The sequence below is a fragment of the Neolamprologus brichardi genome, chromosome 7, assembly GCF_056152115.1.
Source record: "Neolamprologus brichardi isolate AB-2024 chromosome 7, ASM5615211v1, whole genome shotgun sequence".
In the NCBI taxonomy this organism is placed as follows: Eukaryota; Metazoa; Chordata; class Actinopteri; order Cichliformes; family Cichlidae; genus Neolamprologus; species Neolamprologus brichardi.
Window position 1 is genome coordinate 29,561,456 of NC_142110.1, and position 60,948 is coordinate 29,622,403.

The 60,948-nt window shown below is 41.2% G+C and overlaps 1 protein-coding gene across 2 annotated transcripts; it reads right to left on the reverse strand.

Annotated features, from left to right (window-relative positions):
* Window positions 1-3,718: 3,718 nt before the first annotated feature.
* Window positions 3,719-56,961, reverse strand: pip5kl1 (phosphatidylinositol-4-phosphate 5-kinase-like 1). 2 transcript variants are annotated; one of them, XM_006782136.3, is made up of 10 exons: window positions 56,854-56,961; window positions 46,818-47,021; window positions 29,029-29,079; window positions 28,790-28,944; window positions 26,569-26,693; window positions 23,065-23,099; window positions 22,916-22,971; window positions 22,455-22,567; window positions 22,119-22,281; window positions 3,719-5,240 (listed from the first exon to the last, which is right to left on the reverse strand). In XM_006782136.3, exons 2-10 carry the CDS (start codon window positions 47,019-47,021, stop codon window positions 4,799-4,801), a joined length of 1,344 nt encoding a protein of 447 aa, XP_006782199.1. In that variant the 5' UTR covers window positions 56,854-56,961; the 3' UTR covers window positions 3,719-4,798. The 2 variants fall into 2 exon arrangements, with proteins under 2 accessions (XP_006782199.1, XP_006782198.2); XM_006782135.2 differs by lacking the exon at window positions 56,854-56,961 and having other exon boundaries at window positions 46,818-47,234.
* Between the last annotated feature and the right edge of the window lie 3,987 nt (window positions 56,962-60,948).

Genomic DNA, 60,948 nt, shown 5'->3' on the forward strand with positions numbered 1-60,948 from the left:
ATTTGATATGCTCAGGCATGTAAACTGTATTATTGTTAGTGAATTAATGGTAAATGGACTGGTTCTTATATAGCGCTTTTCTACTCATCTGAGCACTCAAAGCGCTTTACACAACTTGTGCATTCACCCATTCAGACCCATTCGCACAAGCACATCTTTCTAAGTGCTTTATAGCTAACATTCACACACATTCATACTCCGATGGATGTATCGGAGAGCAATTTGGGGTTAGTATCTTGCCCAAGGATATTTGGCATGCAGACTAGGGGAAGCCAGGAATCGAACCACCAACCTTCCGATCAGTAGATGACCTGCTCTACCACCTGAGCTACAGCCACCCCCAATTAATGTTAGCTATGAGATTTTAAAATTGCACTGCTGAACCCAAAATAGTTTCAGACTATGACAAAAAACAAACAAAAAACAAAAACAAAACCCCACAGAACCAATTACCAATCTCTGTAATCCAGAAAGTGAGACTTTTAAGCGCAAGTGTAAAGGTATCATAAAAAGCTACACTTGCATACAGACCAAAATAAGAATCAAAAAAACAACAACAACAAAGAAAAACAAAAAAAGATGTATTGAAATGCTGATAAGCCAAATTCCAGAGCCAAACAAAAAAAGGCAAAAACACAAACCACAAAAACTGGAAGCATAGGAGATGAAAGAAGAAAGGAAGTAAAAGCGAACATAACACATGAGAAAACAAATGGTCAAACTACAACAGGAAGTCAAATAATACTAAAACATGACAACATCCAAACCTGAAATACTGAACATAAAAACAATAAAAGGGGAACACAGAAATCAGAGGACATGACAACAAAGCCAACCAGCCTAACATGGATCACAACACGAGTGCAATCAAACTGTGTCATCACACACAGAAAGGTTTAAATCAATAAAAATCGGTATAGCGGCAGCCATTACATGCTGCTCGTGTGTCTGTTCTGGAGAAACCTTACCGTTGTAACAGCCTGGCACCGACGACTACCGATCTCTGCACATGTATGTACGGACCTAGTAGAGCCGTGGAGACCTGGCTAGTGTGGTCTTATTTTGCTGACAGCGAATAAAGGTCTGTTGTTTGATTCAACTGACTGGCTTTGAATTATCCGGCTAACCTCCACACCTCATGCCCGCTGGACCTGCTGACAAAAGTTGTATCCAAGATGGCCGACTTCTAAATGGCCACCATAGTCACCACCCATCTTGAGGAGTTTGCCCCCTCACATATACTAATGTGCCACAATCAGGACTTTAACATCACCAACCATTCCCATGTTATTACGGTGTATCCATATAAATGGCCCACCCTGTACTTCAAATAACTCACGCTATACCTTGTATTTCCTTCCCTGTAAAATATTTAGGCACAACATACATTGAAATTCAAATAAAATGCATAAATAAATAAAATAAAATAAAATAACTAAAGTCTGTTTAATTATAGGGGAATAATGCCCTTACTGTCAGGTCAAATTATAAAGTGTCACCCAGGATTTCGCAAACTCGCAGGTGACCTCTCAATAGATACGGCCACATTTTAAACCCCCTAGTCTGTGACTGCTCTGTAACGCTACATGGTCAGAAACAGAAGCTGGTTTACTTTGGCAAAGATGCACAGAAAGAAAGTAGCCAAAAAAACTGTTTAGGTTTTTTTTTTGTCAGTGACTTTGGTGAGAAGCATTTTGAAGTAAGGTGGCAGAGCAGGTCAGCCACTAATCAGAAGGTCGGTGGTTCGATCCCAGGCTGCCTCCTGCCTGCATGCCAAATATCCTTGGGCAAGATACTAACCCCATGTTTGCCTACTGGTGGTCAGAGGGCCCGGTGGCGCCAGTGTCCGGCAGCCTCACCTCTGTCAGTGCGCCCCAGGGCAGCTGTGGCTACAATGTAGCTTGCCGTGAATGTGTGTGTGAATGGGTGAATGACTGAATGTAGTGTAAAGCGCTTTGGGGTCCTTAGGGACTGAGTAAAGCGCTATACAAATGCAGACCATTTACCATTTTACCATTTAAGGGTGGTGTTTCTCCACCTTTAATGAGGCATTGCACTGTTTACTTCAAACTCTCAATCATTTTGTCCAATGGTGCAGTTAGTTTGTGCAGATACCAACATGCTAATCAAACTTGTGGTGTGGACTAAAACAACCACATTGAAAGCCTTCGGAGTAGGTGGTCTTAGTCCGGTTACAGTTGAACTTGATCCAGTCAAGTTTCTTCTTCCTGTATTTATTTATTTTTGCTCTTCCCCATCTACTCAGTGGGCACACTTTACTTCTTTCTGTGGGAAAGGAAACTATTGTTTTTTGTTTTGTATGTTTGCATTGGGTGAATTACTGCTGCCCATGTCTTCATTTTTATTTAATTTTATTTGCACACATTAAATCCTTCATGCATTTGTGAGATCTTTGTATTCTCATCTGTCAGAGAAAGAATCACGAATGTATTCAACATTACAACACTAAATGAAAACAGAGCCATACAAAGAGAATGTGCAGCCAAGAGAAGAATAATAGCACAGAGCCCTAAATAGGTGTCAAGGTGATTACAAGGTGATTACATAAAATATTAATTTGCCTCATTTTTTTACTGCTTGCTGCACTTTCAATTAATTTAGCTGTTTAATAAACCCATCTATTAATTTATTTAACTATTTTTTTTATTCCTTTTTTTCCTCCATCTATTTATTTTTAAGGCATTTTCACTTTGCTTTCAGTGCCAAAAACTTCCAGTCAGTTTATCAGATTCCTGCAGCACTTTTACTTCCACTTTATCAAACAATGGTTTGTTCAAGTCATTGGCATTGGTTGGAAACACCAGATTATTAACTGCAGTTAATTTAATGGATGTTAATAACAGCAGTGGTTTTCTGGAAGTTACACTAAGCTCTTTTACTATTAGCTCTCTAACATCACCCTATGCTTTCATTTATTCGGGTGTCGTTGTTCCAAAATGGAAATTTGGATTCAGTTTACTCACAGACGTCAGTACAGAGGTTTTCACGGCACATGGGGAATGATTTTCGAGTGGACTTTGATTGCAGAGCAGCTTGGCCCTGCGTATTTGGGTTGGCCCTGCATAGGCGTAGCTGAGTTAGGAGAAAAAAAATGTTTTGCTGAGAAATGCAAGCACACTCATGAACAATATAATTTATAGAGAAATTTCAATTACCTGTTTTTAATTTGTTTCTCTCAAATGTTTTTTCAAATCTAAGGGTAAGATGACATGAACCTACAGCCATGGACCTTCTGTTTTTCCCCCATCTACAGGGTGAACCATTTATATTATATATAATAAAATGGGAATGGTTGGTGATATTAAAGTCCTGTTTGTGGCATATTAGTATATGTGAGGGGGCAAACTCCTCAAGATGGGTGGTGACCATGGTGGCTATTTAGAAGTCGGCCATCTTGGATACAACTTTTGTTTTTTCAATAGGAAGAGGGCCATGTGACACATCAAACTTATTGGTAATGTCACAAGAAAAACAATGGTGTGCTTGGTTTCAACGTAACTTTATTCTTTCATGAGTTATTTCTTTGTTCACAGCTATTGACATGTTGAAGAGGTTAACACATTGTATCAAAGATGGCCGACTTCTAAATGGGCACCACCCATCTTGAGGAGTTTGCCCCCTCACATATACTAATGTGCCACAAACAGGAATTTAATATCACCAACCATTCCCATTTTATTATATATAATATAAATGGCCCACCCTGTAGATGGGGAACAACAGAAGGTCCATGGCTGTACGTTCACCCTGTACATTACAGAAGTCAATAAGAATGAAAATATATTAAAAAGAAAAAAGATTGCAAGTCAGTTTTATTCCATGATGCTAGAACATGTATGTGATCTTGAGGAATTAGGCTCCCTGTGCTGCAAATATATTTGCTTTACAAACTCACTGGTTTGCAAAACACAAAACAAGTATTTATTTAACCCTTTAATGCACCCATGTATTTAAATTAGTCTTTCTGAGGTAGCATTAGCAGTAACAGTAGAAGAAGTGGATAGAAACAATAACAGCTGGATAGAGGACATCACAGTCTCTGTGTATTAAAGGCCTTACACCTAGATTACTTTTAAAACCTTCTGGTTGCAAAAAGAAGTATGAATGTATAGAAGAGAAATCAGAAAATAACCCTGTGTTGTTTTGGATTCACGACTTCTCTAATCACTTTCTTGATATGTTTGTGGTCAGAGTCACTCAATTTAAGCCATTTTGAACACAACTTGGTGTTTAGTCTGTAAATTATGGTCCCACTCAGAGTCAAAATGTAGAATAAAGCAGCTTATGCTTTAGGGTGGGCCCAAGTACAGAGTTTTCCGCTCAGATTCATGGTCATAGCAAGCTAAGATACCCCAAACATTCAGCTTGAAGCATCAAATCCAGAATATAATTCTAAAATTTGAACACAGTGGGCTGAAACGCATACTTGTTTTTAAACTATTTGGCAAGTTAAGGAAGTATAAAGAAGTAATCCATGTCTGCTTCTCAAAAAAATGTTCAAATAAATAATGAAATTCCTATTTGCGTACAGCCTGTTTCATTGCATTGTTTCGTAATCAGCCATCCATCCATTTTCTACAAAATCTAATTTATGTGTGTGCAAAAATCATTTTGGTATCTGCTAAAGGCTCAGAGGTGAGGCCCACATTTAATGTCTGAAGTTCTTATGATGAGAAGGTTGGAGAGGAGAGGAAACGTGCTTTACTTTGGTTTGAACTTTGGTTATTTGGACTTGCAGGTGAGAAGTGGAGATGAGTTTCCACCTCTTGTTCAGGCTCTACTTGGTGTGGTCTTGCACCCACTGACACAGCCTGAGGCAGTAAGTCTGTGGACTGACGGTTGAGAAGGACCGACCGGGGTGCCTCAACCTCTTCCACAAATGCTCCAGCCTCTTCTTAAAACTGTAAACTGTGAAAATGTCAATGATGCCGACAAAGTAGCGCTGCTCTGGGCCATCAATGATGTGAAGAGGATTCTTTAAGTTTGGCAGCAAACGTCGGTTTTGAGCTTGGAGGTCTTGCAGCTCAGCCTCGGTGCTCGCTGGCCCAGCATCCTTTGCACATGTTCGAGGAGAGCTGCTCCTTGATGCAGCTTGAGAGTGTGGTGTCTTTAAGCCGCTGTCTGTTTCAGATAAGGATAGGGCAGGGTCCTCGTCCATGACTGCTCCAGGAACTGTGGCTGCATTCATATGGATTGGACTGGAGCCTGGATTCACAGACCTGAAAAGAAAAGCCATACAGATGAGAATGAGTCACTGAAACGGACACCCTAATTGGCCCTTTTGTAATCCTTTCAGTCCAGTCTAGACAGATTACAACAGAGTTTAAGGCACCAAGTGAATCCAGACTGAATATACACATTGAATTCTCACGCCATTATACTCATGCATTAATTTCTGAACAACAGGTAACTGATGACTCATTTAGGGTTAAGCCTGGGGCTTGGGTTAGTGTAACAGTCACAATGGTGTGGTGTCTCTTTAAGACAACCCGTCAAGGGTTAATGTTGTCATCAGTATCACTGACTCTCTCTGTGATTCTGTGGACATGTGCTTGCACGCTTGTGCATGAGGAGGGACAGATTTTATGTTTTACCTCTCCACACACCCTTTTTTTTTGCAATGTATGGGTTGTACGAACACTGCGCGCTGTTTGTTAAGCTTTGTTAAGTTTGTTAGGCTTATATGGTTGACGAAGAGAATGTGTATTAAAGAATACGCTGTGGAATTTCCAATGCCAGCGTGAGTGTGCATTCTTTCGACCATCCTGCTAAGTGTTTTGCCGCCTCCTCTCAACCACTAAACACAACCTGACGTTACATTAGGTTACAGTCTACCATTTTTTATAATATTTATTCATATTTGAAACAGTTAAAAAGAAAATATGTTAAGAGAATATATAGTCAAAAATCTGAAAGGTAATATCTTTTGGTTTCTGAGAAATGTGCCTAAATAAAAGCAACCCAGAGCAACCCTAAAATCCCACACTGGTTACTGCTGGCCTAATGGGTGTCAAGATGGTAAAGGCAAATATTTCATCCACCACTCCTATAGAAGAATGCACTAAGGCATGTGGACATGGTTGAAACAACAGCTGGTTGAACATCAGAATGGAAAAAAGGGCTTATTAAATTGACTTGGAACTTGGTGTGGTTGGTGGTGCAAGACAGGATAGTCTGAGTCAGAAATCCTGATCTAATGGAATTTTCACACAAAATGGCAAGGTGCAGAGAGAGACAGGGAACCGAATTAAATTTGAGCATGTTGGGAAAGAGTGAAAACACAAGCGTAAAATGTAAAATGAGCAGTAGCCGGCAATGTTTTAATGATGTTGGAGACTCAAAGCTGAGCACAGAATTAATAAAATTAGGAGGTGGCTAAAGTGACACCCATTTTTATTTTTAGCCATTTTCCATTGTGGAGGACAAAAAGCTTCAAACTTCTCCAGGCCTTAAACCTCGTTTGTGTAAAAAATAAGGCTTTTATGAAAACACTGAATGATAAATTGATTCCTTGAAAAGTTTTAAGTTCAGTACTGAATATTTCTGTGAAGGTTCTCAGTCATCCAGGTCATCGTAGTCAAAGGAGCTTGCAAAGAAAAGCATCTGGACTTCTTTAAGTTACTTGAAGACGTTTCACCTCTCATCCGAGAAGCTTCTTCAGTTCTAAGGTCAAATGGTGGGGAGTCCCAGATATAAACCTAGTGGGAGTGTCCCCCCACAGAGGGACAAAAGGACCCCCTGATGATCCTCTAATCGCCTGAGCCAAGGTGTGGAACTGGGTGTGGGTCCCAATCAGCCAGAGTTTCGGGTGAGTTCATTGTGAAACCTGGCCCCACCTTATCATGCGAATTCCTGAGGTCAGGTGGCCCAGGATGTGAGTGGGCGTTAAGGCGTCTGGGAAGGGATCTCAAAACTGGATTATAGATGGCAGAGAGTTGGTGTCGTAAACCACCGCCTCTGTTCAAAGATGGTCGCTCACAGTGGACATAGATGGCTTCTTTCACTCCTCTTTCAAACCATCTGTCCTCTCTGTCCAAAATGTGAACACTGGCATCCTCGAAAGAGTGACCTTTATCCTTAAGATGCAGATGGACAGCCGAGTCTTGGGAACACCCCACACCACATCAAGAACTCCACCGACTTCACTGACAAGGTCCAGAAACTTACCCTGGATCCAGATGAAACCATGGTGTCCTTTGATGTAGTCTCTCTCTTCACGTGCATACCCACCACGGAGGCCGTGGAGACTGTCAGAAAACGACTACAAGAAGACAGCTCTTTGGAGGACAGGACCAACTTCACACCCGATCAGATTTGCACACTGTTACACCTCTGCCTCACCACTACATATTTCAAATACAACGAAGGCTTCTACAGACAAAAACATGGCTGTGCCATGGGCTCCCCCGTGTCACCTATTGTAGCCAACCTTTACATGGAGGAAGTGGAAAGGAAGGCTCTTGGCTCTTTCAAAGGAAGAGTACCCAGCCACTGGTACAGATATGTAGATGACACCTGGGTCAAAATCAAGACACAAGAAGTGGAATCCTTCACTGTGCACATTAACGCTGTGGACAAAAACATCAAGTTCACCAGGGAAGACACAAAGGACGACTGATTTCCTTTCCTGGACTGCGCTGTGCACATTGACGAGAATGGCAACCTCAACATCGAAGTTTACCGGAAGCCCACACACACGGACCAGTACCTCCTGTTTGACTCCCATCACCCTCTGGAACACAAACTTGGAGTAATTAGGACCCTACACCACCGGGCAGAACATGTTCCCTCTAAGCCTGAAGGGAAAAAGAAGGAACACACACATGTAAAGGAAGCACTCAAAACGTGCGGCTATCCTAAATGGGCGTTCTTAAAGTCAGCAAAGAGGCACAGAAAAGAAGATCAGACACCAGCGAGGGAGGATAAGAAGGACAGACGCATTGTCATCCCCTATGTAGCCAGTGTATCAGAAAAACTCAGGAGGGTTTTCTCCAAGCATGACATCCCGGTGTACTTCAGACCCAGCAACACGCTCAGACAAAAACTGGTTCACCCGAAAGACAAAACGCCAAAACACAGACTTAACAATGTGGTGTATGCCGTACAGTGCAGCGAGGAATGCCCAGACCTCTACATTGGAGAGACCAAACAGCCACTTCACAAGCGCATGGCACAACACAGAAGAGCCACCTCCACAGGACAAGACTCAGCTGTCCATCTGCATCTTAAGGATAAAGGACACTCTTTCGAGGATGCCAATGTTCACATTTTGGACAGAGAGGACAGATGGTTTGAAAGAGGAGTGAAAGAAGCCATCTATGTCCACTGTGAGCGACCATCTTTGAACAGAGGCGGTGGTTTACGACACCAACTCTCTGCCATCTATAATCCAGTTTTGAGATCCCTTCCCAGACACCTTAACGCCCACTCACATCCTGGGCCATCTGACCTCAGGAATTCGCATGATAAGGTGGGGCCAGGTTTCACAGTGAGCTCACCCGAAACTCTGGCTGATTGGGACCCACACCCAGTTCCACACCTTGGCTCAGGCGATTAGAGGATCATCAGGGGGTCCTTTTGTCCCTCTGTGGGGGGACACTCCCACTAGGTTTATATCTGGGACTCTCCACCATTTGACCTTAGAACTGAAGAAGCTTCTCGGATGAGAGGTGAAACGTCTTCAAGTAACTTAAAGAAGTCCAGACGCTTTTCTTTTCAAGCTCCTTTGAGTACTGAATATTACATAAAACTAGAAACAGTTGCATTTCCTGCGAAAATGCAGTGTGAATGCCATGTAGTGGAATCTGCTAAACAGCTGAAGAAGCAGAATTATCTGCTGAACAGAGGTGTAGAAGCTGAAGTGCTTGCTGAAGATGGCTGTATTTGAAAGGGTATACTGCAGAGTGATAAGAAAGCAGTGTGCACGTAAGCAGGGAAGATGTGCGGCAACCGCCACAGGTAGGATTCGAACCTTCGCTATGAGGTGCCGTAAGAGACATTATTACTGAAACGCTCTCACACACACACTACTGAAACACTCACACACACACACTACTGAAACGCTCTCACACACACACTACTGAAACACTCTCACACACACACACACTACTGAAACGCTCTCACACACACACACACTACTGAAACGCTCTCACACACACACACTACTGAAACGCTCTCACACACAGTACTGAAACGCTCTCACACACACTACTGAAAAACCAAGGCATTTCATTTGAACAGGAAGGCATTTCAGTTGAACAGGAAGGCGTTTCATTTGAACAGGAAGGCATTTAGTTGAACAGGAAGGCATTTCAGTTGAACAGGAAAGCATTTCATTTGAACAGGAAGGCGTTTCATTTGAACAGGAAGGCATTTAGTTGAACAGGAAGGCATTTCAGTTGAACAGGAAAGCATTTCATTTGAACAGGAAGGCATTTAGTTAAACAGGAAGGCGTTTCAGTTGAACAGGAAGGCATTTCAGTTGAACAGGAAGGCATTTAGTTGAACAGGAAGGCATTTCAGTTGAACAGGAAGGCATTTCAGTTGAACAGGAAGGCATTTAGTTGAACAGGAAGGCATTTCATTTGAACAGGAAGGCATTTAGTTAAACAGGAAGGCGTTTCAGTTGAACAGGAAGGCATTTCAGTTGAACAGGAAGTTAATTCTTGACAAGGAAACTGAAGGAAAAAGTGGTAGATTTCAAACAAACCACTACACAGATGTCTACTCAGTAACCTGCTAGTTAGGGGTGGGTTTTTATAATCGATTTATTGATTAAAATTGATTCTGGCTTGGATAACATGAAATCGATTCATTAATATCCTGAATCGATTTTTTAATATAAATTTATTTTGCCCGAAATGCCAGAATCTCAGGTGAAACCTCACAAAATTTCAACAACCACCAAACAGCTAAGACAGTAAATGAGAGCAGGAACAAGGATTCTGCACAAAGACGTAAACACACAGCGCGGACCCGCGGATCAGAATCAGTGAGATGTTGCCTTTCTCACCCGACGGCACGGACACGGTCGGGGCTGAAAGCCGACAGCTCGCTGATTCTGATCTGTCGGCGGGTCCCATTTTGTTTTCACGCTGTTTTTGCGCTGATTCTAAAGCTGTTAGTTTTATCTCTCTCCAAACAATATTGACTGAACCAGCAGCAAAAGAAGATCCAAACTGCGCTTCACATAAACATCGTCATGAATTCCCTCTGACATTCAAAATCACACGTCATGCACAGCTTCCCGTCTAAAAATCAGTTTTCTGCATTATTCGCTTGCTTGTTAAGCACAAGTCTACTGTTGGGCCGCTGTTTTTTTTTTTTTTTCGTTTTACATACTTCCGAAAAGAAAACTTAATTTCTGCCGTTCAATACTGAACAAATTTAAACTTTCTTAAATTATGAAAATGCAAAACGCTTAGCGGTGTCTCTAATAAAATCGCTGGAATGTCAGAGGTAATGTTCATATGTTGATTAATGGTTTTCTTTCATTTCTGATGTACTGCAGAATATTTTTTTATAAAATCCCAGGCCAGGAAAATCACCTTCATGTTTTTCTGTGTTTTATCTTCAGCTACTTTTACACAAAGGCATCTGCTGTGACGCTTACACCTTTGATAAAGTCTTGCGTGTGTCAGCTTCCTTTTTTTAGATACAAAAATATGTAAATGTACTGATCTGAATTATAATATTTCTGACTGTCAAAATTTCCCATAATCAAATCGAATTGAATTGAATCGAATCGAATCGAATCAAATCGAATCGAATTGAATTGAATCGAATCGAATCGAATCGTGGAACAAATCAATTCTGGACCTTAGTGAGACAGCTGCATTACTTAACAATATATTAGCCTCAGCATAAGTCAAAATTTAGAATAGCAGGAGACGGGCATTATCCAGGTTCTTTTTTTGGCATATGTGCTTTTTGTCTTTTTTAGCAAAGAAAACAATATCTTAAAATCATCAATAAAACCAGGGAGAGAAGGCTTAGCGTTCCTCCATTTAGCACAATGGATATGATATTTACTCAAAAGTATAATGATGTTAATAATGTCTGAGACACCCAATGCTAGATGATCCATACAAAAAAATTATGATGTAATTCAAATAGTGGCACATCATTAATATTTAGGGAAATCCAATTTTTTAAGTTGCACCAAATACATTGTGTGATAGGGCATAGAAAAAAAAAAAATGTTTAATTTTCATCAGTACAAAAAGAACACTGATCCACCTCAAAGCCAAATCTCTTTTTTTTTAGAAATTCTGCCACAGGATTCCATCCATCCATCCATCCATCTTCCTCCGCTTTATCCGGGGCCGGGTCGCGGGGGCAGCAGCCTAAGCAAAGAGGCCCAGACCTCCCTCTCCCCAGCCACCTCCTCCAGCTCATCCGGGGGAATACCAAGGCGCACTGGAGCGGTTCGCAGCCGAGTGTGAAGCAGCGGGAATGAGGATCAGCACCTCCAAATCTGAGGCCATGGTTCTCAGCCGGAAAAGGGTGGAGTGCCCACTCCGGGTCGGGGATGAGGTCCTGCCCCAAGTGGAGGAGTTCAAGTATCTCGGGGTCTTGTTCGCGAGTGATGGGAGAAGGGAGCCGGAGATCGACAGACGGATTGGGGCTGCAGCTGCAGTAATGCAGACGCTGCACCGGTCCGTCGTGGTGAAGAGGGAGCTGAGTGTAAAAGCGAAGCTCTCAATTTACCGGTCGATCTACGTCCCTACCCTCACCTATGGCCACGAGCTGTGGGTAGTGACCGAAAGGACGAGATCGCGGATACAAGCGGCGGAAATGAGCTTCCTCTGAAGGGTGGCTGGCATCTCCCTTAGAGATAGGGTGAGAAGTTCGGCCATCCGGGAGGGGCTCAGAGTAGAGCCGCTGCTGCTCCACATCGAAAGGAGCCAGCTGAGGTGGTTTGGGCATCTGGTAAGGATGCCCCCTGGGCGCCTCCTGGGTGAGGTGTTCCAGGCATGTCCCACCGGGAGGAGGCCCCGGGGCAGACCCAGGACACGCTGGAGAGATTATATCTCTCGGCTGGCCTGGGAACGCCTTGGTGTTCCCCCGGATGAGCTGGAGGAGGTGGCTGGGGAGAGGGAGGTCTGGGCCTCTTTGCTTAGGCTGCTGCCACAGGATTCATTTTGTTTAAAGTTTGTTTGTTTAACTTTAGGTAGAATAGGCTATTTCATAAATTTTTAGTAGGCTTTATCCAGTGTATATGAAATAACTAAATTAGAACCATGCCATGTAACCATTCTGTTGTAACTATGAAATATTTTATCTTTGAAGAAACTACTAACAAATTTCTTATTGCATTTCTATCAAACAGCTGACATTGCCCTAGCAATAAATTTGGGAGCACTGATGAGAAATTATTGTATATCATAAAAACTTTAATCAAATGAAGCAGAGGCAGTGGGATCAGTTCACAAAATTTGTTATATTCTCTTTGAGAACAGTTTAGACAATATTTTTCTGAAAAGTCTGTGTAACTTAGAATGACACCGTTATCATCCAACAAATCTGTTATGAATATAATCTCTTTGTTCAAACCAGTCAATCTTGAAATTTGATTTTTGATTAAGTGTTATTACCCTATTATTCCATAAGAATAGAATAGAATTAGAATTCAACTTTATTGTCATTGCACATGCACAGGTACAGGGCAACGAAATGCAGTTTGCATCTATCCAGAAGTGCTTTAGTGATATAGATATATTACAATATATATTAGCAATAATATAGATACGTAAGTATATTACAGAAATGGGTCTATTATGGTATGTTATAATGTACACGGTATGAAGTATGTTGTGAATATTCTATAACTATAAGTATGTACAGGCTGTAGTGAGTACAAGCTATGTACAGGCTATGAACAGGATATAAATATGAAATAAAAAAAACTATACAGAAATCTGAGATATACAGTTAGACAGAAATGTGAACTATGCAAGTTATAAACAGTTGTAGGATTAAAAATTATTGTATGTACAGAATGATTATTTACACAGAGCTATACAGTAGTGCAGTTAAGATAAGTGAGATATGTGGATAATTTCTACAGAGGCTATATAAAGTGCTAGTGGTTGTGAGTGGTGGTTCAGTCCATGTTATTATTGTGTGTTTGAGGGTACGGTTGTCCATTGTGTGTGTGTGTAGGTGGTTGTGGGTGTGTTATGTCCAGTCCATGAGTTTAGTGTGGGTCAGATGTCAGGAGGCAGAGTTCAGGAGTCTGACAAGCTGTGGGGAAGAAGCTGTACCTGGTGGTCTTAGACCGGAGGCTCCTGTAGCGCCTCCCAGAGGGCAGGAGGGTGAAGAGTCCATGTGATGGGTGACTGGGGTCTTTGATGATTTTCCCAGCCCTTTTCAGACACCGCTTCCTGTAGATGTCTTTTATGGTAGGAAGTGGTGCTCCGGCGATGCGCTGGTGAGCCTTCTTGACCAGCTTGGAGCAGTTGGTCGTCCAGATGAGATCCTCAGAGATGTGGACTCCCAGGAACTTGAAGCTGCTCACACGCTCCACAGCTCCACGCTCCTTAATGTGGATGGGTGGATGTGGGTCAGCATTCCTCCTGTAGTCCACAATAAGCTCCTTGGTCTTCTCGGTGTTAAGCAGCAGGTTGTTTCTGTCGCACCACTCAGCCAGACGATCCACCTCCTCCCTGTAGGCGGCCTCATCGTTGTCACTGATGAGGCCAATCACCATGGTGTCATCTGCAAACTTATTGATGGTGTTGGAACCATCAGCAGGTCTGCAGTCGTGGGTGAAGAGGGAGTAGAGGAAAGGGCTCATCACACAGCCTTGTGGTACACCGGTGTTCATTGTGATTGTAGATGAGCAGCGGTTATCCAGCCGGACATGTTGGGTGCGGTTGGTCAGGAAGTCCAGTAACTATTTGCAGATGAGGGAACTGATGCCCAGGTCTGTCAGTTTCCTGATGAGTTGTGAGGGGTGGATTGTATTGAATGCTGAACTGAAGTCTATAAACAGCATTCTGGCGTATGTGTTGTTGTTGTCCAGGTGTGAGAGGACAGAGTGCAGTGCGATGGAGACTGCATCCTCTGTGCTCCTGTTCTGGCGGTATGCGAATTGGTGGGGGTCCAGGGTGGGGCGGGGGGGGGGGGGGGGGGGGGGGAGACAGGATTTGAAGTGTGCTAGACCAGCTGCTCTAGGCACTTAGTGATGATGGGGGTGAGTGCTACTGGGCGGTAGTCATTGAGGCAAGATGGGTTGGAGTTTTTGGGTATCGGGACGATGGAGGTGGATTTGAAGCAGGCCAGTACCACAGCGTGGGCCAAGGACAGATTGAATATGTCTGTGAGCACTCCTGCAAGCTCCCCATAACACGCTCTGAGAACACGCCCGGGGATGCCATCAGGACCTGCAGCCTTGTGGACAATGATCCTGCTCAGCACCGCTCCTACATCGGTGGGGGAGAGAGTCAGAGGTTGGTGGTCTGGCGTCACGTCTGCTTTGGTTGTGGTTGTGGGGTTCCCTCGCTCAAAACGAGCATAAAAGTTGTTGAGCTCGTTGAGGAAGGAGACATCAGAGGATGTGGGGGAGGGTTTGGTGGTCCTGTAGTCTGTAATGGCCTGGAGTCCTTGCCACATGCATCGGGGGTTGGAGTTGGAGAAGTGTTCTTCTACCTTCTTTTTGTAATGGTGTTTGGCTTTTTTGATGCCCTTCTTTAGATTAGCCCTGGCTGTACTGTAGGCGTGTGCATCTCCTGACCTAAAGGCAGTGTTGCGGGCCTTCAGGAGGAGACGAACATCCCGGTTCATCCAAGGCTTCTGGTTGAGGTACACGGTGATCCATTTCTGGGTGGTGACACTGTCTGTGGTTTCGGAGATGTAATCCAGTACACATGAGGTGTACTGGTCCAGGTCTGTGTGGGTGAACATATTCCAGTCTGTGTTTTTAAATCTGTCCTGGAGCACTGCGTCTGTCCCCTCTGGCCACACTTTAATTGTCCTCACAGCAGGTTTCACACGTTTCACAGGTTTCATAAGGTTGAATTATGGGGAGAAGTTGTGGGTAAATCTCATTTTCCCAAAAATGCAAAGTCTGTTTTGGAAAGTTTGATATCTTTAAGGGGATTTTATTTACTGCAAAATCACATTTCAAAATATAATGTCTAATCCTGTATACTATTTTATTAAACAAGAATCATGGGATGTGGAGCTAAGTAGAGTCTGGCTGTGACAGACAAAATTTTAACCATTTAATTCTAAGGGTGCCAACCATAAATTCTAATTCTGGAGTTTTGATACCACCTTTATTGTATTCCTTCACAAGCTGATATCTTTCTATGTAATGGGTTTTATTCCTCCACAAAAATTTGAAAATAACTGTGTTAGCCTTATTAATGCTTTTAGAGGAGATATATAGAGAGTGACAAGGATAAGTCAATTTGGAGATGCATTCAGCTTTAGATAGGATGTTTCTGCCAAAAATAGCGAGGTCTCTGATTAACCAGTGGCTAAGTGATTTCTTCATCTCCATGATACAGTTAGAAATATTGGTGTCTTTTCTGCTAATTGGGTTTTTTTTAGATGTTATCATCCCTATATATTTAACTTTAGATTCAACTCTAACCAAAGCTATTGAGGAGTCAGAGCTTGTATGAATCGGGAGAAGTTCACATTTTTTGATACTGAGAAATAAACGAGAAGCTTTAGTTTTCTCTACCATGTATTTATCTTTCAAAAAAATAGATGTATCATCTGTGAATTGACTTATTTTGAAGTCTTTATTAAAAATTGATATTCCTTGTATGTCGTTAGAATTTTTGATTAATAGTGTTAACAACTGAGTTGCCAATATAAAAAGCTTAGGGGAAACAGGACATACTTGCCGAATTCCCTGTTGCACCTTGAATCCATTCCTTGATTCAAGGAAGCTAAAATATTGTTAAGTAATGCGGCTGCTTCACTTAGGCTACAAGCACAGCCGTCCCCAACCCCCAGGTCCTGGACCAGTACCGGTCTGTGAGTCGTTTGGTACCGGGTCGCAAGAGTTGAGGCTTGAGTTTGAAATTCATGGTTTTCATGGTATTTGTAGTTTTTTTATATTTATATATCTTTTACGTGGCGCAAAAAAGGTTGGGGACTGCTGTACCAGCAGGTTGCTGAGTAGACATCCTTGTAGTGTTTTGAAATATACCACTTTTTCCATCAGTTTCCTTGTCAGGAAACAACTTCCTGTTCAGCGGAAATGCCTCTGGTTTCAGTGGAGAGCGTGAGTGCATTTCAGTAGTGTGTGTAAGAGCGTTTCAGTAGAAATTTCATTAGTGTGTGTGAGAGCATTTCAGTAGTGTGTGTGAGAGCGTTTCAGTAGTGTGTGTGAGAGCGTTTCAGTTCTGTGTGTGAGAGCGTTTCAGTTGTGTGTGAGAGCGTTTCAGTTGTGTGTGTGAGAGCGTTTCAGTAGTGTGTGTGAGAGCGTTTCAGTTGTGTGTGTGAGAGCGTTTCAGTAGTGTGTGTGAGAGCGTTTCAGTTGTGTGTGTGAGAGCGTTTCAGTAGTGTGTGTGAGAGCTAAAATTTCATTAGTTTGTGTGAGAGCATTTCAGTAGTGTGTGTGAGAGCGTTTCAGTTGTGTGTGTGAGATCGTTTCAGTAGTGTGTGTGAGAGCTAAAATTTCATTAGTTTGTGTGAGAGCATTTCAGTAGTGTGTGTGAGAGCGTTTCAGTTGTGTGTGTGAGATCGTTTCAGTAGTGTGTGTGAGAGTGTTTCAGTAGTGTGTGTGAGAGCTAAAATTTCATTAGTGTGTGTGAGAGCATTTCAGTAGTGTGTGAGAGCGTTTCAGTAGTGTGTGTGAGAGCGTTTCAGTAGTGTGTGTGAAAGCGTTTCAGTAGTGTGTGTGAGAGCTAAAATTTCATTAGTGTGTGTGAGAGCATTTCAGTAGTGTGTGAGAGCATTTCAGTAGTGTGTGTGAGAGCGTTTCAGTAGTGTGTGTGAGAGCGTTTCAGTAATAATGTCCCTTACGGCACCTCATACTTCGCCACCGGGTCTCACAGCGGCTGCTCATCCCACTAAACCAAACCAGTTCTACTCCCAAGCAAAGATATGATGAGAGAAAAAATGTGCACTGTGCAGAAGCTGAATTGTGCTGAAAAGAGGTGAAGAAGCAGAACTTTGTGCTCAAAAGAAGTGAAGAAACTGAAATTTGTGCTGAAAAGAGGTGAAAAAGCTGAATGTTCAGCAAAAAAGAGATGAAGAAACTGAACATTCTACTGAAAAGAGCAGAAGAGGCTTAGATTTGTGCTGAAAAGAGGTGGGAAAAGCTGAACTGTCTGCTGAAAAGAGGTGAACTTGTTGAACGTTCTGCTAAAAAGAGATGAAGATACTGAAAATTCTGCTGAATACAGGCCAAGAAGCTAAGACTTCTGCTGAAAAGAGGTAAAAAAGCAAATGTTTCTTCTGAAAAGGTGTAAAGAAGAAGAACTTTGTGCTGAAAAAAGGTAAAAAAGCCTAGGTTTTTGCTGAAAACAGCTGAAGAATCTGGAATTTGTGCTGCAAAGGGGTGAAGAAGCTGAAATTTATGTTGAAAGGAGTTAAAAAGGTTGAACTGTTAACTGAAAAAATTGTTGCCATAAGCAGGATTTGAACCCGGGCCTCACGGCATTCACACAATAAACTATATACACAGTGTCTTTGAATGGCAGAGATGCAGAAATGTGTGCAATTAGCACATGGCTCAGTGTCTGAGTGTCTAAATGAGACACACAGTCCTGAATGTGCACTTGCAGCTATTTATAATTCAAAAACTGGGCACTGGTGCCAATTTCAGAAACTGAAAAGAAAAAACTGTGAACCTAACCCTAGCTCTAACTTTAACTGCAAATGGGCTGCTAATGACATGTTGGTTTTGATTTAACTGTAAGACATTTATGCATTCACAGTTTCTTTGGAAGCTATGCTAATTTATGTTTTTATAGTTGAGGTCTTGATATTCACCTTCACTAAAAGTTGGCTTTATCAAATCTTTTATATGGTGCTTTGTAGTCAGGGCTTAAACAGCTGCGGTAAAACACACCAAACCCTACCAGCTTTGGAAAAAATGTCAGGAGAGACTGATGACGGAGTTTCCAACAGATTTAGAAACTACTGTTGGGGCTGGTATGTAGAGATTACATACCTAATTAGTTACTAAACAATGGTTGTGAATATGGATTTGGGTTTAGGGTTGGGGCTGGTAAGGCATTTGGTTTACCACTCACATGGTAAACCAAAACGTCATGTTTCTAATGTATTTTAGGTAGAATGATTATATTTTTGATTGCTAAGTCACTAAAAAACATTTTATAAATGCAAACAAATTACCTGAAGAGCAGAGTCCACCACTGAGGACTTACAGACCACAGGTACATCAAAACCACAGAGGCCTCTGTAATCCTGTCACTTAACATACACTAAAGCTGACGTGCATTGCTGTGGAAATATAACTGCTCTTCAGTACTGTCGATTGCTGCTGTGGATTTCAGGCTACTTTTTCATTGCAGCTTTTAATTTTATCAGTGAGAGAATAACAATTATCACTTTAGTATAAGGACAGATGAAGCTGTGGGACACAACCACAAAGTAATTAACACATAAAACATCACAGAAAAGCATCAATCCTGGTAATGGTGTCAGCTATTAATGTCAGTTACGTTGCAAGTAGTGATGGGTCGTTCGCGAACGAAATGGCTCTTAGAGCCGGCTCTTTGAAGTGAACGACGCGATCCGGTTCCTTATTGGGAGCCGTGAGTTTTTTTTTTCCCTTTCTCTCACCCTCTCTCTCGCCCTTTTTCCCGCTAAACTCGCACGCGCGGCCTGTACTTTGCGCTGGGCAGAGGGGGAGGGGCGTTAGTTACACTTTCAGTAGCACAGGATCAGAGCCAGAGAGAAAGAGAGCGAGGGACAACAACATCACATTAGAAAGGTATAGTAATCATCCACTATTTTCAGTTGCAGATGATAAAGGATTCAGAAATCATGCAGGCCCATATGACAGAGAATGTGCATCTTCTTTTTGTTTTAATATTTTAATTTATATTTAATTGTATTGTGGTTTGCAGTGTTTTGTGTTGTTTCACGTTAAATTTGTTTAAAAGGAAAAAGCTGAAATTTTAAATAGTTAAAAGTTTAAAATGTAAATAGTTGTTCTTTGTATTATATGATTTATTTATTACATTTTATGTGGAGTGAATAAATAAAGTATATTTATGGTGGCCCTTAGAGACAAAGCACGTACAAACTCCAAAACACGTAAAAACTCCAAAACGCTTAAAAACTCAGACGCACTTACAAACCCCGAAGCATGTACAAACTCCAAAACACGTAAAAACTCAGAATCAAGTACAAAAGCCAACAGAAGTGCTCCAGGATGCTAGGGCGCAGTGTTGAGCTTTTGTTACCTAGTGGCTACACAAGCCAGGAAGTATCAACAACCGGATTTGGTGTGTGGTAGTAACAGGTAAATGATTTTTTTTTTAAATTATTTGAACAAATATGAGTGCTTGTCTATAAATACACAAACAATACACACATGCTTTCAATTGTGTAATTTAAGTGATCTGGGTAGCTCTGTTTTGGAAGTTCAGTTCATGCTAGAAATGTGTTTTGGAGTTTGTACGTGCTTTTTGGAGTTTGTATATGCTTTAGAGTTTGTACGTGCTTTGTCTCTAGGGGCCATATATAAACATATATAAATAAAACCACTTTTTTTACATTAGTAATTCCTTTTCTGCATAATTTTATATTATTGTTAATGATTAAATAATTAAAGCAACAAAACAACCTGAAGAGCCGGTTCGGAGCCGAAAGAGCCGGCTCTTTTTAATGAGCCGAGCCGAAAGAGCCGGATCTCTAAAAAGAGCCGGAAATCCCATCACTAGTTGCAAGGTCTACAAAGATTCACCACAGAAGTAGTGCAGAAACCCTTGTTGACAAGCACAGAGGTAAGGCATTTAGTGTAGGTGGTCACCTGATCATTAACAAGTTCCTGTCCTGACATGCAAATCAATTTATAATGTTTATGTAATAGTTTTTTTTTCTGGCTTTTTGGTATTTTTGATATCCTGTCTCTCTCCATTAAAATTAAAGTACCATAAAAGTTAGAATTTGTTAATTTCTTTCTAAGCGACTAAAGTTATAAATTCAACCAGGAATTAAATCTAACTAACCCTTGTTTATTTTAATTACAAAAAGTTTAATTATTAGTTAGACCATTGGCTCTATATCATCATGCAAACATATGTTCAAGAGAAAAGCAACAAAGAGCTTAGAGGCATATCAGTCAGACTTTACAGGGCTAAATGAAGCAGGCTTTACAGCTTGGGGAAGAAGACCTCAGACACTGACCATGAAGGCCCATTTCTACTAATGGACATCAAAATATTTATTATAATTCTTATTAGGCACGCACATTGATTTGAGAAACCTAAATATGCAAAAATAACAACTCTAATAAACCCAAATAAATGAAATATAACAGTTAGATACATATCAAGGGGTAGCTAAATAGTTTGCATGCAATTCAAATACAAAATATTCAGTGTAAATATTTGAGCTCCACATGCAATAATATTGTTCTGTGATTCAGGGCTTGTGCTTGAATTGAAGCCAGATATCAAGCACCCGTGGGCCAAAAACAAAAAGGCAGCCATGACTCAGTGTCTGAATTTTATATTCGTCTGAAGCTGTGTCTACAGCCTGTAACTGAGCAAAACCAGTAATGACTCAGTTTTCTTCTAATTTAAAGCGGAGTGAAGAAAAAAAAAACTTAAGTGGAGGAATCCTGCAACAGGACCCTATGCAGGAAGCTTAGTCTGGGAGCCCAGCCCACTGCTCTGGATGTGAGTGAGTGATGAAGCAGCATGAGTCACACACTAATGGAAATTACAATTTCTGGCTTAGGACGAGGTGTCTGATGCTCCTGATGTTCCACTTTTATTTTAGGAATGAAAAAAAAAAAATTCGGCCAGCAAGTTGTTTTCTGATTGTTTTCTCTTATTTTGTCTGTAGTGCTCCATCTGCTGTGTTAACCTTGTTAATACAGCAGCTGGATTTTAAAAGACGTTTGATTGTTTTCGTGTTCATTTGGAGCTTTTGTTTCATACACCTTAAAGATCATAATGATGTCATGCTGTGCTTTCACTTTCTCCATGCTTGCATGTTGTCATGACTGCAGGTATTTGTTATTGTATGGATAAATCTGGTGTCAAGAGATTTATCTATATTTATTGTAATGTCAGCAAAGAAACAAACCAAACCCAGTCTGCTGGTGAGGCTCTCTGTACTTTCTGTGGTTGTTAGTTCAAAGAGCACTGGCTGAGACAGAAGTCTCAGGTTTCCTAAAACAGCGATGCAGTGCAATTCTCACGAGGCGTTACCCAACATTTTAATAGCCATGTTTAAAAAATGTTTAATTTGCGACTCACATGGCAGAAATTCTGTGCATTTAGGCACGTAAACCTTTTGAAGATTAAACCAAGCATCAGGATAGAGAATTTGAATGAGGCAGTGCCATTAGTGCCAGACCGGCTGATCTGAGAGTTTCAGAAACTGCTTAGCTGCTGAGATTTTCCCGTACAACCATATCTAGAGTTTACAGAGAATAGTCTGAGAAGAGAGAGAAAATATCAAGTGCCAGGCAGTTCTCTGGATAAACATGTCCTGTTAATGAGGCTGACAAAAGAGACCTGATAGGAAGGCAACAAAAAAAAAACCCCAAATAAACAAAAAAAAAAACCCTCTCTGAACACACATGTTGAATCTTGAAGCAGATGCAGCAGCAGGAGAGCACACCAGGTTTCATGCTTGGATAGAAAAACATTGCGTGGTTCAATGAAGTTTGATTTCTGCTGTGACATTTGGATTGAAGCTGCAGCAACTGTGTGACGTGTGATGTCAATATGGACCAAAGTCTCAGAGGAATATTTCTAACACCTTGTTGAGTCATGAAGAATTGAAGCAGTTCTGCAGCTAAGGGGAACCATTTTTTTCAATTGCACTTTTCAGTGTTTTAAAATTGCTGGAATCCTCCCAAAATTAATACGCGATCAGAACTCTCTAAATGCAACAAAAATGAAAACCAGGGTACTAAAACGTACTTTTTTGCTCTTACGATGAGCGTAGCAAAGGAGAGGCCCTGGTGGCGCTCGTCATGGTGTAGGGGCTGATGAGCCAGGAGAAGGCTGTAGTCCAACACGTTGAGCTGGCGAAGGAAGTGTGTGTCAATTTCCACCTGTCGCAGGAGCCAGGAACGCTGCTGGTCTAAACAATTAAACAACGCACAGCTCGAAAAACACAATACTGACACAAAAACTGGTATTAATTGTTACTCCAGCACATGGACATGACATTTGCAGTGAGATACTGCAGTGACAGGCCTGGAAGAAGGCCTGCTACCTTTTGAACTTATATCCAGAATACATAAATGCTCTTACCCAGAGTGATGAACTGGCCCTCGAAGTTGAGGTCTTTGAGAACCACGATGATGTGGCTTCCCTCTGGTGCAGGCTCTGTCCAGCGACTCACCTCACAGCCCTTAATGTCATACCTGACAACACAAAAAAGGCATAACTGGATGTTTTCAAAGTTCTGCTAGAGGCTTGGACCATCGAAACGTGACCCAAAAGTTCCTGGAACAAGGTTTACCTGGTATAGGTGAACCCAATCCCTGGTATATAATGCATAGAAGGCACTACAAAGTAAATGTCTAAAAAGTGCAAGCGTGAAAAAAAGTCACAAGAGAGTCACGGACAGCACCTGTCGCATCAGCATCCAAAGCCATGCAAGCACGTGCTAGTCTGTTTGTAAGAGATCGGAAGGTTTGCAGTTCCTGAGCAATAGTCAACTTCAACTTGTCGCATATGGATGCTTGTAAAGGACATCCTTCCAAGCTTACCTGGCATTGATGCGATCATCTGGATAAAACACACTTTGCATGACAATGAAGAACCTCTGGAACAGATAAATGGGAAAAAGTACTTTATAATCCTTTGTTTTACATTGTAATTCTCAACAGAACTGAACAGGCGTAAAATGTATCTGTACCTTTCGTCTTTGTGGGATTTGGATCCTGTGAACACCTAAAAACAAGCAACCAGTTACTCAATTGAGACTTTAATTTTAAGTGGGATTTATTTTAAGTGGGATGTGGGATTTGCAACATAAAACCTCTTACTCTAAAACCTACTCTACGGTTTATTGCAAATGAGAACTCGTGTCACCTGTTCAATTCAGTTTAATTCAGTTTTATTTATACAGTCCCAAATCACAACAAGGTGCTTTATTTTGTAAGGTAGACCCTACAATAATACATACAGAGAAAAACCCAACAATCATATGGATTATCCTTGCTCCCCTATGAGCAAGCACTTTAGCGACAGTGGGAACGAAAAACTTCCTTTTAACAGGAAGAAACCTCCAGCAGAACCAGGCTCAGGGAGGGGTGGCCAACTGTGGTGACCGGTTGGGGTGAGAGGAGGAAAGACATGCAGTGGAAGAGAGCCAGAGACAGGAGATAAAGACAAAACCACCATGAGATGCAAATCACAACTCTAGGTAAAACAGAAAGAGAGTCCACCAGAAATACACGTACGATAACATCCAATACTTGTGATACTTAGACATACCAGGACAGTGGTGTAGCTTCCCTATGGAGGCTGAGGTATATGATCCCTTGGTTCACCACCTTAGTCTGCCAATCCGAGGGCACTGTCCTTGTTTTTCATGTTTTGTGTTGGTGCATGGAATTGGTGTCAAGTCGCATTCATCCGAGGGATCGTTCATAAAAATGTGTTTGTCATAATCTGTTCTTCAATTATTCACTGAAGTTCTGTACTGCAGTATTATTAAAGTTTAAGTTACTCATACAAGTAAAAAGAGCCAATGTTACACGAGCAATAACACATGGATTGTTCTTCTCATTCGCCTTTCAGGGCTCCATACATTTCCCCTCTGAGCATTCAGTCTAGGTCGATCATTGAAGGCTGACATTTCTCTCAGTTTTGGTGTTTTCACTAGTTACAAAAATCGGTTTGTTTTTTTTTAAGTTTCATTTTTAATCACTTTCTCTTTTATTTTGAAATTGCTTTCATTATGTTATTTTCCAGGCACTTCTTGCTGGCTATGTTTGCATAGAAAAACGAAGTTTCTTTCATTTCTCATGAGATCCCAAAACAATAAGAAGCTAGCTGACCTCTTTTGTTAATACAAGTTACAAGCAGCACAATAATGGAAACTAGTGGGCTCAACAGATGATAAATATCGTATTTATGAAGCCAATTAATCACAAACCTAAGATAAGATACAAATTTTTAACACGTGTGCAATCAGATACATGGACAAAGGAGGATAAAATTAATATTAGAAAAATCAGAAGAGGTCAAACACATACGCTGAAAGTGACAGCTACTGCAGACAAAGCAGCACAGTGCAAGTGAAAGGAAAAGGATTCACAGGACTTTGTGTAAACTTTAAGAGCTTTGCTCCATAACACTGGAAAACAAACTTCTATATTAATAAACCTTTTTTTTAACCAGAAAAGAAGGGCAGCAAAAATCCCAGCTGTTTAAGCTGACAGTTCCAGTAATCACAATGTTCAGTAATAAAGTACTTTTCAAATTGAAGCTAACAGGGGAAAAATCAATAAAGTTGATTCTACTAATTCATATTTGTACTCATTTACATTCACTACAGACAGACTTCACACCTTCTTACTGTCTGCACACTGAAGGGATTTTACGCCCCTTGCCCCTTCTTTAATTGTTGCTGCAATTTCAACGAGGTAAAAATCAAACTGCAACAAAGAAAAATGTGTCTTTGTGAAGGTAAAAGGCTTTCGGTGGAATTTCCCCTGCAGAGTTTGTTTAACATTGCACTGAAAAAAAGGGATCATTTATCAGAAAGGTGTAGGTATGCTGCAAGTGTTTTCTGCTGTGATAGGACTATCACAGAGATATTATGCCTGTGCCAAGATACACAAAGGACGAGTGCAGGGTAAATGTCATCCAAGGTGGCATTTTATTATTTGTGTATCTTGGCACAGGTGTGAAAGTGCTGTGGTAGGCCCCAGGGCAGGTTTATTTTTGATCCCAACCCCCCCCCACACACACACACACACACACACACACGCACACACACACAGAGCTATAAACTCAAAACATTTTTTTTTATCAACTCGGGTCCCACAACCAAAAAAGAGCAAAAATAAGAGAAGCCCAATAACCACTGCTATTTATTCTATTCAGTGGAGTGTAAATGACTCACTAAATATTTGCAGAGCTAAAAATTCAATTCATAAGAAAGAATTATACACTGTATTAAAAATATTAGGTCATGACATATAGGGATGAGTATTGATAAGATTTTCACGATTCCGATTCCGTTTTCGATTCTGTTTAACGATTCAATTCTTTATCGATTCTTTTTAAAAAAGGAGAACACTAAGGTCGAATAGCTTAGAACTTTGTTTTATATCTTCTCTTTGAACAAAATAGAAATTTAGGAGTAGCATGGCCTTACAAACCCAACAGTGAGATCTTACGAGATCCACAGCCTATGGCTCTTCAATGGGGTGTCACAGGGTCCCCAGGAAAAACATTGTAAATGTAAAATAATAAAATGAATATTCTTCTGTAGCAATAACAAAGTATAACAAAAATTATTCTGTAGCAATTACACAAGAATATGCAGTAATGTCCCTGCCTACAATTAAACACATTCACTTACCGAAAATCGGGGGCATCTGCTGTGGCAAATGGGTGCAAGCCTTTTACCACAAACTTAGTCACTGCTCGGTGACATTTGTCTATCCTGGCCTGAAAGGAGACGCTACCGGTGGACTGCAGCGAGAACTGCCAGCATCTGAGCCAGACTCTGTCTGTCTCTCTCATCATGGTCACCTAAATGCACAGTAATGGCAGGTTTTGTAATAAGGCAGATCGCGCTAACATAATATGCACTGTTAGTTCATTATTTACCTGCCGAATTAACGGGAGAGGACGTGCAAACGTTACCGCTGCTGCTGGGTTGAGATTCACGAGTCCGGAGCGGAATTAAAAACACGACATTAATGTAGGGGTTATCATGTGTTTTGTGAGCAAATGCTTTTGCATATTCGTAGTGTTTCCTCCCTTAAATGAAATATCTACTTTGCAAGTTGCCCTGTTGTCATCCGTTCTCGTAAAGTATAACCAAACTTTTGAGTGTTGAGCTTAGGCGCCGTGTTTCCTGCCAGGTAAATGACGGTCCGCAACGTGGTGACGTCATTCATGGCGACTGGAATCGATAAGGGAATCGTTTGTAAAAATGCCAAACAATTCCAAGGAATTGAAACAGTGGGAACCGGTTCTGAACAAGAACCGGGTTTCGATACCCATCCCTAATGACGTAATCTCTTGAACTTGGACTCTTAAAATGTGCCAACTATACTGTAACACTGTGAACAGAAGCATCCAGTCTAATGTGGAGGTCATTTTGACCGAGCGCTGGGGATTATACCTGTGTGCCTGAGTGATGTACAGAGATATTTCTCAGTGTGTGTGTGTGTGGTACCTAAAAACTTGACCAGCAGTGAATGTGGGTATTTCCTCAGGTGCTCCATGTAGATCTTCAGGTTGCCCAGAAGGAACTTAATTTCCCTTTTGTTCTGAGTCTTTAAGAAGAAGCGTTTATCATTCCTAAAAGTTGAAAAACACAGTGTCAGTATATCTCTCTCTTATCGGGGACACATGTGGACTCAAAAAACAATATGATATTATCACAATGTTTTTTTGAGTTGAGTTGAACATCTATCAGAATTTGAAAAGAATAAGAATTTTAAAAATCTAATTCATCTAACTTTGCTTATATAATTTAAAATAATGAAATCCAAATACACGTTATGAAGGTGATGCGAGAGTCTGTAACCAACAAGAACATTTACACTATTATTTATGGTATTATCATATTGTTAATATGATAATAATGGCTGTACATCTCTCTGGAAGCTCTTAAGACGAGCTGGAAAGCTTACCAGAGGGCAGTAAAGATTGCCAAAAACTCCTATTTTTCTCACCTTATTGCTGTTAATTCACATAACCCTTGTGCTTTGTATAATACCATAAATTCTGTACTGAATACAGAGGATCATGTTCTTTTGCAGTTTTCTGAGGTTATGTGTAATAAGTTTCTTCATTTCTTTGTGGATAAGGTTGCTAGTTTCAGACCCTCTACTTTATCTTCTGTTGACCTGGCTGTGGATGTTCCCTGTTCAAATTTGCGTATTGCTTTCCAACCAATTGTTCTACCTGAACTAGAGAAGCTTGTGTTAAATGCTAAACTGCGTGGTTTTCTGAATGATATTGTTCATCCCCGTTTTCTCAAAAAGGTGTTTCCTACTGTTGGACCACATATTCTGAACACAATTAATACCAGCCTCTTGTCAGGTCAAGTACCAAGCGAGTTTAAGCATGCAGTTATTCACCCCTTACTTAAGAAGCCAGGCTCAGATATTTCAGTTATGTCAAACTTTAGACCCATCTCTAAACTTCCTTTTCTGAGTAAGATCTTGGAAAAGATTGTTTACGCTCAGCTGATGGATTATCTAAATAACTGTCAAATGTTTGAAATTTTTCTTTAAGCCTTTTCACAACACAGAGACAGCTCTCATAAAGGTCATGAACGACACTCTGGTAGCGATGGACTGTGGTAAACACGCAGTGCTTATATTACTGGATATGACTGCCGCATTCAACACAGTGGACCACGACCTGCTGATTTCTTAATTACAGCATTGTGTGGGCATTTCTGCCTTGGCTCTCCTGTGGATAAAATCATATCTCTCAAACAGAGCTACTAGTACAGAAGGCTGCGGCACGGATTTAAACTGGTAGAAGGAAATTTGAGCACATTACTCCAGTTCTGGCCTCCCTGCACTGGCTTCCAATTGAATTTGGAAGCCAAATTCATTACATATTCATTTTAAACTCCTTTTATTGGTTTTTAAATCCTTAAATGGTCTGGCACCTGCATATTTGTCTGATTTGCTGAAGCCCTATGTCCCCACTTGTTCGCTCCGGTCAGCTGAGCAGCTGTTGCTCTCAGTCCCCAAATCACGACTGAAACTGAGAGGAGACTGAGCGTTCTCTATTGTGGCTCCAAAGCTTTGGAATAATCTTCCTCTTCACATTGGGCAATTGACATCAGTGCTGGTTTTTAAATCCAGATTTTTAAATCCTGGCCTTTGACTCAGTGGTTAACTGACTTGTATTTAATTATATTTTATTGTTATTACTATGTTTATTATTTTATCGTATTTATTATTCTTATTGAGTCTCTTATATTTCTGTTGTTCAGCACTTTGGTCAGCCTTGTGTCTTTTTAAAGTCCTATATAATACTATACTAATACTAAATAAACTATGATGATGATGATGATGATTTGGACAGAGACATTACCACAGTGAATTTCAAACATAACAACACCGATGCAGTTCAAATGCAGACTTTCAGCTTTCATACTTAAGCACTGAAACACTTATTTCCAAAAAAGATAAAAATGTGCGGAACTAAAGCATTTTTACTACAATTTCATAGACTCAAAAGTAATTGGAAAACTTAAATAACTGACTGATGAAAAGCATAATCAGTCCCCTTTAAGCAGCATTTACTTAACTGGGCACATCTGTGTGTAAAGTTTATTACTCGGGTTCATTATTGCAGGCCCCGCTAGATTTATCTGTCTTTATCAGACTTGTACATTTTGGCAGATGATCAGCCAATTTGTTGTAACTCACGTGAGGAAGAAGTCTGCTTTGCTCTTGGAGTTGCTGATGAACTGGAGGTAGCAATTTTCAGAGCAGAGTGACTGCTGATACTCCTGCTCAGTCATTCCTAAAGATCCACGCAGCGTGGCAAACACAGGCCCTGCAAACGTCTCCATTGTGAAGTCCTACACACAAACAGAAATCAAACAGGGAAGCCTTCTGCACAGTAATACATCTGAGTGCTGTCAGACAAACACACAGGATCCTACCTTATGGATCTGAGTGACCTCCAACCTGAAATCTTCATCTGTCAGTTCATTCTAAAGCATAAAAAGAAACAAAAGCAAGTCACACAGAAAAACAGGACAACTGACAAAAATTTATGTGTGTACAGTAGTAATGATAAGGCCCTAACAAAACTGTAATTTCAAACTCGTGCAGTCAGCATTTAGATTCATCTTTTTACTTTTATAATCCTTCTTTGTGTGGCAACTGTTAAAGATGGATAAAATATAAGTTAGTATATATTAGCTTAAAGTTCAAATATTCAAGTGGCTTAGATATCATTATTACTATTTTTATTTATTTATGTTACATTTGTATGTGTTTGTTTTTGGACATGCTGACTACCATTTAAACAGCCCCCCCCCCACCTCAGGTTCTGCAGGCTGCTTTTATGGCAGTCATGCCATGAGCCAGCATCCTCTGATCAGGTCTGGGAACAGCTCGGAGCTGTCAAACCGTGGTTGAAGGAAAATTCTTATTGCATACACTAACATTGACAAGAGCCTTGGTATTTGTACTCCTTCCATAATCTCATTCAGTTATTGTCAGGATGCAATTAATCGTACTCACACAGCTTTAAATGGACTATGCACCACACACCCTGCTGTCTGTCCCCCTACTAGCCTGTTTGTTTTAGCGAGTCTATTTGAAAAGAAAATCTACTAGTTTTTGTGTTTATTTAGAATGTCTGTATTACAAATTCTTGTAATACCGCCAGCAGATCACCAATGACAATAACTAAACACCGGCCTGTTTTAGCTTACATTTACACCTGTATCCTGTGAGACTTGTCTGTACCAAAGGGCTACAAAAACAAAATGCTGTCATGAGACCCTGTGGATGAAACACAAACAGAGCTGCCACACTTCTACCTGCTGAGCCAGCAGACTGTGTTTAAACGGGATTAGTGTGAAGCAGCAGCAAATGGTTGCACCACAGCGGGCACTGCAGAGCTCTCTGTGGTTTAAGGTCTTGTTGAGTTTTGGGTGTGTTATTTACACACTTTCACATGAGGAAGGAAAATCACTGCCATTTGTTTAACCTACCTCGAGGGAACAGTTTACCCTGCCCGGGATAGGGTTACCGGGGCCCCGCCCTGGAGCCAGGCCCGGGGAGGGTGCCCGAGGGCGAGCGTCTGGTGGCCGGGCCTTAGTCCATGGGGCCCAGCCGGGCACAGCCCGAAGAGGAGACATGGGCCCATCCTCCCGCAGGCCCACCACCTGCAGGAGGCGCCATAGGGGTCGGGTGCATTGTGTGCCGGGTGGCGGCCAGGAGCGGAGGCCCTGGCGGACTGACCCCCGGCTGCCAAGACTGGCAATAGGGACATGGAATGTCACCTCTCTGGTGGGGAAGGAGCCTGAGTTAGTGCGTGAGGTTGAGAGGTACCGGCTAGATATAGTCGGGCTAACCTCTACGCACGGCTTGGGCTCTGGAACCAGTCTCCTGGAGAGGGGCTGGACTCTGTCTCAGTCTGGAGTTGCCCCTGGTGAGAGGCGGCGGGCTGGGGTGGGTATTCTAAGATCCCCTCGGCTTGCTGCCGGTACGTTGGGGTTTTTCCCGGTGGACGAGAGGGTTTGTTCCCTGCGCCTTAGGGTCGGGGAACGGGTCCTGACTGTCATCTGCGCTTATGCGCCGAGTGGCAGTTCGGAGTACCCAGCCTTCTTAGAGTCCCTGGGGGGGGTGCTGGAAGGTGCTCCACCTGGAGACTCTGTTGTCCTGCTGGGAGACTTCAATGCTCACGTGGGTAACGACAGCGAGACCTGGAGGGGCGTGATTGGGAGGAACGGCCTCCCTGATCTGAACCCGAGCGGTGCTTTGTTATTGGACTTCTGTGTTAATCACAGTTTGGCCATAACGAACACCTTGTTCGAACATAAGAGTGTCCATAAGTGCACGTGGCACCAGGACGCTCTAGGCCGTAGGTCGATGATCGATTTTGTAATCGTATCACCAGACCTGCGACCATATGTTCTGGACACTCGGGTAAAGAGAGGGGCTGAGCTGTCAACTGATCACCACCTGGTGGTGAGTTGGATCAGGTGGCGAGGGAGGACGCTGGACAGACCTGGTGCACCTAAACGTGTAGTGAGGGTGTGCTGGGAACGACTAGCAGAGGCCCCAGTCCGCGAGATCTTCAACGCACACCTCCGGCAGAGCTTCAACAGCATTCCGAGGGAGGCGGGGGACATCGAGTCCGAATGGACCATGTTCAGCGCCTCCATTGCCGAAGCTGCTGCATTGAGGTGCGGCCGCAAGGTGGTTGATGCCTGCCGTGGTGGTAATCCCCGAACCAAATGGTGGACACCAGAGGTGAAGGGAGCCACCAGGCTGAAGAAGGAGTCCTATCGGGCTTGGTTAGCCTGTGGGACTCCGGAGGCAGCCGACAGGTATCGACAGGCCAAGCGGAATGCGGCTCGGGCAGTGGCTGAAGCAAAAACTCGGGTGTGGGAGGAGTTCGGAGAGGCCATGGAAAAAGACTTTCGGACTGCCTCGAAGAGGTTCTGGCAAACCGTCAGGCGTCTCAGGAGGGGAAAGCGGTGCTCTACCTGCACTGTGTATAGTGCTGGCGGAGCGCTGCTGACGTCGACTGAGAAAATTGTCAGGCGGTGGAAGGAATACTTCGAGGACCTCCTCAATCCCACTGACGCGTCTTCCAAGGAGGAAGCAGAGTCTGGGGATGAGAGGAATGACCCGCCAATTTCTGGGGGCGAGGTCACTGAGGCAGTTAAACAACTCCTTGGTGGCAGAGCCCCTGGTGTTGATGAGGTCCGCCCCGAGTTCCTGAAGGCTCTGGACGTTGTAGGGCTGTCCTGGCTGACACGCCTCTGCAATGTTGCGTGGAGATCAGGGGCAGTACCCGTGGATTGGCAGACCGGGGTGGTGGTCCCCATCTTTAAGAAGGGGGACCGGAGGGTGTGTTCCAACTACAGGGGGATCACACTCCTCAGCCTCCCCGGGAAAGTCTATGCCAGGGTGCTGGAAAGGAGAGTTCGTCCGCTAGTCGAACCTCTGATGCAGGAGGAACAATGCGGTTTTCGTCCTGGTCGCGGAACACTGGACCAGCTCTTCATCCTCTCGAGGATACTTGAGGGTGCATGGGAGTTTGCCCAACCAGTCTACATGTGTTTTGTGGACTTGGAGAAGGCATTCGACCGTGTCCCTCGGGGTGTCCTGTGGGAGGTGTTGCGGGAGTATGGGGTGTCTGGCCCATTGCTACGGGCCATTCGATCCCTATACAACCGTTGCAAGAGCTTGGTTCGCATTGCCGGCAATAAGTCGGACTCGTTCCCGGTGGGTGATGGGCTCCGCCAGGGCTGCCCTTTGTCACCGGTTCTGTTCATAATTTTTATGGACAGGATTTCTAGGCGCAGCCAAGTGGCGGAGGGCTTTCGCTTTGGTGGCCTCAGGATCTCATCTCTGATCTTTGCGGATGATGTGGTTCTGTTGGCTTCATCGGGTGAGGGCCTCCAGCTCGCACTGGAGCGGTTCGCAGCCGAGTGTGAAGCAGCGGGAATGAGGATCAGCACCTCCAAATCTGAGGCCATGGTTCTCAGCCGGAAAAGGGTGGAGTGCCCACTCCGGGTCGGGGATGAGGTCCTGCCCCAAGTGGAGGAGTTCAAGTATCTCGGGGTCTTGTTCGCGAGTGATGGGAGAAGGGAGCCGGAGATCGACAGACGGATTGGGGCTGCAGCTGCAGTAATGCAGACGCTGCACCGGTCCGTCGTGGTGAAGAGGGAGCTGAGTGTAAAAGCGAAGCTCTCAATTTACCGGTCGATCTACGTCCCTACCCTCACCTATGGCCACGAGCTGTGGGTAGTGACCGAAAGGACGAGATCGCGGATACAAGCGGCGGAAATGAGCTTCCTCCGAAGGGTGGCTGGCATCTCCCTTAGAGATAGGGTGAGAAGTTCGGCCATCCGGGAGGGGCTCAGAGTAGAGCCGCTGCTGCTCCACATCGAAAGGAGCCAGCTGAGGTGGTTTGGGCATCTGGTAAGGATGCCCCCTGGGCGCCTCCTGGGTGAGGTGTTCCAGGCATGTCCCACCGGGAGGAGGCCCCGGGGCAGACCCAGGACACGCTGGAGAGATTGTATCTCTCGGCTGGCCTGGGAACGCCTTGGTGTTCCCCCGGATGAGCTGGAGGAGGTGGCTGGGGAGAGGGAGGTCTGGGCCTCTTTGCTTAGGCTGCTGCCCCCGCGACCCGGCCCCGGATAAAGCGGATGAAGATGGATGGATGGATGGATGGATGGATGGAATTTACAAGCAGAGCCAAGTGGAGGAAGGGTTCCACTTTGGTGGCTACAGAATCTCATCTCTGCTTTTCATGGACAATGTGGTCTGTGGGCTTCATCAGGCAGTGGCTTCTAGTTCGTCATAACTTAAGCTGTAGCAAGGAACGGCTTTTAAACCCACAACATAGGCTTCCATGTAACAGCAGCTCCCGAGAAATATAATTACACCTCGGGTCAACATAGCTTACAATGACTGAAAGGCATGGAGGGTTAAGAGGGGTTCAGTTTATGTCATAAGTTAAGATGTAGATTTCTTGCAGAAGTCTAAATCAAGCTTGAATTTGAAGTGGTTAAAGTAAGAGTTAGCACTTTCACAGAAAGATGAGACAGAGGAAGGAAGAGATGCTGACACATCAGGATACATTGAAGAAACAACGAATCCATCTACACTGTAAAACAAAATTGTAATATAAAAGTATTTTACGCTGCATTTTACAGTTTTGTACAGTTTTTCTAGAAAATCATTAAATTTACATAAATAGACTGTGATTTTACATTTCAAATGTAAAATAACATAAAATCACTGTAAATGTAATAAAACATAATTTTCTTGTTTTTTAAATGTATTTGTCTGTACATATGCATATTTAGATTGTTAAAATACATTCACAAATGTATCATAATTTCACAAATGTTGGTCCATTATTTGACAGATTGAACTGTTAAATTCAAATGTAATGCTATGGAAAAAATATATAAAATGATTCTTATAAACTTTTTTTACATCAAGTAATGTTATTTAGGGCGATCGTGGCTCAAGAGTTGGCAGTTTGTCTTGTAATCAGAAGGTTGCCAGTTCGAGCCCCGGCTCGGACAGTCTCAGTAGTTCTGTTCTTGGGCAAGACACTTTACCTACCACCTATACTGGTGTTGGCCAGAGGGGCCGATGGCGCGATATGGCAGCCTCGCTTCTGTCAGTCTGCCCCAGGGCAACTGTAGCTACAACTGTAGCTGCCTCCACCAATGTGAGAGTGAATGAATAGTGGAATTGTAAAGCGCTTTGAGGGTCTCGAAAAGTGCTATATAAATGCAATCCATTATTATTATCATTTAAACCAACTGTTAACTGTATATTTCTGTACATTTAAGTATTATTATTCATATTGCCGCATTCATTGACCTTGTTTATAGGTCATTTCATTGTTTGATCACATTAAAATGTACCTAATTTAATGTTTAAAAGCACTTGAAAAAGGCAAAATCCCATGTAAAATTAGGGCAACAAACTGCATTGTCATTACTGAAAATAACCGTATTTTTATGAGAAAGATATTATCTGTTATTTTACGGTGTTATTTTGGCGCCCCAGCTGCTGGAATATTACTGTTTTTTTAGGACTTTTTTTTTTTTTTTTTTACAGTGTAATAGAAACAAAGACAAGGAAACAAAAATAAAACTCACCACTAGACTAATCATAAAGTAAAAATAGGAATCAAAGACTCAAAAATTTCACTGGAAATAAAGTGCTCATAATCAACATCAATCAACATAGGAACCCAGAAACCAGAAGATCAAAACTTTAAACATTCAGAGTCATAATAACACCTTCACAGAAGTCCAAACTCAAATATATTCACAGGAAATTCAAAACTATGAGGAGCAGGACTCTGGACGCCAACTGAGACAGAAAATAGAACTTAAGTTTTACTCTTCTCATTTCACATTTTCCATTTATTCCTTTTTTAATATCCTAGTTACTCTCACAGTCACAGTCCTTCTTTCCATAAACCGTCAGTGTGACCAGCCTGCCCTGCTGCTTTAAAAAACATACTGAAATTCAGTATGAGTGCAGGGTATCCAGTGATGAAAGTTATTACATTTACATGAATATCATCATGTAAATATTCTGATATTTATGTTCACTAATACAAGTGAGTTAACCACTGAGTCAAAGGCCAGCGAATAAAAATGCGTTTTTAATCTGGATTTAAAAACCAGCACTGATGTCGGTTGCCTAATGTGAAGAGGAAGATTATTCCAAAGCTTTGGAGCCACAATAGAGAACGCTCAGTCTCCTCTCAGTGTCAGCTGTGATTTGGGGACTGGGAGCAACAGCTGCTCAGTTGACCGGAGCGAACGAGTGGGGACATAGGGCTTCAGCAAATCAGACAAATATGCAGGTGCCAGACCATTTAAGGATTTAAAAACCAATAAAAGTTTAAAATAAATCCTAAATTCAATTGGATGTCCTAAAATGTACACCGTAGACGGGTTTCCTGTCGGGCTCGTAGCCGAAAAATAGCTTTACTTTGTTGTCTGGGTCAACTTTGCTAGCGAGAGACAGACAGAGGCGTTGAAAGGCTGCTCCAACGGAACTTATTGTTTCGGAGTAAAACACAAACACAGTGTACAGTCGAGTCTTAATAGCTTACTTACAACTGGGCTACACTGCCCATGAGGCTACATTCTTTAGGGCTATGCCTGTAATACTGCCTATTGCCTTCATACATATTTGCTCCCCTTAAACATCGAACTGTCTCATTTTTCCGTTCAGCTCCATGGTTTACCTCCGACCTGCGTCACCTTAAAGCTAAAGGACGCCAACTCGAACGTCTATTCAAGAAAACTGGACTTACTGTACATAAAGAAATGCACAATGATCATGTTTTGTTCTATAAGGACTGCATTGCCTCAGCCAAATCTGCTTACTACTCTGGTTTAATTAGTTCTAATGAAGGTAACTCCAGGTCCCTCTATTCATTATTCAGTAAAATTACAAAACTTCCAGACACATTCCCCTTCCACATGTATTCTGTTGATTTTTGCAACTCTCTTATCTCTTTTTTCACTTCGGAAGTCTCAGACATTCACCGTCAACTTAACTCTTTAGGAGCTCCTGACTCTGAAGTAGACTTCCTGGTTCCCCCACTGTCTTCCTGTCAGTTATTTTCAAGCTTTACTCCTCCCTCCATAACTGATGTATCTAATCTCATTAAAAAATCTAAGTCATCCACCTGTCAACTTGACCCTCTCCCCACTGTGTTAGTTAAAGCCTGTCTTCCCTCGTTAGCACCTCTCATAACCAATATTATTCATTCCTCCCTGAACACTGGAATTGTTCCTGAAGCACCGAAAAAGGCTTCTGTTATCCCAATTCTCAAAAAGCCTGGTGCAGACCCCAATAACTTTGATAATCTTCGCCCTATATCAAATCTCCCCTTTATTTCAAAAATTCTTGAAAAAGTTGTCGCTGCCCAGCTTCATTTACATCTCAATGACCATAATCTCTATGAACAATTTCAATCTGGTTTCCGCCCCAATCATAGCACAGAAACTGCTCTGTTAAGAATTACCAATGACCTTCTGATGGCAGCTGATTCTCGTCTCCTATCCATCCTCATCCTTCTTGATCTTAGTGCGGCGTTTGATACCATTTCTCACAATATTCTCCTGAACCGGTTAGCTTCCATTGGTATTAGTCACACCCCCCTTGCCTGGTTCACCTCCTATCTCTCAGACCGCACTCAGTTTATCCAACTTAAATCCCATTCTTCAACTCTCTATCCTGTTTCTGCTGGTGTGCCCCAGGGTTCAGTATTGGGGCCTCTTTTATTCATTATTTATATGCTTCCTCTTGGTTATATATTCCAAAAATATAATATAAACTTTCACTGTTATGCCGATGACACCCAGCTCTACCTTTCTTCTAAACCCAATTCATCCCTCCCACCTACCTCCCTCTCAGACTGTCTTATTGAGATTAGATCCTGGTTCTCCTCCAATTTCCTCAAACTCAACAGTAATAAAACTGAAGTTTTACTTGTTGGCACACCATCTATCCTAACCAAATCCCACAGCTTTTCCATTAACATTAAAAAAATTCTCCCACCCTTCCCTCCCCTCAGGTTAAGAGTTTGGGTGTCATACTTGATAATACTCTCTCATTCCAGTCTCACATTAATTACATAACCCGGTCTGCTTACTTCCACTTATGTAATATTAACCGACTACGCCCCTTCCTTACTCCCCATGCTGCTGCCATCCTTGTCCATAGTCTTATTACATCCCGTATTGATTACTGTAATTCCCTCCTATTTGGTCTCCCTAAAAAGTCCCTTCATAAACTCCAACTTCTTCAAAATTCTGCAGCTTGGATCATAACCCGTACTCCGTTAAGTGCTCATATTACCCCAGTTCTTCAGCAGTTTCACTGGTTGCCCATAGAAGCCAGGATAAACTTTAAAATCTTACTTCTCACGTTCAAATGTATCCATAAATCTGCTCCTTCATATTTGTGTGACCTGCTCCATATCACCACTGTTTCCCGCTCTCAGATCATCATCTGCTACTCATCTTACCGTTCCGTCCTCACACCTTATCACTATGGGAAGCAGAGCTTTCGGTCGCTCTGCTCCCCGGCTCTGGAACTCTCTTCCTCCTGCACTAAGAAATATTGACATCCTTTCTGTATTTAACACACAGCTCAAAACACACCTGTTTAGACTGGCTTATTCGCTTTAATGCTGATTTTATCTGTTGTCACGCTCTGTTTTGTAATTTTAACTAATTTTATGTATTTTATGACTACTGTTCCTTTTATTAATTGTGTTTTTTGTAAGGTGACCTTGGGTTTCTGAAAGGCGCCCTCAAATAAAATGTATTATTATTATTATTATTATTATTATTATTATTATTATTATATTAAATAATTTTTTGAACAATCATTTTTAAAAAATATTTCTTCATGTCATTATGTGACATGAGCTGCGAGATTGAGACACAGATATTAGAGCCTCTTAATGCGTGTTTTGTTTGGGTTTCCGCCGGCTTCAACAAAGTAACTGTATCCTGAATGCCCCCTTTTTAAACGGTAACTGTAACGGAATACAGTTACTCATATTTTGTATTTTAAATACGTAATGCTGGTACATGTATTCCGTTACTCCCCAACACTGCTAAACACCATGTTTACCATGTTTATTGAAGCATTTTTGTAGAACCATATATTGACGTACAACCACATACTTAAAATTCATTCACTTAGTTTTTCAGTCAGTCCTACTAACTCCAATCTGGCCCAAAGTGCTCAAATTGCAGGACATTCTTTCAGTTTGTGGTGCACAGAAAATCCTTTTCCTCATACGCAAAATCTTGACTAATCTGGCTCTGTCATATCTTAATGACCTTATAATGCAGTCTCAGAACACTTCGCTCTAGGACTGGAGGCTTACTTGTTGTTCCTAGAGTATTTAAGAGTAGAATGGGAGGCAGAGCCTTCAGCTTTCAGGCTCCTGCTTCTGTGGAAACAGCTTCTGGTTTGGGAGACAGGCACCCTCTCTAGTTTTAAGTGGATGAGAACCTACACAGAGACAGTTCTCACTAAAGCCATTAATTACTTTAGAAGAGCTATAGTGAGGTATCATATTAACCAACCAATTGACCAAGAAGTCTCCACCTATGAATAGTTTGAGTTCATAACTGTTTTTAATTTCCAAAAAATATGCCTGTTTAATGTGTGGTTAAAACAAAACATTAACCCTTGACAGGTAACTGCTAATTAATGTTTTCAAGTTCAAGTTCAAATTTTATTTGTTACATACACAGTCATACAAATGCAGTAAAATGCTTGTGTCCGAGGGGGGGCAGGCTGCAAAAAAACTATGAAAGTACACATATCAGGGACAAGAGGAGAAAAAAAGAACTCTACTCAAACCGGGCTCCTAACTGGGAGACCAGTTTGCGGTTGCTATGTTAAATCAACCGCAACCGAAAACATCATTAGATGGAAAGACTCATTTTGGTGAGGCACTACTGCTGAGATGAGTAGGCACCTACTGTAAGCTAATCGGATACGGTGGGAAGGTCCTTTCCTTCTTTGAGTCATCGACTAATATAAGAGGACAGCTAACAGAAACCATGACCCACAAAGACTGGAACTTACAGGAACTGCTAAAGAATTGTTGACTGTAGTTGGAAATTTCTATAATTTCAGAGATCATATGTTTCTGTGTCTACTGTTTCCATGAAATGACTTGAAATACTAAAAGTGAGCTAAAAATAAAACAATAACAGATGAAGACTAACTAAACACAACTGTAACATGGTTGCTCTGCAACCTGTAAACTCAGTTCAATTCAATTAAATGTATTCATATTGCACAAGTAAGCCTGCAGTCTGGGAGCAAAGTGCTCTAATGGGGCGATACAGTAAGGTCATTAAGATATGATTTTCAGGGCTGAGTAAAATAACTTCAATGCCCTCTTATTCATCAGACTACATGTTACACAAACATTTTATTCATAGACTGTGGTCTCAGGACAAAGCAACAGAAAAAGCCACTCATACAGAATGTTTCCACACAGTGGAATTCAACGCTGGATATGGTTTCACATCTACTAAAGAAGCAAGAGGCTGTTTTTGCTGTGCTAGACAAACAAAAACACAAGCTAGTCATTTTAACTCCATCGGAGCTGGTAAAACTCCAAAGCTGGCAACTGTCCTTGAGCCATGCAGGTAAATAAAACTATTTTTTAAATTATTGTTACTGTTTCTTCAAAAAGCTTTATAGTTCAGTTATTGTGTAGATTAATAATTACTTTCTTGAACAGTCTACAGGTTTGTGACTGAGCTTCGTGGAGGTGAAACATATGTGTCATGTTCAGTGGTTTCACCTGCTTTCTGCCTCCTGCATCACACCATGGAGGTCTCTGATGATGACTCAAACTACATGGTGAAATTTAAGACTGCCTTCACAAAGGACCTATCCCAACATGTAGCTACACTCAACCATCAGTTGTTCAAGATAGCTACTGTGCTTGACACACGCTTTAAGGATTTGTGTCTTGCAAGGGGAGAGTGAGAAGAGGTTTGGACCAGCGTTGAGGCCCTGCTGCAGGTACAGTGTAAAGATGCCACCACAAAGGAGCCAGCAAAGACAAAGAGCCTCTTCTCTTCATTGTCCTCGGACCCTGATTCAGATGATGAAGCCCTGTGTAACAGGGTCGAGCAGGGACCCACCAGCAACTGTCTGTCCTGGCCTGCAAGTATTTGATGAGTCCTGCCACTTCTATCTATGTGAACAGGCTAGTTTGTCTAAGTAACTGGCTGAAAGAGACGGACAACAAATAAGCATGCAGGTATTGTGAGTCCAATGGGTTTGTTATTTTTTGCACTAAAACGTTCCTTGATCACACTGTTTTAGCCTAATGTACAAAATAATTTTGGCTAAGGTTACTCAGAGTTTAAAGGTGAACCTGGTCAAATAAACTTTTATGTTTCTGCCTTAGTTTTTTTAAAGAAGAAAAACTGCACTTTATGATGACATTTTTATTATTATTATTGTTTAAAGACAATGCCATTTTGAAAATGTACTTAACCTCCTAAGACCCGAACTCTTCCACGACATGCATTTTTAATTTCTCTTTGATATTTGGGCTGATTGGGGCCCGATGAATGTAAAAACAAAGAATTAGCAGATTTTTTTTTTTACCTTTTTTTTCTAAGAAAAATAAGAGCCACATATGAGGATATTCGTTTAAAATTTTGATAGAACAGTAGCAGTATAATGTCCTCGTAAGTGGATATCAGGCCCATGTAGAGCAAAATTGAGTATTTTGGTCCACTTAGGTGGATGCCAGGTCCTAGGAGGTTAAGGTATGGAGGACCACAGGAGCCACGCGCATCGAAATAAAAAATCCTGTGCTTAATTAATGAATTGTAGAATAAAATCTGCATTTGTAAATTCATTTTTGAATTCCCATTTAATAAACTGATTTTTAAAATGCTTTTTAAGTCTTCATTTCAAAAACCATTTTGGAATTCCACTTTAATAAATTGCATTTCAAAAATCTTTTTTGAATTGCAATTTAATAAACTTCATTTCAAAAATCTTTTTCGAATTGCACTTTAATAAATTGCATTTCAAAAATCTTTTTTGAATTGCACTTTAATAAACTTCATTTCAAAAATCCTTTTCCGAATTGCACTTTAATAAACTGCATTTCAAAAACCTTTTTCGAATTGCACTTTAATAAATTGCATTTCAAAAATCCTTTTTCAATTGCACTTTAATAAACTGCATTTCAAAAATCTTTTTCGAATTGCAATTTAATAAACTGCATTTCAAAAATCCATTTCCCTTTCCTGTTCGCTCAGGGATTAACATGTGGATTAGCAGTTGGATTAACAACTTCATTTTAAAAATCCTGCTGCTATTCAAATTAGCCACACCGTGGGATGTAAGGAGCTCTCTGATTGGTTGGTCAGACACAGGCTGTCTGCCAGCCTGGATTTTTCTAGCTCATAGCTTCGCCCTGCTAAGAAGCCTGTGTGCTTGTACAAAGGCCGTTCAGCCTCGGGATTTACACTCGGCTCGACATGGATATGTGAAGAATGAAGGGACCCTGCAGCGAAACGGAGAGCTCAACCTCTGACTGAGTGCCTGTTTTCGCAGTCTGACCACCTGTGAAGGTAACGTGCTAACGTGGCTAACGCTAGCATCACCACACGTAGCCCCGTTATTTTAAGGTCATCTTAGTTTATGAAAGTTTTACGTCGCAGCTGTACGAGCTCGCTACGTGTTTTGTAAGCTGCTGTGTAGTGATGGGTCGGTCGTGAACGAAATGGCTCTTAGAACCGGTTCTTTGACGTGAACGGTGCGAGCCGACTCCTCATCGCGAGCCGTGGGGGTTTTTTTTTTCTTTCTCTCTCTCACACTTTTTTTCCGCTTCACTCAGCATGTGAGCCTTGTGCTTCACACTGGGAAGAGGGGGAGGGGCGGTAGTTACACTCAGTAGCACAGGAGTAGAGCAGGAGGGAGAGACAGAGAAAGAGAGAGAGGGACAGCAACATCACATTAGAAAGGTATAGTAATCATCCACAACTATTTTCAGTTGCGGATGATAAAGGATTCAGAAAGTTTATTCATGCGGGCCCATATGACAGAGAATATGCATCTTCTTTTTGTTTTCATATTATAATTTATATTTAATTGTGTTGTGGTTTGCAGTGTTTTGTGTTGTTTCACTTTAAATTTGTAAAAGGAAAAAGCTGAAAATTTAAATAGTTAAAAGTTGAAATGTGAATAGTTGATTTTTGTATTATATGATTTATTTATTACATTTTATGTGGAGTGAATAAATAAAAGTATATTTACAGTGGCCCCTACAGACAAAGCACATACAAACTTCAAATCACGTACAAACTCCAAAACACGTAAAAACTCAAAACACGTACAAAAGACAACAGAAGTGCTCCAGGGTGCTAGGGGCAGTGTTGAGCTTTTGTTACCTAGTGGCTACACAAGCCAGCAAGTACCAACGACCGGATTTGGTGTGTGGTAGTAACAGGTAAATGAACTTTTTTTTTTTAATTATTTGACTATATATGAGTGCTTGTGTATAAATACACAGACAATACACATATGCTTTCATGCTTTCAATTGTGTAATTTAAGTGATCTAGGTAGCTCTGTTTTGGAAGTTCAGTTCATGCTAGAAATATGTTTTGGAGTTTGTACGTGTTTTGTCTCTAGGGGCCACCGCATATATTTATATATAAACATATATAAATAAAACCACTTTTTTTTTTTACATTAGTAATTCCTTTTGTGCATAATTTTATATTATTGTTAATAATAAATAAATTAAAGCAATAAAACAACCTGAAGAGCCGGTTCGGAGCTGAAAGAGCCGGAAATCCCATCACTACTGCTGTGCTCTTCACAAATAAAGCTGAAAGCAGCTCAGATTATTAGAACCAGCACTGAGGCCTGTTACATTTATACAGTGTTAGAGCAACGGCTGCAGCCTACAGCCTTTTTGTGTGTGCGTCTGATGGCCCAAAGCTGACTCAGAGCTGTAACACCATCAATGGCTGCAGTATGGAGCAGATGTGGGTGTGTCCTCATCTCCCAGAGGAGTCCAAATCGTCATCAAACAGCCCTACAGACACAAAAACGTGAAAATATAAACAACTAGACTATCAGCAGTGATTTAAGTACTTTAAGACCTCTGTGAAAATCATTTACAGTATATATCACAGAATTTAAGGCCTTTATAATCACAGAGCATACAGAGAAAAGTACTAAACTGAATCAATTTCAGCTTTTGTTTCTCATGATGTATATTGTATTAATAATTAAATTTCATTATCTGTGTCTTTACCACACAGGTGTAGTTACTGTGGGTTCAGTGAATGCTGAAATTGCACTGATTAGAATATACTGGACATTCAAAGCTAAGAGTCAGCGCATTTTGTTAGAGGCTGGGATTTGATGAATTCATGACATATACAACCTTTGATCATCATTTATGTCCAGTTGAGAATGAATCTGTGCACTCACATATTAAATGAGCTGAAATCAGTAGTGTGATCTCCAGTCTTTATATGCTGAATGAGAGAACTGACAGCTGTTATTTTAATCAGCCTGTCTCAGTTGTTTTAACTCTAAGTATCACAAAGTAATGTGGTAACATCTGGACTGACGAGTTTACTGTCAGCATTTTAATCGCTAGTTTAAAGGCTGTAGGCTGCAGCCATTGCTCTAACACTGTATAAATGTAACAGGCCTCAGTGCTGGTTCTAATAGTTTGAGCTGCTTCCAGCTTTATTTGTGAAGAGCACAGCAGCTTACAAAACACGTAGCGAGCTCGTACAGCTGCGACGTAAAACTTTCATAAACTAAGATGACCTTAAAATAATGGGGCTACGTGCTGTGATGCTAGCGTTAGCCACATTAGCACGTTACCTTCACAGGTGGTCAGACTTTGTAAACAGGCACTCAGTCAGAGGTTGAGCTCTCCGTTTCGCTGCAGGGTCCCTTCATTCTTCACATATCCGTGTCGAGCCGAGTGTAAATCCCGAGGCCGAACGGCCTTTGTACAAGCACACAAGCTTCTTAGCAGGGCGAAGCTTTGAGCTAGAAACATCCAGGCTGGCAGACAGCCTGTGTCTGACCAACCAATCAGAGAGCTCCTTACATCCCACGGTGTGGCTCATTTGAATAGCAGCAGGATTTTTAAAATGAAGTTGTTAATCCAACTGCTAATCCAAATGCTAATCCACATGTTAATCCCTGAGTGAACAGGAAAGGGAAATGGATTTTTGAAAATGAAGTTTATTAAAGTGCAATTCGAAAAAGGCTTTTGAAATGAAGTTTATTAAAGTGGAAATGGAAAATGTTTTTTGAAATGAAGACTTAAAAAGCATTTTAAAAATCAGTTTATTAAATTGGAATTCAAAAATGAATTTACAAATGTACATTTTATTCTACAATTCATTATTTAAGCACAGAATTTTTTCTTTCGATGCGCGTGGCTCTTGTGGTCCTCCATACAGACACTATGTAAGTGTCAGCTTCTCTCACTCAACCTCAGAGTGGAAACAAGTTTTAGATTTTCTTGAACTTTCTGTGCATTATTGAGCAATTCTTTGATAAGCTGGAAAACCAAAAGAACACATGTACCAAGCAGGACAGTCAAACCATTAACCCTCTTGCTTTCAGGTAACACTTCATCACCTCAGTCTCAACAATATTACATTTTCTTAGATTTCAGATCTCGGTTTTACAATACTGCCCTCCTGTGGTGGAAGTTATAGTACAGGTTTGCAGAGGGTAATTACAAAAATGACCTTTTATATTCAAAGTCTAACCGTTTTTAGCCCATGTTAATCAGCTAAACTTCAACAAAATATTCATTTATATTTCTCAGCTATGTAAGCATTCCTCATATTATATTTTATTTTATATTTTCGTGAGTGGTTTCATCTGTCTCTCAGTTTAGACAAGCTGTTCAGTCACTGTAGCTCTGGTGTCCCTACATTAACAACAATGCCTGGCCTTGTTTCGGCTATTACCAAGAACACCATTACACCATTGCACCACCCGCTGAGCTACACATAAATATTTTCTTTAAACTGTTCACTATTTTTTTCTGAACTAGTTCTTTGTGTGAATCTGCACAGTGAAATTCCCCAGCCCTCATTTCTCACTTTGGAATGAGCAGTGATTTTTGCAGCTCACAGGTTCTGTACAGTAATCCAATAATCAATACCTTCACAGCTGTGGTGTCGCTGTAGATGCCATTACAGACGACCTTTGTAGTCTGATTACGCCATGTGACACATTGTAGTTGACGATGTAGAAATATTATGCAACAGCTTTCATTCACTCTCTCAGGACTTTTTGTTGGCACTCTGAAGATTGTGTCAACAGTCCAGTGTCACAGCTCAGTGGTACTTTAATGTAATACCAACTTGTAATACAATACATTTACACAGGCAGCACATTTTTTTTGGAAGAACTGCATAATATAAATGGATAATAAGGTTTTTTTGGTGGTTGGGGGGTAGGTTATGGCTCATTCACATGAAACTAAACAGACAAGACAACAAGGATAATCAGGCCTCATTAATGCAATATAACAAGAGAATTTTCAGTTTGGTAATCTGCTTTTATTTTTTTTTAATTTATGGAAGGTAAACAAAAAGTAATATACTGCCAAGGATTCACTGACTCTGCTACTACTGCTACTAACACAAAACCAAGCAGAAATCTGAGCTTATATGGATGCACCACAAACGGCAGTTCCTCTGATGTCCACTAGAGGCTTCAAAAAGAAAAACTGTTAAAATATGAACCTTTGCAGCTTTTGAGCAGAAATAAAGATGTTACAACCTGTTATAAAGAACGATTTTTGGTCCCTGTAGCTCATTCTTTCCCTTATAAGAACTGTACAACTACTCACCAGTCCGAATGTTATTAAGGATTATATTAAGTTTACAATTTTAGAGGTGCAGCCTCTTTGACTGAGAGGTGGATGTGACAAAGGTGACTGTAGCTGCTAGGCTTCACCTTACTTAATTGAAATCCTAGAACTGGACCACTTTGTCTTATCCAACAAATAATAAGGCGAATAAGTAAAATTTTATTTATATTCATTTTATCTTTATTTGGATTTTACTTTATTTGTCTGTGTGATGTAGCCATATGGTTACACTCCACACACCATCCAATTTTGGTTACTTTGGGCTCCTAAAGCCCAACATGACAACAGCCATAAAGGCTTGATTGTTCATCTTTCATATACAAAAGTAAAGCTAATGTATTAGTACGTAAGAGTGTATTATTTTTAATGGGGAGAGACGCCAAGTTTTTTTTTAAAAGTCTGATTGTATTGAAGTCACTTGATTTATGACCTCAGTATCACTTTCCTAATGAGTTTATAATTGAATGTCCCACTTAGAGGAAAAAAGGACTACTGAAGTTGTTTGAGAATGTAGTATTTTCCATTTATCAGTCAGCTCAAACCCTCTTTTTTTTATGATCTCTAGTTTCAAAAACATAAACTTATGACAGGTAAAATTCATGTGTCCAAGACCTAAATGGGCTCCTTTCAAAACACCCACAACTACTCCATGGTAACTGTTAGTATATGTGGTAGTGACACCTTTCAGCTTATTTTGCTAACTGCCTCCACTTCACTACAAAGCAGGCGGCTTTTTAATATGTGTAAGTGGCTGCACTGTTTCCTGACAGCTACTCACTGCGGGTGGGTCATCGATGGTGTTCTGGATGGCTGCAGCCAAGCCCTCCTTCATCATGCAGGTCAGGCTGTAGAACTCGTGCTGTTGGTCAATCTCAAACAGGCCCAGAAGTTTCCACTGCTGCCTCAGACCTCCCCACCGCCTTCTCTTCATGGAGCGCTGCTGGTGACTCAACATCCCTGGACCGGCTGTCGACATCTCCATCTGAGATAGAGAAAAACAGCCTGATGAGGAAAAAATGTGACTGCTCCACTGTGGACGCAGAGGAGAAAAGAAATCAGAGTGTGAGTGGAGGCCAGAGAGGCCAGCGACTAACACAAAAGACAGCTGACTGTCAGTTGAGTCTTTAACAGAGTAACCATGGAAACCAACACAAAGGGATAAAAGCTTCATGGGCTGTGCTGTGGATAATGCCATAATGCTGCTCCTCTGAATGCCACAGAAAAACATTTTAATTGCGCGGTCATGTCATGTGTTTTACAGTAAATGTTTGACCCTGTGAGCTCTACACACCCGAGCCACTCAGTACTAAGCCTTTGTTTTCAGAGAAACAAAAAGACTCCTATGAAATAAATAGTAACTGATAGTTTTTGATGGTGAATGATCATCAGCGTTTAGGCATAAAAAGCACTTGTATAAATGTGTGAATGAGTGAATGAGGTACTTGTAGCAAGAAAGACCGTTGAGAGCTCAAACAGAGTAGAAAAACACTACCTTATCCTGTTGGAAACAACCGCCAAAAGATAGGTAGAAAGGTTGATTGGTGGACATGGTCAGCAGCAGCTTTTTTGATAGAGGCAGGATGGCTCCACCCTTTCTTGTTGTTGTTTCCACCAAATTTTGACCCTACTATCCAAATGTCACAGCACAAACTGAGACTCAAGTTCTTTCAGGCTTTAGTTGTCCAGTTTGATAAGCACTATGGGAATTGTAGTCCTAGTTTCCTGTTTTTAGCTAAACAAAATGGTGCATTGGGTGGTCTTCTGCTGTTGTAGCCCATCTGCTGTGCTACTGTGCTTTCAGAGAAGCTCTTCTGCATGCTGTGTGGCCATTCTCATCTGATCTCTAACATCAACAAGGCTTTCTATTTTTCTTTCTGACCATTTTCTGTAACACTAGAGATCTCAGCTGTTTCTGAAATACTCAGACCAGCTGACCAACAATATCCCAAAACCTTTAAATCACATTTCTTCCCCATTCTGATGCTCAATTTGAACGTCAGCAGCTCATTTTCACCATTTTTTATATGATGAGTTGCTGCCATATGATTGACTGATTATATATTTGCATTAACATTCAGCTGAACAGATGTATCTAATAAAGTGACTCATGAATGAAATTAGACACTAAAAACCACTTGGTTTTATTTTATGAAGATGGTGGTTTGGGTTATAATTCACTCCTGGAAAACTTCATATCTGCTCAGTGACCAATGAAGCACAGTGGGTCCTGATGATGTGATTACATGTGAGGAGGTGTCAGTCTGAGCAGTCTCAGTGTTGCAAAGAAACTAAAGAAACAAATAAAAAAATACTTGTATTTGGCTTCAAATAAACATAGTCACTTCATCAGTAATAAAACCTTCATTTTAGAAACAACATTAAGATCTGTTATTACAGAGTCTTTAGCCTGCAATTTAAACCCGCCTGAGATTACCATTTTTATCAGCTGGTGCTTTTTAAGGAAAACAGTGCCTCAGCACTCACATCACAGCGTTACCTTCCTTTTGTAAATTAGCCTGCCATGCCATTGGACGCGTCCATAGCAACATGCATGACGCTGCGCTCCTTGGACCTTTTGAGCTCCTCTCTCTGTTCTTCACTTTGACTGAGAAACAAAAGCTTCCTGTCTGATCACAGCCTCTCCTGATGCTGTTTGATGGTCTGAGTGTTCGGCTTCAGCATGTCTTTAACAATGGTGACAAACTGTAATAACCATTGTTAATAACTGGTAAAATAATAAATTGCAGTAAATTATATTTAATAATGTTTAAGAACTGGCACATAATTGATTAGTAGAACATCATCTGGTAAAGTTGCAACTGACGTTTATAGAACATTGTAAATCTATTCATCATTCAACCTTACTTGGCTCTTATAATGCTGAAACTGACATATTACTATTTCACAGGGTGTAAAAATGGACAGGTGTCCTGCTTCATTAAGTTTCCTGTTTTTTTTTTTTTTTTTGCTTTAACTTTCTGTAAACAAATACGTAATAAAGTACAGCAACAGGACAGGCCTGCTGGAGTCCAACACCCACCCTCAATGAATCGGATTTACTGCTGGCAGTGCAAACCAGGCTCTCACTACAGGGACCAGATGACCCATAACAATGGGCCTGATACCCAGTCCATTGTTGATCTACACACATCTGTTGTTGCCATGGTTGTTGCACACTGGTATGTCATTGTCATGAGACACTCTCACAAACAAAATCACGACTTAATAATGCAGTAACGGAGCCTGCTTAGGGGAAACTAACAGTAATGTAATTACTTTTTTGCTTTAGTAATCCCTTACTTTACTCATTACTTGAAAAAAGTAATCGGATTACACATTACTGCCCATGTCTGTTAGTCACCCAGGTATGTTAATAGCTATATTCTGCAAATAAGTTTAGAACGTATCTTTAATCTGTTTAAGAGGACAACGACATCTTGTGATTTTACTTGCGGACAATCTGCCGCTCTTATTTTGAAACCTTATTGAGGCTCATCGAGGCTGCAGAACAGCAGCACGAGACACAGGAGGTCTTGTTCACAGTCCGGGGAAGGATTGAGTGGAAGAGTGACTGATTGATGCAGCATCTGCCGAACCCGTTCTGCTGTGGTGGAGAGCTGAGCGTTGAAGCAAAGCTTTAGATTTACTGGTTGATCTACACTCCACATCTGTGCTGTGGGTACAGACTGAAAGCATGAGGGTGAAGTACGTGTGCTAGACATGAGCCTCCCCTGAAGGCAGGATGGGCTCAGCTTCAGAGATAAGAAGAGATCGGTCAGACTAGAGCAGTTCCTCCTCCACATCAAAACGCAAGACTTAAGGTGATTTGATCAGGATGCCTTCTGTGTCTTGGTATGAGTCCTCAGGCCCGACCCAGGACATGCTGGAGAGACTTTGTCTGTTGGGTAGACTGGGTTTTCTAACATTATTAAAAATATTTAGCGCAGCATGTGGAGAACTGGTTTATGTGTTGAGCTCATTAAAGCTGCAGACCTGGTCTCTATCTCTTGGGAGATAAATCACGGGCGATCCATTTTTTTTGAGCAACTTCTGGAAGTTGAAGCACAATAAGTACTGGCAGCTGGATGTGCCGGCAATAAATTGTTACGTTACATTCGACCTCCTGAAATCTAACCTTTATACCTTTATTTAACTGTAACTGAAACAGTGCTGTATTCAATTAATTAAAAGAACCATTAACTAAGTTTCAGTCTTGATAAGCCTTCAAACATCCATTACAATCAAGTGTAAACTGTAAATAACTGATAAGCCACCACAAACCCCCCAAACTAATGAACTGTATAACCCAGGTAAAGTCTCCCAAGGCAAACTGGTCCGAGGAGATTAATTAGACCTAGAGCGATTTCAAAAACTCCAGTGAAGCCTAAAACTTGGATCTGGATAAACTTGTAGGAAGTGTGAATCTACACCCAAGAGTAGAGAGGGAGTGCATTATTTGATTTACGAGGCAGGTGGCTTGACATCTTTTCTTTTGTTTCTTAACCTTTTCCTTGCTTTGGAGCCTCAGGCGGAGATGCAGTGATGGCTTCTATCTCCTGCTCCACCCCCTGCCTGGAATTTCTCCATTGAAGCAGTCCTTCCAACACCTGCCCTCTATCTGGTAATCAAGTGATAGAGTACATCAAGTTGCAGGTCGCAGCAGTTCTCTGCACCATTATATGGCGAGAATTAGGCCACCTCTGTTACCTGCCGCTTTTGTGGTAACGCAGTGTGCTTTCACATCTCCAAGCTAGCTGCTCCAAACTTCCACAGAAGGAGAAGGTTCATCTGGAAACTTGCTTATCTGGAAACTTGTCTACCTGTTGCTTGAAGAAATTTATAGCTGTACTTACCAGCTCTGAATCCAATTACCTGTAACATGTCACAGGAAGGACTTACCTGCTCTCTTGCCTTTCTGCCAACTCTCTGATGCTTGCCAGCTGTCGGCACACCACATCCAACTCATGCAAGACTGTTAAACACCCGCTGGCTTTCTCATGTGAATCCTGTGAATCACATCTTCCTCATCTTCTTGTATCCTCTCAAACAAAGTTTCCATGTACTAGGCCGTTATGCTGCTGAATTCCCCCACTTACTGCCTTTAAACCATAAAAATCACTCCTTAACTCCTTATCTACTTATCAATAAACAATGCTTTAAACCTGCCAGCTGTTGTCTGCTCTTTGCTTCTGCTTTTTGACAAAACACAACAACTTAGCTGCATTGCATAATGTTCAATTTTTTAATGAATTATTAATTAAAAATAGATCCAAAAAATAATTTGTCACTTATTTTGAAATTGCATTGAAGAAATACGTCACTTTTTGTGACCATTTTATGACTATTTTTGCTATGAAACCATGTTGAACAGGCAGAAGGGAGGAGGACAATGAAGTGGTAGTCCCCAATATAGAAGGTGACTCTGGAGCCAAAATCGAACATGATCACACACCCACATCGTGAAAAGAATACTAGACAAGCTTTCACATCTGTCACTGGATTTCCTCTGAAGTTCTGCTACAGACTTGATTGGAAAACCTTGCTGACAGACTGTTTAACTGTCTGGTTTACTTTCCCTTGGCTCTATCTTAGCAGCTTGTGGTGGTCTGAACTTTGCAAGCAGCGGTTATTAAATCCCTGAAATTAATGATTAATTCAGTAGCACAGCAGCTGATGTGCACACCAGCCTGCCATAAATTATTATTAGATCGTGCTAGGACTTGCTCCGTACGTTGGCGGTTGCTGTTTGTGACAAACACGGGTTCCAGTGGAATTCATAGCAGCTTTCCCTTCCAGAGAGTTTCACTTTCACCAATGAAAATAAAAGTGTGTCAAAGCAACGCAAGTGAGCAAAACGTCAGCAATATGATAACAATAGAAAGGATAAAACCCAGAAGTGCATGCCAATTACAGGCCAATAAAAAATATAAAACAAATGAAAGGAATTAAATATTAAATAAAATAATAACATTACAGACAGAGATTGGATATGGCAAACATACTGCCCTTTTTATAAACCCAAGTATAGAAAAGATTTTAACCATCAGGTCATTTTTTTTACCCCAGCTGTTTTTTTTTTTTTTATGTACCATAAAACATTTATGGTACATAGAATCTTTTTCAATTAAAAAAAAATACTAACTAATACACGTTTTGGTGATTTTTGAAGTCCACCCATTCCAGGCTTCCAGGCCCATTGCTGTGGTAAAGATGATAGGTGGAAGGTTGTGTGGGAACCCAGGAAACAAATAAAAAAATGTAACACTAGCATAGGATTTGAGTCAGTTGTAATTTCCCTGGTCTTGTGATGTTTTGCAGAGTAATGCACAGCACGACAATGAAAACAGCTAAACTGGTGGAGATGAGTCAGGATATAAAAATGTGTGAAAACCATCATTATCAACATTAAAATGTTTTGATTATCTTTCATATGAACAGTGTAAGTATGCAGTGTTACTGATCAGGCCAAGATCTTAGTGGATATTTTAAGATTTCTTTGGTGCAACAACAAGAATAAAGCCATCATAATAGATGCCTACCTGCCGACTAATACACTCACTGAACTCTGATTTGCATTTTTTTTCTACCCTCTTGTCAGTCCAAACTGGTCAGGTGCACTTACCACAGAGTTTGCTTATTAGCACAGAATTATGTCCCACTGCTAAGACAGGTGAGTCAAATACGTGGCCCTAGGGCCTGAAGTCGCTCACTGAAAGACCCGATCCACCACACTGGATGGCTTTAAAAAGTCTAAAACCTGCAGAGAAGCAGGGCACGGCTTAGTTTGGGCTTTTCCCTGTTTTCCTGTATGAATTCTTGTGTTGCAGGGTTTTAAACTTCTAACATCTACCATGACACTGGCAATAATCAAGGATTAGGGTTTTGGTACAGTTAGCATCTAACCTTTCTTGCAACTCTTCTAATAATTAATTAGTCTATTAAAAAAAAGTTTTATTTATTTTTGCAGAAAATCTGTGACGCCAATATGAGTGGATGAAAGGGAACATCTTCCAGTTATGAAAGTGTGCCTAGTTAACATGTGGCCAAAATAAAGCACAACCCTGTTAAGTGTCATGGTCTGTGTGCAGGGAGGCATGAAAGGTCCCAAAATTCAGACTCAAATGCAGAGGCCAAGCTGAAACTCAAAATGTTAGCTTTATTGCTGAACACTGGGGAAAAACTAAATTAAACTTGGCAGGCTTGGCAAACAGAACACGCAGACATATATGAGGGAGATTGTGACACTGATGAAGAGAAACACGGGGCTACACTGAGGGATAACGAGGGGAATGAGACACAGGAGGAGAGCACAGCTGAGAGTAATTAGGCAGGACGAGACAAAGGAAGCAAAACTAGAAATTTTAACATAAGATGCAGACAGTCAAAGTAAAACAGGAAATATAATACAGACGCGGACTTGAAAAGGGGTTACAGCGCAAACGTGGAACACAGAGAGAAACCAATAGACTAAAAACTCTAAATAACACAAAAGAGAAGATTATTAATAATAAACAACACAAAACACTGGGTCACAGACCCAGTCACCCAGGACCATGACATTAAGAACTTAACTTCATCCAAGCCAAAGACTGAAACAACAACCTTCACACTGACGCCCATAATCCTGCGTGCACATTATCTTACATTTGTTGATTTATGCAATCTTCAGAATACAATCCCAACCCCAGTAAATCCGGCCGTGGATTGATTAGCTGACTAATGTGATGGGGAAGTAACCGCTCACTAATGTCATGATGGAAGCCATTAACGCGGTCAATGCATGGTCAACATTTATGGCACTTAATGGCCACAGAGGCATCTTTGCAGTCAAAAGCAGTCACAGTGTGATGGTGAAACTTCCAAACAAACAGTTGATGCTGTTTTTATGGACAGCAAAGTTGCAACAACTGATTTGGTCACTATACGGCTGTGAGCAGACAGCCAACTCAAAATGAATTGAGGACATTTCATCTTTAAATGAGAATCTGATGATTGTAACAAAAACAAAGCTGACAGTGTCTAATAACTGCACACAGCAGCCCGGGGAGGTGACTACACATTAGCAGCTTGGGTGAAATCCCTCACACAGTTGATCTCTAGCAGTGACTGCACACATTATGGAAGCAATCAGATTCAAAGCGTTTCACTTGCCTCTGTACAGCAGCTGATGGTCGGCCTGTCCGTGTCTCTCCCAGTGTGTGTCACTCACTGAGTGCATGTGTGTCACATGTCAGCCTGCAGAATGACCGTGTGATGTCATCGGAGCATAGCCCGGCTCACCCAGCGGTCACACCCACACTGGCACTGACTGTCTGAGGCAGACACGACTGCCAGCGGCTGAAGCTCTGATACTGCAGTCAATATGAAGCGAGCAGAGGTGCAGAAATAAAAGGTTTGTTGGCAAGGTGGGAATGCAACTGCAGCGCAAACTCTGCTGACTCACTGTTGGAGGTTTTCCAGCCAACTGGACTCGAGTCTTCATCCATCTGAAAAAAAACACCCAACACTCCACAGACAAGAAACCCCGACTCCTCTCAGACGATATACAAACATATACAATACCTTCAACATAGATTTTCACTGGGAGACACCAGAGTTATTGGATTTTAATTTGCTTTTTCTCTATTTTTTTCTTTTTTTGCACATTCTTTCGGATCAAATCAAATCAAATCAAAATGTATTTCTATAGCACATAATAATACAACAAAGCTGACCAAAGTGCTTCACAGTCGGTCAGAGCAATAGCATAAGACAGCATAAAAGAAACAGAAAAAGGAGGGCAGGAAACAATATGAACAATATGAGTAAAAACAACAACAACACATAACTAGCCACGAAATAGCATATTAGTTTGAATCAAAAGGTTATTCCAGAGTCTGGGAGCTACGACAGCAAAGGCCCAATCACCTTTGAACTTCAGACGAGACCTCGGTTGCATCAGGAGCATTTGATTACAAATGGAGGAGTTTGCATAGATAGCTGGGAGCCAGATTGTTTAAAATTTTAAAGTTAAGCAAGAGAATTTTGAAATTGATGCGATATTCAACAGGGAGCCAATGTAGGTTGGCTAAAACTGGTGTGATGTGGGCATAATTTCTAGTACCAGTTAGGAGACGTGCAGCTGCATTTTGAACTAACTGGAGGCGGTGGATAGAGGAAGATGGGAGGCCCAAGTAGAGGGAATTACAGTAGTCTAATTTGGATGCAAGTTAAATATCAGGGTGACAGCTCAGATGAACAATTTGGAGACAAAGTTAGAGAAGGAAGGATGTGATGATTTGGACATGTATGGAGGAGAGAGAGTGGATATATTAGACAAAGGATGATGAAGATGGTGTTGCCAGGCAGGAGGAAAAGAGGATGACCTCGGAGGAGGTTCAAGGATGCAGTGAAGTCTTAAAATGGGTCTTTCTTCATTTTTGTGACAAAGGATTTCATGATAAAAGTATTAACATGAAAGTAAGTGGTCTTTTATCTGTCCCAAATTATAGATTCTGATTTATTTTGATGGTAAGAAAGACAAGTGAAATTTTCAGCCTTTTCTTTAAAAGTCTTTGAGATATTCACGTTCAAACGTGCCTCAGATTTCAGGGTGTGAAAAACAAATAAGTCTCGGATGTGGGCTTTTACCCGTTTTGTCTCACTGAGAGTGGGATCTCAGATAATACAAAGACATTAAGAGAACAAATACCAGAAAATCCTGGCCTTTACCAAGATAACTGGAGCAGAACGGACTGAATTGTTGGCTTCTACAAGCTGTAAAAAAGTCTCCTAGTGTCCAGTATTGTAAGATACTACATATTGTGTGTGTGAGATTGTGAAATTTGTGGTGTCATTGTGATGTTGTAGGGTGTCATATTGGAAAAAATAAAAAGTGTGTTGTACAGCTCTCACCATGCTCTTTCATATGATGTTATACTCAATTGCTAACAATGAAGGTCATATTACCGATTTACTGATATCTGATATTTGAATACTGACCTTGATCTTGACTATGAACTGATTTTAAACCAAATTAAATCAACTCGAGTTCGTTATTGATATTTACTATCGCACAACATTTGAAAATTATACTTGAAAACTGTAGATTGGAAACAAACAGAACCAGTTTTCCTTCACTTCGAAGGGAAAAACTGCAACTCATTAGTTGAATTTTCACAATGAACAATCAAAACTTTAGAGTCAGAGCGGTGAAGGAAAAATGTCATTCCTGTATCAAACCCTGTTCATAAAATGCAGTAGAAGAAAGTGTTAGATGTTTTATTACCGGCCGAATGAAGAAGAGGCACGCTATAGACAAAAGCATTAGACCGCACCTGTAAATCATGCTCAGCAAGACATTTTGGAACTTTCAGCTTTGTGGAAACTGGTTGAAAAAATGATTTCTGCACAAAGAAAGGTCCAAACAGGCATGACTGACAGAGTTAGATGTGGCAGAACTTGACTGCTTTGCACAGAGCCCTAATCTCAACCCCATCAAACACTTTGATCATACCAGAAGGGAGCGTGCAAGCGTCTGACATCAGTGTCTGAACTTACAAATGCTCATCTGGATAAATGGACAACATTCCCACAGACACAAAAATCCTGTAGGAAGCCTTCACAGAAGAGTGGAAGCCTTGAAAGCTCCTGCAGGTATAATCTGCAAGTTTCCCAGTATTTCTATCTTTCCACTCTGATGTCTGTCTAGCAGTTAAAAATCCTCTGAAATAGACTTTGGATCAACAATTAGTGAGCCGACACCTTTGCAAAACGCCAAATACCAAACAATTTTGAACAATACTGGTTAATAACAGAGTAGTAAGTGTACCAACCTAATGGTCTGTGGGCTCAGAGTCCTCTCGTGTGTAGCCAGGATTCTTGATCTGTTCAGAGAGGATGTATCCAGTTTAAATGAGTCTGATAAGCTGTTACTGAGCCACGGTTCAGTCAGGAGGAAACCCAGCAGCTCTTCATCTTTTTGGTTTTGCCGGTTGTGTTAGCCTTGAGCTTGCACCTCTTCCTCCTGACTCTGTGCAGCTTCCTCCATTCCCCTGCTGCCGGGCTTCACATCTCCAGAGCTCTGCTCACGGCGTCCTTGACAATGCATCCTTGGGAACGCATTCTAGGGAATGTGTTCTTGGGAATGCACTTTTTCCTCGGAGATCGTAGCCACTCGCCTGCATGACAAACTGCCAGAACAAGCTTGGAGATGTTGGGCTGGGGAATAAAAGAGTGCCATTTATCCAATTCCAATTAAAATAGCTGCATATTACAGCTTTAACTGAAGAAGAGGGAGTGATTGTGAACAGAGAACAGAGGACACAATGTTTCATATCCCATTTTATCAACAAAGCATCCATGGATTGGAGAAATGCTGTCCCAGCTTGTGGAAAAAATATGAAGTTCAGTGAGCTGAAATGGCTGTGGCGAGCTGATGTTCAACACATTTATTATATCTGATTTTAAAAAAGCGTCATAGGCTCAAATTATGTGTGGCATCTCACTCAGGGAAAGTTTTCTCTAATCTGACAGCAAAGGAGTGACTAATGGGACTGGACAATATAACCAAAACTGCATTTCTTTAAACAGCGTCTCAAAAGTGAGGCAGTGCCCGCAGAGTCTCATGTCCAGCTATACAGCAGATATAAACGTGTTTCTAAACAATATGAATTGTTTAGAGATTTATAAAATTGCACACGGATTATTTTTCTATAACAAGCATCTATAAACTAAATTAAAGGCTTATTGCCACTTTGACTAGTCTGATCCAGGTGGCCGCAGCTTTAGAACCACACTCCTGGTAACTGGAGCCACAAGCTGACCTTGGACTCTGTGCTGTTTGAGACCCTTATTCTTTTTTTTAATGCAATCATCTGGTGAATATTCAGGCTTGCTGTGTGGGTACTTGTATTAACAGCCATATACTGTGTGTAACTGTAATCACATTACATTTTTCATTGAAACTGTAACAATCACATCACTGTGCTCAGTTAAACACATTAGAGTTGCAGTTATGTTACACTTACTTGTGTTACAAAGAATCTTCTGTACTTTTAGTATGTGAGTGTAACTTTCTTGTACAAAGAGCGATGACGGGAATAAAAACAAACTGCAAGCTGCGTTCATGGTCACAAGGCGATTCCTGTGTCTTCGTTATCAGAGAGGTGTCTGCATGATGGTGAGAAGTAGGCGTGGGTTTTAAAAATCTATTTCCAGATTCAAAACAATTTTAGTTTGAACAAGGTGATATCAAATCATTAAATCCTGAATCAATTTTTAAATATAAATGCATTTTGCCAGACACGCCAGAATCTCAGGTTAAAGCTCACAAAACTATTTCAACAACCATCAAACAGCTAAAACAGCAAACGATTAAAGACCTGGACACACTGTCAAGTGCTGAAAGCTGACATCTCACAGATTCTGAAGCTGCAGGTTTCGTCACTCTCTGACCAAAATTCACTGAACCAACAGCAAAAGAAGATTAAAACTACACTTCATGTTTGAAAAACATTGTCATGAATTAGACGGTAAATCTCTCTCTCCAAAAAGAGTCGCAGTGATTAAATCCATTCTGAATTACAAAGAAACTAATTCAAAGTTTTTGATGTCATTTTGCTGTTAATTCCCAACTATCTGAGAAGCGTTGTTATTCATGACAACTGGGAGGAGACCGACAACACATGATAAACTACATGTGCAATCAGTGGACTGAAAACAAAATCCTGACAAATCATTCATTCGGACAGTGTTGTTGCAGGATGTTCATCATCCAAGCTAGCAAGAGCTGTTATAGTTTCAGGTATCTTTGTGGGCTCCTCAGATTTAACTCTTTAGGTACCACATTCTGTGTCACTGATCCTCCAAATCCAAAAGTACAAATGTGCCTGCTCATTTGTTAAGCCACCACACTGTGGTGCTTCACTCCTCCCACAGAAGCAGATGGTGAACCACACAACTACATACTAAATACGAGCTTAGTACAAAACGAAATGAAGATATTTCACCCCCTATTTAATATTTTCGCTGGGAGTGAGCAGAATGGACAAGATTAGAAATGAGTGCAGCAGAAGGACAGCTCAGGTTTAAAGACAAAGTTAAAGACTCAAGCTTGAGAATGTTTGCACATGTACAGAGGAGGGAGAGTTGGATGATGACGATAGAGCTGCATGGCATGAGGAGAAGAGGAAGACCTTAGAGAAGATTCATGCTGTGAAGGAGGATATGGGCTGGTATGGCTTGCAGGTGAAGCTGTACCGGCCCATATCGCCAGGTCGTCTGCTACTCTTTGTGGTAAATCCACCTCCCTGTCTGAACTCACATTTGTTTTTCCAATTGTTAATATTTGTGTCCCTTTCCTGAAGTCTCCATGCCTAAGGACCAATACTTGTACGCTTCCATAACTTCTTGGCTCAACGTCCTACTGAACATCCCTGCAACATCAGCGGCTGCTCAACATCTCACCCGCCCGCTTGCTCTCAAAGCTCGGGATTTCCCCTGTCACTCACCTGCCTGACCCTCTGCTTCTGGAAACATCTGTTAAAAGAATTCCTCCCTTGGATTCTCTTCTATCTGCATATCTTACCTGGATGTTTCCCTCTCACCTGCCTCTCAACTCTGTAGAACAAAGTAAGGAAAACATTTTTCAGTGAACTCCTCACCAGTGACTCTAGTTTGCCCTCCAGCCCCTGTGGTCAAGTCTCCTGTGAAAAGATAAAAAAACAAAAACAAAAAAAACAACTTGCTTTTCTTGTGAAATATTCTTTCTGCTTGAGTCAGCTTTTGGGTCTGCCTCTTTGCTCCGGCCAACACGACCTTTTGACAAAACATCCACATGACTCTCCAAACATCACAGATACAGAAAAAGCTTGTCTGAGTGATTCAAGGAGAAGCGTTTTAACTCTTTCTCTAGTATGTTCTTAGGTGGGAAAGGATTTGTGTGCACAATGTTTGGTGATACATGTTCTACATTTATAGCTAACAATACTTCAGCTGATGGTTTGTTTACAAAAGCTGATCCAAATGTAATCACAAAGAAAGTTCAGTGTTTAAGCAGTTTGACAGATTTTTGAGAATATGGGAAACTTCATTAGTCACACTGTGCGTCATGTATGAGGCATTTGTGAGGCCTGATGAATCTGTCTCACACCAAACAGCCTCATGAATGAACAACCTGACATACACCTGACTGGATACCTCCCTATCATAATTGTAAAGATGAAGCAAAAAAAAGCAACATGTGTAAACATTTAAATCTCTGTACAGTTTGTGACCATCAGGAAGGTCATTTCACTTTCCAGTTTAGGGTGCTTAAACCCCAGGTGTGCAAGCACAGATGGTTTTAGATTTTATGCTATGAGGAATTAATTCAAATCAAAAGGAGGCAAAATTGTGTTTCATCTAATTTATCCTCTCTGTACTGTTGGTATGTTAGTGTCACTTTCTTGAGATAAAAGAAAAACAAACTATTTGCTGAAGGCCTCATGGATTTTCTTCATTATCAGGCAAATGCCTGCATGACTGTGAAAAGAAAACACCTGACAACTGATCAAACAAAGATTATCCCCATGAGTATAAAGGTGCTGTTGTTCTTTCATGTCTGTATCAGTGCTGGTTGTGCTGTCATCGCTTGCCAAAGTTTTTTTTTTTAACAATAAATCCTTGTGGTGTATTAAAACTTTAACACTAAAATTAATGTCTATTCCCTTTATTTGTTTAACAACTCCAACACTGATAACAGTCCATCCATTCTCTTCCATTTATGCTTATCAGGGTACCCCTGCTACCTTTGGGCGAGAGGCAGGGTACACCCTGGACAGGTCACCAGCCTGATGCAGGGCTAACACAGAGAGAAAGACAACCATTCACACTCACACCCACAGCAATTTAGAAACACCAGTTAGTCAAACTCCACTAACTGCATGTCC

Bases quoted from the DNA above. Each gene is read 5' to 3' on its own strand.
- pip5kl1 (XM_006782135.2), bottom strand. From the start codon at position 47,234: ATGGCATTATCCACAGCACAGCCCATGAAGCTTTTATCCCTTTGTGTT. The intron at 28,945-29,028 runs GTAGGATCCTGT...GTTTGTGTGTAG, and splicing joins AGGTCACTCAGATCCATAAG to GACTTCACAATGGAGACGTT. The intron at 26,694-28,789 runs GTGAGTTACAAC...TTCAACTTTTAG, and splicing joins AAAGCAGACTTCTTCCTCAC to GAATGATAAACGCTTCTTCT.